Raw genomic sequence first — 61,112 nt, 5'->3', positions numbered from 1 at the left:
GTTGTGTGTTTTGTGGAAAGCATTTTGGTATTGGTAACACAAACTGTAAAGTGTTGTGAGCTCCTATGCCACCACAGGCCCAGACAACAGGCAGAAAAGGTATGCATGGTGCATCTGAGCAAACTCCATGTTTATGTGCAACACCTCATCTGGATAAAACACAAGTGCAGCAGTAAATGGAATGAATTCTCCTCAACTGTACTCTGAAAAATGAAGAGAGGGAAACTGAGGGCCTTATTTTAACTGACAGTTAAAATCTGTTCAGCTGTTGTGTTCAGTTTAATAAGCAATCACCAGAGCAGCTAGTTAATTCTTCAGTGTCTTATCTGAAGATTCATTTATGAGGACAGCATCAAATATTCAGGGCAGTAGAGTGCTGATTGCAGAGCTTCATTAATGACGGGTGTCACAGGGAACATCTGTTAGTTATGATCTCGGCAGAGCCACTTTCTGCTGCAGTGTGATTATGATGCTGTAAAACAGCCATTACTTTAAGCAACTGTTTCTGAGGGTGAGAGCGGCCCAACAGGGTGTGAAACCCACGCTGGTTTCGCTGCTTGAGAGCTCAATTTGATCTGATTTAAACTCTCTCGCTTTGCTTCGACAGCATAGCGGTGAAGATTTCTCGCTTTTCTTTAAAAATGAAATAACTTGTGAACAATTTCAAACACTTCACTTGAGCCAAATATACATTCAAAAGTGTACATAAACCATAACAAATAATCAGTGACAGCGTTAAGTGAGTAAGCTGTGTGTTTGCGATTGTTTCGAATATTCTTTATGGCAACTAATGACATGTGGGTGAAAGCTCTCACACTAATAGGTAGACCTTAAATGCAATTTACATTTATTATACGATCAACAATAAGCCTTCAAGCTTCAACAATTTCACGAGCTTTAAACACAATAATACACTGTGCTGTTAGTAACGGTGTAATATGCAATGCCTGTCAAACACATCAGTTACCCTTAAGTGTTTCTTAATGCTACATAAAGTAGTTATTTATATAATTGTAAGAATGTACTGCTTAATCGCTGTCAACCTTACACATTTTGTTATGTCAGTGTGCTTTCAGATGTGCAGAAATACAGTCAGGCAGTTATGACTCTTGTCTTTGATAAGTTTTTAAAATCATTACCCCATGTTTTCCAGTGACGCTTTATCATGTAGATCTCAATTGTGAAACAGAAGGCGACAGAAATGCCACAAAGTTAATGATCTGCCAAGCTGAATGTTTGATTATCAAGAGCTTTAGCATATCCTAGTCTGCACTGCCTGACTTAAACCAGGAACTGCTTATTTCCTAACATCTGTCACACTGTCCTACATGAAACGACACAATAGCTCTACTTTTCTCCCCCTTTTTTTTTCTTTTTACTGCTTCAGAGGATAACCATGAAAGATATACACTAAGTATTCCCTTTATTGTACTTTTACTGGCCCCAGTAAAAGTATAATTAAAAAAGTAAAAGCAAATGATAGAAGTTAATAAACCTTTAACCCACTTCCCCGTTGGTGTCACAAACAGACGTTTGAAAACTGTATGCAAATAAAGTTTCCTGTGAATGTGCAAAACTGACGGAAGCAGCATGTAACATTTTTAAAGATCAACTGTAAACACGGTGCCATGAGATGAATTTCCACATATGGTAATTTTCTGTGACAACATGATTTAGTGTTTTCAGGGAATGCTCTTTGAGTGAGCGATGGAAAACCATAATCAGAGTGCATTACATGGCCAAGGCAAGCTAAAGGTGGAAGCATTTTCATAGCAGTGATAATAGTTGTACGTTGTTGTATCCTGATTTATTTTTATTTATTATTTGCATCTCGAGCTCCACACGTGGAAATGCTGTCATCGCTCCACAGCAGCTCTAAACCGCACATCCCCATTTCTTCACAGTTATCCTCTTCTCCGTTACCTACAGCCCGTAGACATATCTGCATACATATATGCATCTACAGGATACATGTTGACAGGAAAGTGTAGCATATACGCCCAGGTTTGTGTGCACTGATGAGAAGTAGATGAAAACAGTTCTCCTCAACATAAGCTGCAGTTCAAGCTGAATCACATGCTGTGGACTGAACAGCAGGTTTTTCCCCCTTTACAGTCATACTTTCATTGGGGCCCCTGAAACCTGCGTAGGGCACTGCTGTACATTTTCCCCACCCTAATGATCACCCCGAAAGTAATTATTTAGTAATATTCTAATAACAGTAATGGCATAATAATGATCTTAGAGCCTCTTATACAGTAGATTGCTTTTAATATGACATACACGTAACACAGTTTTTACCACATGTAAAAACCTGTTCGTGGAAAGGAAACTACACACGTATCGTTATATTTTTAAATAAATACGTTAAAAAAACCATACATAAGTTCTCATTAAATCGTTAATACATAACAGTGGTTTTCCAGAGTGTATTATGTAGTAGTAGTGTGAAATCATCAAAACAAGTAAACGTTTTCCTCAGTACGCTGTAAAGTAGCCTCTTTACCATTTCTTCTTGTTCTCAGGGAAGAGCCACTTCCATTTGTCGTTCTGTAAGAGGTAAATAAATTCATTATAATACAAGTATGACACACAAAAGAATTATTTCTTTTAATTAAAGTGCTTTGAAAACATTACAAACCTTAAATCCCCAGGACGAGTTGGTCTGTTTGCGTCTCATGTCCTCCAGAGGCTCGTAAGTGTTGCTGCTGGCTTTAGGGTTGATTGGTTCCTTGTGGCCGCGAATCGGCTCATATGTGAAGTCAGCGGGGGCTTCGCCGGGGACCTCGGCATACACAGAATCTGTGCGCTCCTCTGGTATTGACAATCTAGTGTCAAAGGACGTAGTGTGTGGGCTCCCGGGCCTGCCAGCCAGGTGATAAACTGCATTATCACTCAAGTAGTCCAGGCTGTGGCTGCTGCTTGGTCTGCTGCCCAAATCTGTCCTCTCTGACTGGGAGCTGCTGCCGTTACCTTGTCTGACTGGCCTGGGGGAAAGTCTCGGAGGGGTGTCGGGAGGTGCGTTCAGTCTGTAAGACTGCTCCCCGTCAGAACTGCTGTCCAGGAGTGGCAGAGACCTGCTTTTGCTGTCTAGGATGCTGAGCTCCGAGTAAACGGATTCTGGATGTGACGGAGGACTACATCTGCCATTGATTTGATCCTTGGAAGTCGAACTCGAATTAGGTCTGGGTAAACTGTCCTGATGCATGTGTTGGTCTCTGGGTGTAACCCTTGGCGACTGCTTCCTGAGTTGGGCATACAAAACCCCCTCATGCTCGTTGATGGTGGCACTATCGAGGTGCCTGCTCCTTCGGGGCAACGGCGGACCTTCCTGTTTTACAAAACAAGTTTCTAAAAGTCAGTGAGGTGAAATAAACAATGGAACTATTTTCAGCACATTAGTTTGGACAGCAGCTCTATAATTTATTGACTGTATTCACCTCGTGCGCCCTGTTGCCCTTTGGTGGCCGTTTAGGCTGCTCATCTAAACTCGAGTTTATCTGTTTTCGTTGCCTGTTCTTCACAGCGCTGACAGCGGCAACAGGTTTTTCTTTGGGGCTAATCTGGATAACATCATATAGGTCTTCATCCAGGGCCTGAAAGAACAAAACATCACTTGGACCTCTATCTTTCACCTTTGGCATTTAAAAAAAGAACTCAAAAGAAGAGTTTTGTCTCACCTCAAAACACGAATTTGTCAGGTACTCTCCATATGGTTCAATGGGGCTTGTTTTGTAGTAATCTACCAGACTGGGCACTGTGTCATGTACCTCGGTGTCTCCATAGACTACAAACTGCCCCATTTCATTCTGGTTTATCACAAAGTGTCGACAACGATCCCTGCCTCTGCAACAACAACAACAACAACAAAAAGTTTGTTAAGCATTGACACATTTTATAGTTGGAGCAAACTAAAATAACATATATTCACACGACTTTCTGACTTTTGAAACATGAATATCCTCCAATAAAATAAGCCACCAAACAAAAGCTTAGAAGTGGGGTTAGAAAATAGATAGATTTGATCGATTTGACACACATTATCTTTAAGACACTTTATATATACATAAGTCATAATTTCTGTAAAACAAAGCAGTTTACCTTCAGCAGCACAACAACACTACACAACTCCTACTTTAGTGTTCTTTAGACTAAACCACCACTCACCTATAGGACAGGATGTACCCGATGGCCTTTTCACTAAGACGGATCAGGAAACAGCCGAGCTCCCTTTCTTTAAGAATTTCTTCAGCATCCCTGTAGACAGACCAACAACAGTGTTAAATTCTCCAACTCCTAACTTTAAAAAGTGTTTCAAAGACATTTGGAGAACATTTACAGCAACAGCCTGGTAGATTATGGGCATAGCGAGGTGGATTGTGTGCTGCACCGTGGAAATTCTATTTCGTTACAGTCCCTTTCCATAAACTTGCCACTGCCAATCACGTAAGTGTGCACTGAATGTGGGTGTGTGCTGGAGGAAAGGCCAGTAGGTGCCAGTGGGTGTATTACAAAGTGGACACTTTCCATCAGAGGAAAGGTTTATTTTTATTTTTATTTTTTTGGATACATTTTCACAATATGACCAAAAATAAAAATAAATACATGAACAAAAAGCCTCGTGTCTTTTTACATTACTATATTATATGTTTTAAATTATATGTAAAGAAATTTTTTTTTTTAAATGTGGCTTTAGCAGCTTAGAGGATATGATTTGGTTTTAGAAAAAAAAAACTGGGTGTAAAAAATGATTATTTCTCAGTTTGCTATTTCCATTTTTTTCCTTTTATGAATCCTTACCGTCTTGTGATGAAGCCCAGGAACCAAGCTGGAAGGAGTCCGTTGCTGACCATGAGTGGCACCTGAGTCTCTATGAACCACTTTGATGTCAGCTCCCTGAGTCTGACTTCAGTCCCGTCTGCATTAGGATCCCCTGTTGTGTCCCTTTGCTCCATCCTCGTCCGATCCTGATTAAAAACACACCGTCATCCGCTGAAGACAACCAGCATTTATTCCCCAATGTTTGCTGTGTGGCAGCATTTTAACAGTCTAATTTGCTTATTTTCCAGGAGGCGTCAACCACAGCCTGAAAGCAGCTCAATGTTCTCATAGCTTTAAATGAAAGTCATTGGCTGCTGGAAAAGTCCGGTTACACCTGTCTGTGTAAAGCGAGCTTCTAGTTTAGTACACAGCATTTATTTGCTGTTACATGATATCTGATGTTTTAGAGAAAAAATATTCAAAATCCACAATGTTCTCGTTTTACTCAAATAATACTTTGAGGTTTTATAATCTATCTCTAAGTCAAACATCACATAAAAGCAAGTTAGTCACTAAAAGAGTCAGCGACTAGTTCGAAAAAGACTTGTAAGCAGTTCTTACCTTGAAGCAAAATTTTAAATAGGTCCTGATGCAGGGAGATTTTGTCTGTTTTTGATCCTTTGGTCTCGACTGTGAAACGCGGCACACCTTTTCAATTCTGGGATACTGTTGTCTGTAAAGTAAACAGCAATTCCTTTCAATCCCTGGAAAGAAAAGATCAGAAAATTAATTTAATTATGAATAATTTAATTATAAAGTTCATACAATATTCCTATAAAGTATTTAACAATGGCGAGAGTACATACCTTTCCTTGAGATTGTCACTGTGTGGTTTGAACCCGGTGTCATTTCAGCAAACATTAAAATACTTCTCTTAACTTCTGAACCGTCTCTAATCTCCAACTGAAAGTGTCTTGAGGGAGTATGACACTACATGGGAGATATAGACAGATGACATTTACAATTACACATATTTTTCCACTGGTCTGGAAAGTAGAGGTACATGGCAACGGGCAAGGCGCAGTTCAAACAGTTCATTTGCATCAAAAAGACAGCTGAAGGCTGCTGAACAATGTGAGAGCTTCCTGAAGAGAAACGGAAAGTAAGCTTTACAGAAACTGTGGTTTGTGTGCACACGAGTGCATTGGTTTGCAAGAGGAGATGTTTAACCCACGGAGTGTCTGATTACCAGAGTAATGGGAGATAAGTTGCGTCAGCAGTTGATCTTTTGTGTTTTCTGATCTGGGTTTGAAGTAAGTTCAGATCATTGTTGCTAAAGCTGGACCAAAAATGTGTAGGAATGGAAATGTTTGGAAAGACTGTGTATGTTTGAACAGATTTGGAGGGTAGAGGGCGGGGCAATAAACAAAGCCCCAGTAAGATGAGGTATTTCCAAGCTTGTTTTTCAGGTTCACATACAGTAAATACCTGCTAACTCATTCCCCCCATTGGTTGGGGACAGGCGTCATGAATCACCTCCAGCAGTTTTTGCTCTGTGGGGAACAGTAGGAACTCCCACAGGGGGAGATGCAGTAACGAGAAAGAGTCTGTGTCATAGCGAGCAGGATGAGATGGGATTTCACAACTGGATTTTAACATCACTTACAATTTGGAAACATGTTTCCTGTTTATACACAACTGATCAAACACTTGGGTATTGTGTACAGCAATGTCATTTAGTGTAATTTAATTTAATTTAGATGAATGAACGCAGAGCCAATAACTGAACTGTTATGTTCCACAAATGAGTAAGAGCTGCTGTACAGTACCATGGCCTAGAATTTCAACACTCTCTTAAGGCGGCTCTTGTTGTTCTTTGTGAGTCATTATGTGCTCCTCTGTGGGAGTAGTAAGGTTTGGGGTTAAATGTTATCACCGGTCCGTGTTTGTAAAGAATCCAATGAACATTACATTCGGATCGGCAGAAATTTATTTTATCTACAGCACATATAAAAAAAGGTGCCAGACAGGAGGATGTCTAGGCTGATAATTTTTTTTAGCCTAACACACCTATGAGGGGGATGTGGATCTTATAAAAGGTCACAAGTCAGTTTAACAAATGCAAAATGTCATTGCAACGGAAGCACATCACCTTTGTTTACAGTGTCCTTTGAAACCTCAGAGCAAAACAAGGATCCTAACCTCACAAATACTTCTAATTGTAAGAAAACTAGCAGGTTACTGTTATTACAGTATTACAGTATTGCATTTTGTTTTTTTAAGCTGCTGTTTTATCTTTGACATCTCAAGTGGGGAAACATCAGGTGTATTTCCCAGCATAAGACAAATCATCCACTGTTTACCCACAGCACTGGGGCAAAACTAAATCATATTCACATCTGCAACCATTAGTCACCAAAACATCCTGAACATGTGAAACTTCTGCCAGCTCTGAATCCAGGAGACAAATTTCCTGTAATCACTTCAATAGCTCCTCTTTCGCACTCTAGTTAAACGAGCTATGGATTCGACTTAGTCACATATATGCTGTAGGTTTTATGAAAAGTGGAAAGGTACGTCATTTCAGGTGGTGATATTTTATTGGAACATTTCTTTACTTTTTTTTGACTTATCACTTAAATTGTAAATAATGCCACTATTTATGTATTTATTTTCATCCATTATTAGAACAGATTGAGAAAAGTGACAGTGAGATAGAAGAAAGTTAAAGTAGGCTCACTGTGGTTACATGCACTTTAGCACTAACCCAACACCCTGACACACTTTATGGCATCTGTGGCTTTATACTTACTGCTTATTTTGGAGGTGAAAAAAAAATCAACAAAATATGGCGAGGGTTGTTTGTATCTCCAAAAATGTTCATTTTTAATGCTCTTCAGCTCAAAATCTCTGTGCATTTCTAACATTAGATAACTCTAAACACCTCTCTTAGCCTTAATAGGGCTTTGACTGTCATGTAAGCATGGAAATGCTAAAAACTGGAGGAAGATATACTGATATTATTTGTCATCTTTTTAACCGTCAGCTAGGCAATACAGGCAGCTACTCTGAGGTGACAAAAAGCTCCCAGTGGTTTGGATTTCCAGTAGATCTCTGACCTGCTCACTGTTTATAACCCAGTCAGACCTGTCAGGTGGAGATCTGGTAAATGTTTGCCATTGTCCTAAGACATTGCAAAACCTACTTAGATTTATGTTTTTATCTCACGTTTTAGCACACTGAATCTATGTATAATGAAGTGTGCAATCTTAATAAAATTACCTGAGCTATTTATTAAGTTTTTTAAAATTTACAGCTGTATCCTGACATATTCAGTATCTGTTCGAGGTTATAGATACAAATTGTGAAACACACACTGCCATAAACAGTACAAAGCAGTTGAAATTAGCATAACAAGAACAAGAATTACAAGATCGGCTGCGCGTGACACGGGTGTGGGTGTGGGCACCGCAGATCATTTTGTGCCGAGGGCAGATAACAGAACGCATTTTTTATTTTTCTTTCCTATGTAGGCCTCATATCTTTTCTTCTATCTTTTGATTACAGTTTTTTTTTCTTTACAATTCGTTGGAGGATTGCTGCTCATTAGCCCTCAAAGCTGGCTGTTCATCTGATCACACACCGCCACCTAGCGGCCCACAGAGCCGCTACACTCCACCCCAACCAGCAAACCAACCACGTCATCCTCGGAGCTGAACTACATGTCCCATGCTCCTCTGTCAAAGAAACGGACAGTCATGTGGATGGAAACAGGAGTGGGCATCCGCTGTGCTGCAAGAAGAAGAAACTTCGAGGAAAGATGCACGAAGAGGAGGATGGCAGCGAGGCGCACTCCTGCACGGCTTCGCGATTCGTGAACTCCAGGTCCGTGGATGTGGCCGACATCGAGGGAGCGAAGGAGCAGGCCTCCAAACTGTGTGGCTACTTGAACAAACTGTCCGGCAAGGGGCCCTTGAGGGGGTACAAGCCGAAGTGGTTTGTGTATGATCCGAGGAAATGCTATTTGTATTACTTCAAGTCTCCCCAGGATGCCCTGCCGCTCGGACACATCGAAATATGCGATGCGTGTTTCAGCTACGATTTGGACGGGGAAGAGGGTCAGTTTGAGATCCGCACGGCCGACAAAGAGTTTCTACTTAAGGTAGGAACTTTTCTTTCTTTCATTAAACGTGTGTTGACAGCATTGCAACGAGGTCTGCTTTTCATGTCATTTGTCACTTCCTTTCTCGTTTGGAAAAGGCAGACACGCCCTTCTCTTCTTTCCTTTAAAGAAAACAGATTTAGACTCAGCTGTTTTTAGGCAACAAAGTACATATTTCTGCTCGGCAACAACGTGATCTGATGCGATTCTGACGCGATCAGAAGAAGAAAATCCGTTTGTTTGTTTTTTAAAAGACAAATCAATTTCTCGCACAAACCAAGCGCTTAATCAGCGCATTCTTCCAGCTGATTGCCTGCAAACACCGTCAGTCCTCTGTTTTGTGTTTAGACATTTTTACACAGGAGCTCATCTGCCTTCACGGGTCACAGCATCTCATGTGACGGTGTCCTGGTGCTGTCATATGACTGTGACGGGTTCAGCACCAAGACAGGTGCCTCTGGTTTCACTCAGTCAGTTCTAGTCTGTCTTATTATTTTTTTAAGTGTCTATGCTTAATACCAAGAGAGAGAGAGCTGGAACTGAGACTGAAACCAGTGTCTGTGCTCATTCACATGACAGATCCTAATAGTCAAGTCAAGTCAAGTTGTCCTCATTTTCCCTTTCCATTTGTCGCTGCCTTGATTTCCTCATGGAGATGCCTTTTAAAACGTCATCTCACTCACTTTGCTGTGTTAATGGCGTGCTTAAAGATTTCAAAGATCTAAAGTCTAATTGAGTGTGCGTTTGTGTCCTTCTAGGCTCCCAGTAAGCAGGTGATGCACTACTGGCTGCAGCAGTTGCAGCAGAAACGTTGGGAGTACAGTAACATGCGAGGCTCTGGTCAGAGAGACAGCTGGAGCTCCCCGACGCTGGCCTATCCTCACACCGGCCTTGTAGGCAAAGATAATGGTAGGCAGGTTCGCACGCACTCACACATACAGTGGATATGTTATCAGTCTGTCATTTCATCATATCCGGGCAACAACTGAAAGTTTACACAAGCGCTACAAATCACAAGAGTCTCGCGTATTTTGTTACCAAGTTTCTGCAGGAAAGTGTTTGAGTGTTTCGAAAGGGTAAAAGTTCAGATTGACATCATTCGGCTTGTGTTTTGTTTTAAGCAGAAAGCCCTTTGAGCTGTGAAGCAAAGGCGCTGGTATCGTAACCTCACGTCTAAACAAATATAAAGTAGGCAGTCAAGTAATGGTCTGTGACAAAAATGATATGTTTATTTGTTTTCCAATTTTTTTTAAATATAAATTGTTGAGAGGAGAACAACCAGACTCATTTGAACTGATGGGAAGGGAACAGTAACAGAAGAAAAGTATGCAGACGAGGGTCTTTCACTTCACAGCATGTCAGATTGACAGGGTCAGAATTTGTCATAAACACCATGAAAGCATGGTGTCATCTTGCCTTATGTCAGTACAGCCTGCTGCAGGTGGCGTTAATAAAAACTGAGCATTGTTTATACTCAGGAAAGCCTTCCTGAGCATTGTTCCTGAGCATTTCCATCCCTTTATTACCGCAGCAGCCATCAGAACACAGTCACCGATGCTGGCTTCCAGTTTGATTGTGTGACATGTCTCAAAGCTCGCATCATGCAAAGCTGATGATTTAAGCGTTTGAATGGTCTTGAAGATCTCAGTGAGTGCTCAAACGGCCACAGTCACCAGATCTCAATCCAACAGAGCACCTTTAGGATGCGCTGTAACGGGAGATTTGCATCATGTGTGCGCAGTAATTGTGTGATGCTATCATGTCAGCATGGACCAGAATCTCTGAGGAATGTTTCTTGTTGTTATGTAGCTCCAGAAGCAACATGGTGGCCAGCGTGGTCCTAGCAAGGTGTACCTAATTAAGTAGCCAATGACTGTATACGCCAGTGCTGATATGTTTGAATGAGTATCTGTTGGACTCTACATAAAATATGAATCTCATTTGTTATCCAGCAGAAGTGGAAAAGAAAATATGTACATCCATATCTGTGGCTAATAAAGGACTTTAATGAGGACACAAGCATTTTTAAGCCTGTTTACATTTGCAAACAGGGATTCTTCTGCATGCTTTGTGATTAGCTGAGTGAAACGACCTGTGAATCCTTTTCCTGTCCATGTCTTTCTTTCCCAGAATGTTCTCGGTGCACATCTGTCTTCAAAAGCCACAAACGCCTTGGATATTACCGCTTATCAGTGCTGTTGTCGCCGTGTTTCGTCTAACCCTCCGCGACTTCTTGATTTCTCTGACGATTCAGAATGAACACTCTTTTGTTCCTTGTTCTCGTATTCATTTGCGTTTTGCTTTTCGGTCTCGCCTTGAACCTGCTCGGTGCAGTGAAGTGCACGAGAGAGCTGTGAGATCAGCGATGTCTGGCGTCAGCTGAAACGATCCCTCGAGCTGTGTTTTTATGTCGCACTTTTTATAGCGAAAGACTAACATGCCCGGGCTTAGCAAGTCTAAGTAAGTGTCGACTTTTGAAGCTCTAAAAGGAAACCGTGCTGCAACGTTCAGAAGTTAAAACTGGTTCAGAAGTAGACATAGTAACACATGATAAAGACATAATAAATTAGACATATAAAGGACGTTGGTTTTTATTTTCATTCTTGGAGATGCCACTTCAAAGACTTCAAAGATTTTATCAGAGCCACGCGAGTCTGATCATAGGTGCGTGGCGCTGGCTGCACTACATGTTGTTGGCCACAGTCTGTGTGTGAAGTCTCACAGCATTATTAATATCACTACCTCGATGATTTAAAGCCAGATGTGGCATGGGTCGATGAGAAATGGAGGCCTGCCGCACACTCATATGGAAGTGATTTGTCACTCGCAAGGTAGGCCAGCGCATCCGCTGCTTAATCATCCTTTTTATTTTTTAGTCTAAGTAGAAGCATAATATATGAAAACGAAGCAGTATTCATTGAAGCTTAACAACTAGAGCCTGACATCATGAACTCATCAGGAAAGTGTTTACTGAAGTCACAGACAAAGGAAGCAGAAAGAGGTGTTTTCCCACAGACAGACTTCATTTTTCCAAGTATGACTCAGACACCCCCTGCTGGCAGTTTAAACCACTTCTGCAGTAGCATCACTTTTTATGACACATCTAACAAATAAAAAAGCTTCTTTTTACTAATTAATTTCATGTTAAGAAGGGGGTTGGTGGTCTGAGAAAGAAGTAATCGTTAGAAAGCAGGTATTAACTTGCATAGGTTTCACCCGGCTGTGCATCTTGTTCTTGGGAAGTCAGTCTTTGGTGTCATTTTGATTTGATTTTTGTTTTGTTAGAACAGATAATTAAGTTCTTTTGGTCTTTTTTTTTTTTTCTCAGATGCTTTCAGCTTTGAGAAGCCATGTGAAACCATGGAGAAGGTCCGCAGTGATTTCTCCATGGACGACGAAACAGAGGGCGCTGGAATGGTGGGAGCCCAGACAGCCAGAGGGCCCTCCACGAACCCCCTCAATTTCTCCCTGAAAAACCTTGGCATGGAGCTCAGGTAAGTGTAACGAAAGCTTTCCAGGAAATAATCTGTACGCAAGTATACAGCTCTATAAAATCTTGTTCTTTTTTTTTCTTTTTAAGGTCGCCGCCAAACAGGCACGACTAGTTTGTCTGCTGTGTTGAGCAAAGAAAGCACTTCTTAGTTCATCCAGACACTGGTTGCAGTAGAGGAAATGGTTACATCCATGGTTCACTTGTTTTTCTAGTATGCAACCATCAGCAGTTCCCCTTTTTGAGATGTACAACACATCTATTGAAAAGAGGCAACATGCTGCAATCCTAAAAATGTGACATGTAGACTGGAGTTTGCTTTGTATGTGTCCCTTATTAAGGGAGTCTTGGAGTCCCAGAGTTTCACTGCTCCTAAACCCACACCACGGTGCCTTTTATACACAGTTCTTACCTGTCAGAACTCCTTAGTACTTATCGCCCCAGGAGATCTTTGAGGTCAGCCGATCTGATGCTTTTAGATGTTCCCAGGTATAAATTAAAGACAAAGGGAGAGAGGGCGTTTGCTGTGGCTGCACCCAGACTGTGGAACAGTTTACCTCCTCACGTCAGATTCTCCAAAAGCCTAGAAACTTTTAAAACTGCTCTTAAAACTCACCTCTTTTCATTGGCTTTTAGAAAGGTTTAATTTATTTGTTTATTTATTTTTTTATTTGATCAGCGAGGTGTTTTACGAAATTGTGTTCTATTGTATTTTTATCTGTATTTACTGTACAGCACTTTGGTCAGCCTTGGTTGTTTTTAAATGTGCTCTATAAATAAACTTGACTTGACTTGACTTGACAGTAACAAAGGTATCAGTATAGTAGCTGCCTGATATGTGACTGAATCTGCGAGAATTGCAGCTCTCGGAGCTAGAAACCCCTCCCCCCGATTAGAAAAGAAGTGGCTTTAGAATACTCCAGTACTGTGACGTTAACTGCTTTTGTCACGTTTATACCCATAAAGTTTGAGAAAAGCACGAGCGCTCTTTAGTCACTTTGGTTTTGCCAGGTGGAAGTCAGAAACGTGTGGTTTAAACACATCCGATATCTATAAAAATATATATAGAGAGCTGATGTGTGAGGCAGACTTGCGCTTCATTGTGTTGCATACAGCAGAAACAGTTGTTGACATGTTGCAATGGTGAGGTGTGAAAAACAAGTTTGACACCATTAGCTTTACTTTTTCCTCTAAATGTTAGCTTCTTGCAAAAATGCCTTTGTGTTTATTATCTTTGTTTTTTCTCTGTTTGTCCAACGCTGCAATCCCGTCGGCCTTTTGCAGCAGCATCAGTTTTCCTCTGTGGTTCATCGTAGATCTCTGTGGATTTGTCACTTTTCATACCGTGTTTTCTTTAATCTCTAAAGACCCCCCCCCCCTTTTTTTTGTTGCAATGAAATGTGTGAGAAACCTGTGAAATAAAAAAAAAAAAAAAATCTCCTGATTTCTGTCAGGAACTCCATGTCTCACCTGCGTGGGGGACGACGCAGCGTGTTTTACACTAGCAACAGTCCCTCGGAGGAATGGGAGCTCGTGGATCCGCCAAAGGACTTTACTGAACAGAAACATCATCCGGACACACACAGACGTACGTCCACTCCCACCCACCCTTCTGCCAGGGTTTAACACTCATCCTCAGCGTACATTTCTCCCGAGGGTCACAGATAACAGCTGATGAACTTGTGTTTTCCCTCAGATTCCTTTGGATCGGCGTTTACCTTTGATTTTGTGCGCAACCCCTCGCGGCCTAAGAAGCTTTTGCTGGGCTCTGGAAAGTTAGGCCGCAGTGCCGAAAGCTCGCCGGTGGAATGTAACGGCAGCAAGTCTTTGGAAATGCAGCTTCGCCTCCAGAGCCAGCAGCAGCAGGAAGAACTGAGTCACTTGCAGCAGGAAGAGGCTAAACTCAAGGAAGAGCTGGCCACCCAGAAGGTATAGTTGGATCTCTTCTACTACTGTTATTTATAACAGCATAACACATGTCTATGGATTGGATCGGATAAAAATGTAATATTCTGTTTCTACTGAAAGTGAATGATCCCTGTTTGTAGTGTCTGTTATACACCACAAGCCTAGGTTTGTGGTGTCTGACCAAGTGCCTTGGTATAATACTGATACTCTCACTATTACAAGAAGTCAGCAAATGATTAGTCATGTTTTAGCAAGAAGCAAAGAAACAGCAGACAGCATTCACAGCTGTCGCACTCCTTCTCTTTATTTTCTGTTCTCTTTTTTCCCCCCTCTATTTTAAGGTTGGCTGATTGGTCAAAACCGCTGTGACTAGGCAGAAGAGTGAATACTTACTTAGTGAATACCTTTTTTTACCTCTGTGCTTTACTTCCTGGTCAAAAGATTGATAGTTGTTTTCCTATGAAATCTGTACCAGGAGCATGATAACGAAAAAAAGTGTAACAAATTTGATGTTTTCTGTAAATAATAGGGCTGCCACAAACGATTATTTTGATAGTCGACTAGTCACTGATTATTTTTGTGATTAGTCGACTAATCAGATCGTGCATCCATTGGGTGTAAAACGTATAGCTTATTGCACCAGCATGCATCTGCTCTTATATAACTATCATTAGCTTACAGCTTTAAGTGTTTAAGGTATGTGCTAACTAAAGATAAAGATAAGATAATAGTTTATTAAATTTTAATGAAATTTGCACATTGTTTCAGTGAAGTTTAATAAACTCCTTGCTATCTAAAATATAACGGGACACCGGAGTATATTCTCGAGCATCTCACACTTCTGATAATCAGTCTGCTTGATGTTTATTCAGCTGTGTAAAAACTACAACTTTAATCTCAGCCAAACCGATTTACTCAGGAACAAATAAAATACTAAAAAAAAGCCAAACAATAACATTTTTAAGTTATCTAAATGACTTATATATGTCTAACCTGAGTAGCGAAAGACAGGGGTGGGTTTGAAAACAATTAGCCGGGAGTCCGGTGTTCTCACGGGCTCTAGTGAGCCTTGCCCCCGGCTAGCTATCGAGCTAGTGGGTAACAGACGTCTCCGAAAACGTCGGAGCGCTTTTGAAAATATGTGGTGTCTTGATAAACTGAGCGGATATTTTTGAGGTTTACACAGTTACATTCTCGTCTTAAAATATGTTAAACGTTTATTTTGTGACCCAGAAAGAATAATAAGAGTAATATTAAAACTAACTAGCTGCCGCCATTGTTGGAAACTGAGCTGGGCTGCGCTATGAATTCTGGAACAGAGGAAAATCACTATTGGCTGTCCTAAAAGTCGCTAGAAGTCGCTAAATGACGTTATCGCCTAATTTACATAATTGGTCATGCTAATCTAATTGTAACCTATGTTGTTGGAGAGAGAAATAACATCGTGGAAGAGACATAAAGTGAGTAAAAAACGTCCTAAATGCATTTAGAGTTTATTTAGAACTACAAGTTAAATTTCTTTTAGCAATTATTGTTTTTTTTAATGTCACAATTCCAACCCTGCTCCTTTACCCGGGCTTGGATCGGAAAAAGTGACTCGAAATAGGCACTCTGGTGGAGTTACTTGGTGTGTGTGTTTATAAGTAGTTTTAAACCTTGTGATCCACAAAACAGCATAAGAGTAAAAGAAGAACTGACTGCGTTACAGCACCCGCTGCTTTTTGAGAGTAAAAGCCATACGCGCTTTCACGTCGCTAAGGGGTCTGAAAACTCTCTAAATATAGCGACAAAGTCGCTAAGTTGGCAACACTGGCACAGAGCTACTTCTTCTTCTTCGGGGTTTAACGGCAGCTGGCATCTTTGTACATGCAGTGCTGCCATCTTCTGTTTTAGTCCGTTATTACACTCTTAAGTCCCACTACTTATTCCTGTGTCTTTTGTGATCTTACAACGCTTCAAACGACGCGTCGACTATTAAATCAGTCGTCGACGATTTTGATAGTTGACGTAATCGTGACTAGTCGACTAATCGTGGCAGCCCTAGTAAATAATATACCATGCTTAATTTACAGTAATGATGTGTTATCATCCAGGAGCTGGTAAGGCTACTGCAGCAGACTTTAAGGACCTCCCAGAGCGAAAGGCCCACCGGGTGCCGTCCAGCTCCGTCTCCAGATTCGTCAGCAGCCTCAGACCAGACCCGAACTTCAGTACCAACTCAGGAAGAAGTTGCACAGCTGGAGGATCTGCTTAAGGAACGAGATGGTCAGATTCAGTCCATGTGCGGTCACATGGAGCGTCTCGCCCTGGAGAAGGAGAGTCTGCAAAAAGAGCTGAAGAGCCTGAAACTTAAGGTGGGGGAGATAAACGACCAGCTTGGAATGATGATGGAGACCATCCAGGCGAAGGATGAGATCATCATGAAGCTGTCACAGGAAAACTCCGAGCACAGCGGAAATGCAAACGACGCTGGATCACCACCACCTCACAAAGAGCTGCAGGAGCTGAGCATCCTCAAGGTAGAGATGGCAAAACTTTAAATAAGATTCAAGTTATCTTGATCTTAAACTGCCATCAACATTGATTTTCTTTTTTCTGTAGCTTTTGAAATTCTGCCTGAACATCTTGACACCCCGTCTGTCTTATTATTCACCTTCAGGACAGTCTTCAAGGCTACAAATCCCAGAACAAGTTCCTGAACAAAGAGATCCTGGAGCTGACGGTGTTGCGCAGAAATGCAGAGAGTCGAGAAAAGGCTTTAGAAGCAAAGGTACTCTCTTGTGTTTTATATTTAATGGTGCATTATCCTGTTAATAGAAACAGGAAGTTTGAGTAGGTTTAGGGGAAGTCCAGTGTGAAGCTCAGCTGGTGCTTCTAAAACGTAATTTAAATTTAAAGCTGAGACTTTATTTTGCCCTCTTTTCCACAGTGCACTGCGCTTGAGGCCAAGCTGTGTCAGGTGGAGAGTAAGTACTTGGTTCTGCTTCAAGAGGTGAAGAACCCGGTATGTTCGTCTTCAGAGCAGAGCCCAGCCCGGGAGGTCATCTCCAGATTGTTAGAAGATGCACTGCAGGGCGAGAACACAGACCAGCAGGAGCACACGATCTTCAAACCAAACACTGTCAGGTATGTGCCGAAAGCCTCGTTAACAGATGCTTTGGAGGTGATTTGAAAAGAAATTACTTAAAAACGGCTACTTGATCAGAGTTTTAGGGATGGAAAAAGAGAAATCTTGAGTTTTGATAAGAGGTTGCGAGAGCCCACACGTCTGGTTTCCGGCATTTATAGCAGATATGAAAATAAATGGCCAAATGTAGGTGTTGTTAGCACAGCTACGTGCCATACTCAGTGCTGTGGCTTACTAAAAAAATTCCACTGTCAATCATATGAGGGTCAAAAGTAGCAGATCTTTATTTAATAATGTTGAGCAGTTATAGCATTTCTACCAGAGCCAGCACCATACCAATTCATCAGAGGACGCACTGATTTTTTTTTTTTTTTTTTTGGTTGTTGTTGTTGTTGTTTTTATTGAAAGAGAAAATAAACTGCATTAAGAGTCCATACGCATGTTTTTTGACTGTGAGAACGAGTTCTGCTAATCTGTATTTCAGTTTCTGAATTCTTTGCAAGCCCAGGCATGCCCTTTTTGGCTCATCAAAAATGTATTTACACATTCTGGAAACCGCTCAGTGATGTAAACATGCAGAAGCCAGGATGTGAACATGTTACTGTTGCAGCTTTGAGCGGCTTTCGGAATTCACCCGCATCACTGATGAATTGTCTCTCTGTCTTGATGCAATGCTAGCGAGTATGACGTATACGGCTTCAAGACCGTCCCCGAGGAGGAGGAAGAGGAGGAGAAGCTGATCGCAAAGGTGAGGGCCTTGGAGCTGAAGTCCCTGTCCATGACGGATCAGGAGGTTTCCGTCGGGGTCAAGTGGGAGAACTTTCTGTCCAGCACCATGAACAGAGACCTGGTTCACTCCCCTGAGCTAAAGGCCCTGATTCGTTGTGGTGTGCCACATGGGCACCGCTCCAAGGTGTGGCGCTGGTGTGTTTCTTTCCACGTGAAGAAGTTTCGTGACCACTTGCCCCCAGACTATTATGACACCTTATTAAACGTAGCAAGGGAGAAGCCCAACCCGGCCTCGAAGCAGATCGAGTTGGACTTGCTGCGTACTTTGCCCAACAACAAGCACTATGCCTCTCCGAGTGCAGGCGGCATCCAAAAACTCAGGAACGTCCTGCTGGCTTTCTCATGGAGGAATCCAGATATCGGCTACTGTCAAGGACTGAACAGGTACTAGAGCTTGAGTGTGTACTTTCTTTCTGTCTCTCTTTTTCTGGCTTGTAACCATTAACCTTTTTCTTGCATGTTATTTCTTCAGGCTGGCAGCAATTGCCTTGCTCTATTTAGATCAAGAGGATGCTTTTTGGACCCTTATAGCTATTGTGGAGGTCTTCATGCCAAGAGACTATTACACTAAGACTCTCCTTGGCTCACAGGTAACAAAAAAACAGTTGAATTTTATTGTACCATGAGACAAGAAGGGACAAGGTACTGCTTATTTATTAGATTTGACAAACCTCCCTGGTGTCAGTGATATCATATTCACGTGACTGCTGTTGATGACTTACAGAGCAGGAATGCAGACATCAGCAGTCTTTGTTTTTCTGTCTGTCTGCTAAATTTGACCACCTTAGAAAATCAAGCCCTGGTTTGATTCGTACAGGTTGACCAGCGTGTGTTCAAGGATCTGATGAGCGAGAAGCTACCGCGGCTACACGCCCACTTTGAGCAGCACAAAGTCGATTTTTCCCTCATTACGTTTAACTGGTTCCTGGTGGTGTTTGTGGACAGTGTGGTGAGCGACATCCTCTTCAAGATCTGGGATGCGTTTCTGTTTGAAGGACCAAAGGTAAGAGGCTTGATTCTGCTCTCATAAACCTGAATTCTAGCCTCAGCAGGAAACTGTTTTAAAGTTAATGACTAACCGGTGACGAGAGATCACTTCTCAAGCTACGTGCCGGCACACAACCGTGCATGTTTGCCAGATGGATCCAATTGCACGCTATTAAACGAATTATTTATTGCCACCAAGGAACCAAAATTCTTTAGTTTAATAAATCGTTATTTTTTGTGTACGCAAGCTAAATTTTAACCCCACTCTACACCCCTACAAAGTTTTGTATTTTTTCTAAACTTTTCAGCTTAATGACATGCAAAAAAAGGTAAAAAGGTAAAAAAAAAAAAAAGAAAACGCATGCAATAACCGATTTTGACGTAGCATCCCCTTATAGAATTTTTAAGGGAAGCATTTTAGCAAACTTGTTAAAGCAAAAATGTGCCCTATTGTGTGTTGATTGAACGATACAAGTTAAAACACTAAAGCTGTCGAGCCTAACTCTTAACAGAAACCTGATATGAACCCAGTCAAACAAAACTGCCTCAGATTAAGGCGGTATTGACTATATTTGGAGGACCTGCTTAGGGAACAGAAGAAAGGTCAGATGTTCCTGAGTAAATATTTTCATGCTACAGTCACACAGGACTTTACGCCATTTTTCTCCACAGATCATATTCCGCTTTGCTCTTGCGCTCTTCAAGTACAAAGAAGAGGAGTTTTTGAAGTTGCAGGACTCCACAGCCATCTTCAAATATCTCAGATACTTCACACGCACGATCCTGGATTCAAGGTACAGTAGCTGCACTGTTTTCGTATTTCCAGTCCTGTGAAAGAATGAAGTTTCTGTGGACAGAGTATCTGCATCACCTTGAAACAGCTTCCCGGGTCTCCCTGAACTGTAGCTAAATTGTACGATCACATCACCCACAGTGTATCGGCTTTGTGCCTGTGCAAACTTCATTTCTCACACTGCAGGTGTTGCAGCAGCTCTGTGAGACGGTGCTTGAGCACAGCCATGGTTTGGACTAAATGCGGCATGCTGAGATGCAGTTGTTAAATAGATTGCTATAGGTAGCAGCCCTTACATTTAAAATTGCACTGTGCATGCTTGTTTTATACCATTTTATTGGTCAGACTCTGTTTTGGAGCTAGCCTCAAGTGGCCATTTTTGGAGCTGTAATAATAACCTACCTATTAATAAAGTTTTATGTATCAGCTCCAGTGGTGTATGCTTGATGCTGAAAGAAGGATGCATGGGTTTACTAAATTTCAAAGACATAAAAAAAAATCCAGGCTCACAGGATTATGCTGTTTCTCTTTCTTCTAAAAAAATATTTTCCAGGAAGCTGATGAGCGTTGCCTTTGTGGACATGAACCCATTCCCCATGAGGCAAATCCAAAATCGGCGCGCCTTCCACCTGGAGAAAGTCCGTCTCGAGCTGACGGAGCTGGAAGCGATCCGACAGACCTTCCTCAGGGAGCGAGAGACGAGTCAGGATAGAAGGAGCTTTGTCAGCGACGACGAGGAGGAAAACTGACCTCGGACTTGTCGCATTTCTAGGCTGAGTGGCTAAAGCACGGAGACAAAGAGATCATCTCCGCAGAGCGCCGCTGTTCTGCAGTGATGAACGGAGCGCTTTTCCCACACCTAATCGTTGGAGTTGGTCTCTGCATCAGAGCTGGAACTATCAACTTTATACGTTTTAAGCAACAACCACATCAAAAGAACTTAATGTCACAAGCCCGAAAGGGCCTATCAGTATTATCAGTATTCCTGCCATTTCTTTTTTAATTAAATCTTGTAAATCCTCTGTTTTCTGTACGCTTACGTGTTCATGCAATGGCCAAAACAACCTGCAGCACAAATCAGTATTTTCAAACAAATGGCTGCGATCCATTTCCTTTTTATAGCTGACTTTTAAATGTGTTGAAGGATTATTGTGTCATTCATTTGTGCTGTCATCTTCTACACTCACACAATTTTTCCCTCCACTAAATTGCCACTGAGACGTGCGTGCACACAAATCACTTATGCTGAAATGAAAACGTTGCTGAAACTTAGGTCTTAAGGCCTTCAAGCGTGTATGTAACATTTCCAGTTGTAGTTTCCTTCAAGGGATGCGTCAAAAGCCACATTTCCATGGTATTATCAGTTCTAGAAAGAGCATCTGGAACTTGCTGAGCAGCAGTGCACTTTCTATAAGCCATCAAACTAACGTGAGCCAGTATTGTCTGTTTTTTAAGCATTATCAGTTCATTTTTATTTGGGAGGTTTTTATTGGCTATCGATTTTGCTATTCGTGTTGTTTAAAGTAGTTTAGGAACTGTTCACGTTCTCACAAAGACATATCTAGAAAGTCCAAACTGTATTGCACTGGATTGAATCAGTTGAGTATCTGGTATTGGCAGGATCGGTTAATCCATTCACGCTGTTGTGGGTTACTCAGTTTTTGCATGCTCTTGGTTTTTCTGTGTTTGTGTTACATGTTTAAATGGTCCAGTTTCCTTGTGCGCAATTTGTTTTTATTTGAGATTTTTCTGAGCCGCTGGTGTAAATGCTGATTGTAATTGCATTTGTTGTCCTCAGTGTGGCAGTGTGACATTGGTTTACCTGGTATTTACGCTCGGCTCACAGGTACCCTACTCGCAGTTTGACTGCACTTGAAGTGGCTGTAAAGTCATGATGATTGTTATATTAAAAGAAAAAAAAATGGAAATATGATGTTAAATATATGAGGGAAGCTTTTCACCGTATTGCCAAATATCTCTTCCATTTTCATAATCGGGTACTTTAAAGTTTCCTCTTCACTGGGATCTCCTGTTTCTTACAGCAGCTTCAAACGCTGATATTCCAAGCTTCAAACGCTGTTTATATTTGATCAATCAGCTGTTAAGTGAAACTTTTCAGTCTCCTTAAATGGGATTTTGTGCACTGATGTGTTGTTTACACCCTGCTCGAGTTTTAGTTTTAGATTGTCTTGAGGTGTTTACAGAAACAAGAGATCTGCTGTCAGTTGCAGCTTTGTCAGCTGATCCCATCCCCACTGTTCACCTGATCCAATGAACAAATGGCAACAACAACAAAAAAATATTTTGATAATCAAATGAAAAAGAAGCATATAGTTGTATTTCTTCCTTTGTGAGAGCAGGTCTCTCACAAAGATCTTGATTGGTTTACAGTTAAACTTGCTTTTTTTTAATATATAAATGTCCACACATTGTCAGAAGGCTCATACAGTAAGATTTTATGTTTACTCAGTTTCTCTTTTAAGGCTAGTGCCCCCCCCTCACAGAATAAGCTACATTTAAAAGTCTTCTCTTTTTTAACTTTACTTTGTTTCTTTTCTGTGTTGCTTTTCCCAGAATTGTATTGCACAATTTTATTGGTAGTATGACTTCCGAATATCATATCAGCACTTCACCTTTTTGTATGCATATCTCTCATCTTGCTCATTGTTAGCCTGTTTCACCTAATGATGCAAAAAAAAAGTTTGTAATATTAGTTCAATAAACAATTTGCTGGCTGAATGTGTTGATGTGAATTTCCTAATTCAAATGCTCATTCAGACACGTCTGTTAGGACGCACCGAGCAGTTATCCGAGCTATCTTTACTGACAGCCTGCCACGCTCGCGCTGCAGTTTCATAATAGAGCCATCAGAGGGAGGGACTTTACGCGCACACAAAAGCCTGATGGTGATACCACCGGTGACAGAAAACAGCAGCCATCCACCCCGGAGGAGCTGTTTTCTGGCCCCAGCTGCAGCTATGAGACGAGGAGATCAACTGTAGGAGACGTGGACACTGATGCACCTTTATCATCAGCTCTGCAGCTGACTGAAGGTAAGACCCGGTGTTTTTAACTGCAGCCAGTTTTGTTGATACACTTGCGAAAAACTCATGAAACTTGCCAGAGAGGAAGTTTGTGGTAATTCAGCTTGTGAACATCTTTTTTTTTTCTCTATCTCTTTGTGTACACATACGTGTTCACTCCCATGCTGCACAGTTACATTTTATCTCTAAATCCTTATTCACAATTGTCACAATGGCCATGTTCTGATATTTACAAAGCCTGTGTAACTGCCATTCTCAACCTTTTTAACCAGACATAATGTTTCACAACAGATGCCCTGCCCTAATTAGCCAGAAATGTTCTTTTCATTTGTAATCCTCATTATACACTGTTATGCTGCTCAGACGCTGTTGTGCAAGTTGTAGTTTAAAGCCTGTAATACTAGTGAAGAACAAAGAGGACCCTTTTTTCTGTGCTGTGTTACGGTGTTAAGGCTTTCCCAAGAGCAAGGTGAAAGTAGCTCTAATTCAGTAAACGAATACCTTACAGCAAGCTGCAACTTGTAGTAAACATTTTCATCACTGCGCTCACAAACCAACTCATCTTTGTGTGCAGGAAGAGTACTCCTGGGGAGGCACAACAACTGGCATTACTGGAGCATATCGAAGAGGCTGTTTTACATATCTGTTTTACATATTAAGGAGCTACATCAATGAGGACGCCCGGCATGGCGGTATTCAAGCAAGAGAACGTGGAGGATTTTTATGAAATTGGAGAAACACTGGGAAGGTGAGGATTTGTTCACGATTAGTTTTTATGAAGGATGTCAATGAGAGGTTATTTGATCCCCACCTCTTAGAAGATGATCCTTCACAGTTTGTGTGAGTCAGAGGGTGAGTCAGTTTCCCTTGCAAGTGCTTGATCCGGTGGTGGTCCTGTGTATGTAGGTATGCAAACAGCTGGCCTGTCTAAGCTTGAACTGGGGAGTGTCGTTGGGTTAAAGTGGGCTGAATTTTACAGCTAGAGATAACGTACCAAAGCTAAACGCACTCGAAGAAAAGAAAACAGCCCTGTTTGGGGGTCAGATTTGTCAGTCCAGGAACGCAAATGAATTGTGAGCGATTTGCTTTGCATGGTCTGACTGTGGGGCGGTGGACCAGGGTGTCGAAGTGCTGCGAATAAACCCCGTAAAGAGCAGGCGTGAAGGAAACTGAGGAAATAAGTTACAGGAAGTTGGTAGATTACAATATGGATTGAGGAAGCTACGCCAATTTTGCACGGAAGGACAGCTTGGGCATGTGCACCACTCGATAACAGATTGAGCGGGTGTAAAAGCAAAGCATCTGACCTGTAGCCTTTCACCATTAATCCCAATATGCACTGTGTCCCAGTCTTTGTTGGGACATAGCTGCTTTGACACACCCTGATCCAGACCTGCTGTTGAAATGACTCCTTCAAAACTATAAAAAAAATAACCCAAACAAAAAACAGAAGAGGAAGACTTTTCAGCAAAGGCCTCGTGTAGCATGAAAAGTTCAAATGTATAAATATGAAATATTTTTACAGTAATCAGGCTTTGAGTAAAGCACTCACGTCTGATGGTTAAAAATAATGATTCACGAACAGTTAGCTGATCAATAAAATGAATAAATTATCTAATACTTTACGTAGTTTGCAAAGTAAATAGATTGTAAGCACCGTTTAAAACAAAAAAAGTACTGTCATTGATAATTGCACATGAAGTTGTAACATTGGAGGGATTTTCCACAGACATGCAAAGAGCAAGAAGGCAAAACAAACACGGCTGTTTGCACAGAGGCAACTCAAAAGCTGCTCATATCACCACAGACTAGTAGATGATTTATTAGGTTACATCAAGTAACCTAATAAATAAACCTAAGAAATTCTTTTAAAAGACTTTTAAAAACTTATATAAAAAAAAAAAAGCTGAAATACCCTTTAAACCCCTGCAAGACATGGCAGACATGGGAATGTGTTGCTCAAAGCTGAGCTGGTTTTCATGAGAAAACCTTTGCCTGAAAAGCAAAGGGGACTCTGCTGTGGGCTGAGTACATGTTTAACATCAGCATGTTGAAAATATGTGACCCTTTAAGCTACTGTGGTTAAAAGCCCTGGTTAGCTTTCTGAGTAACCAAACCTGTTACATTTTATCTTTCTGCAAAAGACTTTTCACTCACACTCACAGTTTTCTGGTGAGCCTCGGGGGACGTGTTTTAGCCCACTCACAGTTTTGACAGCCTCACGGGTTCAGAGCCCTCCACTCACATACCTCAGTGGAACTGTTACTCAATTGTCCTTTAAGAGTGTGGGGAAATTTGGCGGAGGGAGGCAAAAACTGTGTGACGTATTTGAGATGTCCTGTGCTGTGGTACTGTTGCACCATTTCTGGAAATTGAATTAATCATGTTGACAGGTTTCAATGTCTCACAGCCCCGAAAAGCAGTACTGAGTGACTGTTTCCACTAATGACACAGAGTTTTGGGTAAACCTGTCAGCCCTTTGACATGCGGGGCATGCTGTGACAAGTGTACCTTTCTTTCCATTCGACTGATGACACTTATGACATCATATGACAAAAGATGCCTTTAACAGGAAGCGGTGAGCTGTAACTGAGCATCAAGGTAAGGCTGAGAAAAAGGTCTTCATCTGAGATGCTGGACCCTGTTTACAAGTGAGCTTGTGTCCTTGTTGGCTCATAACAACTGATAGCTTTTAGTAGATAAGTAGTGCGTAGTGAGTCAGTGTCAAGAAACTACCATCTGTTAAACCCGCCCCCCCCCCCCCCCCCCCAAAAAAAAAACATGCAGACTTTCCCCAAAATTTGAATGCTGAATTTACTTTACACCATGGTTTCACTCTGACTTCCTGAATGCTTTCATGTTGACTTCTAATGGTAATCCCTTGACTTTTCGTCTAGCACCACCGTGTCTTTATTGCTATGTATGAAAGGTACAGCGAGTGACGTGATCCCAGGGTGAACTGTATGACTCTAACGATGCCTTAAATTGAATCTGGTCAGTTTGTTAATGTGTGGCTTCTTACAAAATACCTGCAGAAACTCACAAGACACCTATACTCTGTCTTGACGGTGAGATGGATATTTAAACATTAGTTATACTGACAGGAACAGCAGCATGTTTGTCACTGCTTAAGTTGACATTGAGGTGAAAACTCATCTGTCCATTAACACAGGTTCACAGAGTTTTTGCTCTCCAATCTGTAAACACTGCAGGAGCATCTTCCTGATATGCAAAATATTTTTCCAGTATCTATGTGGGTTCATTTAGGAGAAAATGATTCGGACTAACCATTTTACAAGTTTTCTTTATGGAATATCCAGAGGGCAGTGATGCAAATTTTAGGTTGCGGTGCTCGAACAATAAATGCGTTGAAGTGAAAAGAGCCCACAGGGCAGGCACACAGCTGTTTCAGATTACCAAAAAGTACTAGAATTTCTCTGTCTCTATAGCTTCGAAACATTCCTGCTGTTGTGTAAGTTGGGGAAATAAAGAGAGAAGGGAGTTTATTTGCTGCAGCCTAACTGAAGGACCTCCATGTTGACCTTTTGGACATCCCCCAGAGTTCCAATACTGACAGAAATTGTCCCATTACAAACAACACTAATGCCTCACAGATGCCGGTGTGTGCGTGTGTGGCTGGACTTAAATACCAGTGGGAATCTAGAGATTACTTTAGGGCTTAAATGCGGAAAGATTTCACTTACAGCGTAAAAAGCAGAAAATGTGGGAGACAAATTGGGTTTTCAAGCACCGGTAGAATTTTAAAAGTTGGAGCTGCATCCCGGCAGCCCTCAATGGCATTTGATTAGTTGCCTGGTTAGGAACAGCTTTCTGGGTCAACAGCGAATCTGGCGCTCTTCGTCATCCTGGTGGTTGCTCAGTTGAGAAACATGTTTAAATATTGGGTTGGCACCACTTGTCGGAGCATTCCTTCAACCTTGGCTGTGGCTAATGACCTTCAGCTGTTGGAAGTGGAAATTCTGCGGAGAGATGGCACTTTCAGCCCCGCTGGCCGGCTTAGGGCTAAGACAGACGGCACGCCTGGCCTTTTGTGGAATACCACCTCCCCCAGCATCTCTTTCCGCTGTTACTCTGCACTTCGTAGCAATGCTGGAGTAAAGCCCCTCTGCTGACATTTGTGTTGGGTGCTTTTTCACACATGAACTACAACTATCATCTCAAGGGCTTTTTCTATTTGCCATTAGTTATCAGGCAAATCAAGGGGACTGCTCATGCCCCAGTGATGGATCAGTTCCTCCCCTTGGGGTAATTGATGGATGTTTTTGCAAGTGGAATTCACTGAGTGACTTCCCCACCTCTTCAGTTAACACATTATCATCTCTAACAGGGAGGACTCGAGGGTGGAGACGTCCTGTGAATAGATCAGGCAGAGGGAGGATTTGAGATTCCATGAAGCTGTGCTTTATCACTCCACCCGCTCTCTTTTTATTTTCCTTTTAAGGAATGTGCGTGGGATTCTTTGTGGATTATTGCCTTAACGTATGTTTCCCCACTCTCTCTTTTCCCCCCCTGCAGTCTCTGCTGGGACATGTTCACACATGAATTAAATGATCTCAATAATAACTTCAAGGACTTTAGGCTTTTAATGTGTTTCCAGAACCTGAAAGCTATAGGAAATGCATCAAATCAATCTAAAGTTAAAGATTCCCTTGTCTTATTAGACGCACAGGTGAAACAACCACATGTAGTTCAGTGCAAATCCCCTTGCATCAAGCACTGCAGCACTTTAAAGAAACTCATACGCTTGTTTTTTTTCCCCTTGTGTATCAGAGATGTTCAGTTTTTTTGTTGAAGTGCTGCTGTATCAGACTGCGTCATATTTGTTTAAAGGTTTTAGACTTAATCTCTTCATTGAGGTTGTAATTGAAAGTCTGGGTTTATGTGGTCCCGCATTTACATAATTTTACATTGTTATTTTTGAGCATGTTTCATAAGAGGCTTAGCATAGTCAATGTAACAGCAGGTGTGATCACAGAGCACCGGACAGGGCGTGCCACAAAAACATGAAAACTGGCTCAACCATCTCGCACCGATGTAGGGTTACAGAGTCAGTAGCTGGTTTAAAACCACAAAGATAGGATTTAATCCCTTAATTTGTTTCTGGGTGCACATTGTAAACACCCTGAAAATACAAGTGTGAACTGTAGTGTGTTGTGGGTGTACAGATCTTCCTTGCACACCTCCTTTCTGCCCTTCTTTCTTTTCCACTCCTGCAGTTCAAGCGGGGGCTCTCACTCACCAACAGCAGAAGAAATGTGGCAGGTAAAGCAAGACTCTGTTTCAGTCTGGCTATTCTTAGCCCTCTAGACACAGATTGGACAGCCTCTCACAGCCACTCTGGAATTTCTGTGTGGACAGTTATGTCCAAAATTCATGAAATGCCTGCCAATTATTGTCTTTCCCCCTCTTTGGGAATTTTTCCCTCCACATTGTCACAATGTGTCTGTGCTTCAAACATGAAAATTCTTCGGTCCTCAAGCTTTAATGTGTTTTACCCAACCATTCCCTCCTATTCAGTAAAACTCTTGCCAGTTCTGTCACCACATAAGCCCTTGTATGTCGTTGTGGCATCACGCAGAAGGATGAGAAGCTTGTGTTCACAATAGGGTGGGCAGGTCATCCCCCAGCAACAGGAAACAACAAAGCAGCAGTAGTATGACAGCAAGCTTACTCAAGTGCTGGTCTGATATTAAAGCCACAGAAATTCCCCTCATATGGAAAATGGTCTCATATTTCTTGTTCAATCTGTCAGTAGGCAAGTTATGAGTGTTATGATTTATGTTAGGGATGAGTGAAATCAAAGGAATATATTCCACCAACTGGAGTCAGTACTGAAGCTCATTAATAATAAGATGCCATTAAAGATGTCGTAAGCTCATGTCTGACTATCACTTCTAACTAACATTCAAAACAAGAACGCAGTGATTCACTGAACAATATTGTCAAAGACACACCTCTGTTGTGATTTGCTTTTCTTTCAGTGGAGTAAACACTTGAGCTTGCTCCACTAAACTTGACAGGAAGTTAAAAGGAGTAGGAGGACAGAGGCTCTCTCAGCACCACCAGATTGTCTCATTGTCTCGCCAGGAAACAGGAAGTGATGGACCATACCGCAATTTTTCAGTCATCTGTGTACCAGAGCTTCCTCACCAATATCCTGTGGCTAAATGCAAAGAATGTTATTAGTTCTATTCCTTTAAAAAAAAAAAAAAAAAAGATGGTAGATACTACAAATCCTGATGCACGTAAATCAGTTGTCACGTTGAATGATAATGGGTGTAACAAGAAGAGTGTTCAGAGATCACATCCTCCACCAAGATGCAGGATGTTACTGCTTTTCCCGTGCTTTGTATGCTCTCTTGGCACTTTTTGTGGTGATTGCTTCTCTTTTGTCTGCAGTGGGCAGTTTGCGATTGTCAAGCGATGCATAGAGAAGAGCACAGGCAATAAGTACGCGGCCAAGTTCATCAAGAAGCGCCTGAGCGGGGCCAGCAGACGGGGTGTGAAAAGAGAGGAGATTGCGAGGGAAGTGGACATCCTGCAGCAGCTCCAGCATCCCAACATTGTAGCGCTCCACGATGTTTACGAGAACCGGACAGATGTTGTGCTTATCCTCGAACTGTGAGTCACCACAAGATTCTGCAATGCATTGCAATATCCACACAGTCACAACAATAAAGTTTTATCATGCTTTACTTCTTGAAAACTCCAAACATCTATGTACAATAGATAAGAGCCTGCATAACATAAAATGTGTTTTATTGGGATTGAAAAGTTATGTCAGTGCAGTCTTTTGAATGTTTGGCAGGAATACTGTAAAACTGCAAAAGTCCACTCATCTGTGAGTTTATTTCTGTTTGTTGAAGCTGTGTTTGCTGAAAACCATTTGCCCCTGATCATGTCTGCCAGAAAGAACCAAATGTCTCTTGCAAAGTCAATAATGCTTGTGCTGAAAAGAGGCCAAAAAGGGCCCCCGTCTGGGGTCGCTGAGTGCCGAGAAACATGGCAGGCCTGATTAGGACTAATTGAAAAACTCAAACAAAAAATATGACTAATGGCTGCAGAATAACGCACTGTCCTTCATTCTCATTTTCTCTGTATGAATGGTAGAGAACATTGTGCTTATGGGCCAAGGTTTCATACCATTTTTTCAGTTATGTTTATGGAAAAATACATTGGCCCATAAATAGGGCAAATGGACTAAAAACAGAAGCAAGTTGGCACCACAGACAAACATATCTCAGGCATCCAGGACTTGTGCATCAAATTTCCTGAGAACACACTTTAGATAAAAATGCTAGCAAGGGCTTGCTCCAGATTGTCTGAGCCCACAGTCACCGAGTGTCAGTTTGTGTGTGTTTGTGCGTATTGCAGGGTCTCTGGAGGAGAGCTGTTTGACTTCTTAGCTCAAAAGGAGAGCCTCAGTGAGGAGGAGGCCACTCAGTTTATCAAGCAGGTCCTACATGGAGTGCAGTACCTCCACTCCAAGAAGATTGCACATTTTGATCTAAAGGTAAACGTGCTTCTCCTGTGCTGCGCATCTTAAACTGCATTTGTTTTCTGTGAAACAGTTAAACTCTTTACCTCCATAGCAACTGTATTACTACGCACAAGCAATGCCATAAAGACCTTATGTATATGTATCTATCTATCTATAGCAGGTGTTTAATGTACGTACTGCACAGTTCTGCTATTCTGATTCACACATCCTTCCTGTTGTTTGTGGCCACCATCCAAACTCTCAGATACCGACACTTCAAAGTTATCTCTTTAGTTTCAGAGCTGTATCGCCCACGTTTCTATCTGAAAGTCGCTATCCTGTCTGATTTTTTTTCTAGCTGTGCATCTACGTTCCCAAGGTCTATTTTCATCAGATCAGTCAGCTATAACACCCATTAACCCTCCTGTTTAACCCCATTTTGACTTGGAATTTTACTTGAGAAATTCTTATCCCCCTTTTTGATTAAAATAAAGCTTCAGAACAGCTAAATAAACACAAGCCAACCCCAGCACCATAACCCTTCAAAGTCAATGTGAATGGTTCTTGATTTGCAGGCCTATTATATTGCACAGAGCCAAAGGGCAGCGCTGGGAAACAGGGAGCCCCTTTGACAAGTTTCCACAAGAGGCCACATCTTACTAATTGAATGCAGAACTGGGTGATAGTGTTCCTTTTTTGTTGTTGTTCCCTTTATGCCCCATATGAATCTGGTGAGCATATAACAGTAGAAATGTAAGAATGGCTCATTGTGAGTCCTCTTCACTGATGATGCTTTTGTGTTGATAACTGAAGGTGGATTAGGTACGCAAAATAACAACGCACTAGGTGTTTGAGTCATTCATGCCTGAAGCCTTGATTTTCAGTTCACACTGACACACCTTTACACTAATTAGCGTGATTAATTGTTTTTCTCTAATGCTTCCACAAAAGGAGGATTTCTCCAGGTAACTTGTTGCTTTTGTCTGTATTACTGAGCCTTGCTATTAGTGGAAATGTGCTGACATACATGCTTTGTTTCTTTATTTGCATTGGTGCAGCCTGAAAACATAATGCTGCTGGACAGGGATGCCACCTTACCCCGCATCAAAATAATAGACTTTGGACTAGCACACAAAATACAAGATGGGACGGATTTCAAAAACATTTTTGGCACCCCTGAATTTGTTGGTAAGTTTTTCTTTCTTTTCTTTTTTCTTTTTTATTGAGCTTGACGATTTTAATGAGATGCTTGATGTTTGGCCAGACGCTGTTTGTGATGTTGAGTGTGTGTTGTCTATTTTCAGCTCCAGAGATAGTCAACTATGAGCAACTGGGCTTGGAAGCAGACATGTGGTAAGAGCTTTTAATTACCTCTGACTCTGCTGACATCTGCACAACAGGTTGCAGTGCATAACTTTGGATTAATCTTGCGCCTTTTTTTGCAGGAGCATCGGCGTCATCACATATATACTGTAAGTTGAGATTCACAACGTCTGGGAATTTTAATGTATCTACGATTATCGACTGAGTCACGCATGCAAACGTTTGTGCTGTTGTTTCAGTTTGAGCGGCGCGTCACCTTTCCTCGGTGACACAAAGCAGGAAACGTTAGCAAACATCTCAGCGGTGAACTACGAATTTGATGAAGAGTTCTTCAGCAGTACCAGTGAGCTGGCCAAGAACTTTATCAGAGGGCTCCTGGAAAAGGAAACGAGGTAAAAGAGGAAAAAAGAAGAAGAAAGAAATTAGGTTACTAACAAATAGGTCAAGGCCAAAGGTCAGGTTTGAAATTTCATTACAAAGCCCAGTACCAGGCGGGGCTATGCTTTATAAAATCCTAATGAAGTGCACTCCTGACCCACATGAGAATAAACAGCCAGCCAGTAAGGATATATTTCTGCTGCACGGTGTGATATATAAAACCAGAAAAGAAAACTATTACAAAATGTTGCAAAAACACTTTCTTTGTAAAATGTGATCCTCTTCTTACTTTCTGACATGTGTTTCCATTTAAGCGTTTACGTGCACCTTCGGGAAACTGAATATTTCTGTGGAAGTTTGGTCTCGCTGTAATCCTTAGAGTCACCGTCTGCTGCACGACTGACCTACGTGCCCTGTCTGATGGAGTTGTTCTGGCATATTTACACAGCTGCATTTTCTCTTTTAGAAAACGGATGACAATAGAAGATGCACTGAATCATCCTTGGATTAAGGTATGGACATGATTTATGCAGTAGTGTTGCATGGTTTGTATAATCTGTGACTGTTGTCAGCACTTCATTCCCCCCTGCCCCCCCTTCTACGAGGAGTAAAATCTATTGCAGCTAATGTCAAAGGTAACATACGGGGTAGCAGGATCTTTTTTTTTTTTTTCCAGTGTTCACTCCCACTAACTGTGTACTTGTCCTGGATAGATGTTTCCATACTGTCCCACAGTTAAAGTATGTATATTGTTCCTGTTTGGGAATTTTTGTTTTTCCCTTCACATCTCACACTCATCTCATCCATCTTCACGCCATCTGCAATATTCCTTTTGTCTACAAAGTCAGTGGTCTGACTCTTGCAATATCTCGCTAATTGTATTTTAATGGAATGGAAACTTAACATTGTGCTGTGGTGAAGCCGTCTACCTCCCACTCAGGCTGATGAAATGCATGTGAGTGGTGTTTTGCTGTGAAGTCCTCATCCTGTTTTGATGCAAGCATGGATCCGGGAAACCTTACACGCTCACCAGGAATGTTTGCTGTTTTTTGGCACCCCTTATCAGCCGTGGCTTTCGCTCTGGGGTCACACACTAATCCTCCAGTGCCACGTCTGCTGGGATTTTTCACTGCTATACGTGTTTTCGAGATGCAACAATAAGACATCCTCTCACTCAGTCTCCCTCCCCCACCCCTACCCTTCTGTCTGAAGTCCTGCGGCCACATGGAGGAGGACAGCGCTGCCTCTGAGAAGAAAGCAAAGCAGTTGAAGACAAAACTACTTAAAGAGTACACTATCCAGTCGCACTCCAGCATGTCCCAAAACAACACATATGCCAACTTTGAGCGTTTTGCCCATGTATTGGAAGACATCGGATTAATGGAGACGGGATTGTCCGAGGTGGCGGAAGCTTACCGCACCCTGCAGGGTGACATAGAAGCACTGCTCTCCATTCACAATGACAAGGAAGCTTGGTACAAGGAGGAGCGGGACACCGCAAAGAAACAGCTCTCGCAAGCCTGCCACGAGTTTCGCAAAGTGGAGGCCACCAGGAAGCTGGTGCAAGAAGACATGAAGGCAGTAGATGTTTGTCTGGAGAGCATCAGCAAGAGGTACAACCACAGGCAGGGCCAACTGGATGCTCTGAGGCAGGAGCTGAACTCTGAGCTCCAGTGGCTCCAGGATCTGATGGGCTCTTTGCATCCTGAGGGAACCAGTGGTAGCATCCATAACAGAAGTCTGAGCACACATGTAAAGAAAGCAATGGAGGACCTGCTGCATCTGACTTGTGAAGGAGAAGTCTGCTCTGAGGCTGAACAGCCCCTCACTGAGTCTGGCTGACATAAACCATTGAAAAATCTTCTAAGAGTCAACAATTTTTCTTTCTTTCTTTCTTTCTTTTTTTTTTTAAATTGCACTCTTTAAATTTTATTTATTTGTAGATTTTCTTTATTGTTTAAACAAAAAAGATAAAGAGTTAAAGGAGAAGATGGTTATATCAGTTAATAAAGCTAGCCTGGCTTTGTCCGAAGGTTAAACAAACATAAACACACATTATAAACACTATTTTCTGCATGTTCTCCCTCTCCCTCCGTGAGTACCCTCCAGGTTCGTCCCACAGTCCAAATACATGCACATGTACATGTAATTCTAAACTGGCTGAAGGTGCCACTGTGAGCGTTAATAGTTGTCTCTCTCTCAGTGTTAGCCTTGCAACAGGCTGATGACCTGTCCTGAGTATACCCCGCTTCTGCTGGGATAGATTCCAGTCCCCTGAACTGAATGAAGAAAATGGATGGACATTATCAATTATAGAAATCTTAGTGCATTAGGTTTTGCCATTATTTTAAACAAATATCTACATTCTGGGAGGAGACCGTAAGGCAGACCTAAATCATTCCGGAGAGATTATATCTCTTAGGTATTTTGGAATGCCTCAGGTTCCTACAGAAACCCCCATTGAACCCTAACCCCCAGGTGACTAGAGAGAGGGGGTTTTGCCTCTGCTCATGGACTGCTGCCCCGAGCGTTGACATCTTTTTTGTTGACTTTTGACAGAGTCGGCCTGCCTTTTTTCTTTAGTAGGCCAAAGATAAGCTGAGCTTTAATTTCTTACTGGCTCTGGAATGCTTTTTAAATGACAGACAAGTATTGATCTTAACAGCAGGTACAGCAGCAAACATGATTAGTCCTTTAACTGGGATAAGTGGCACAATATTTTATTTTATTTATTTATTTATTTATTTTTGTGACACATGGATTTATTAAACTACGTTTATTTATTAATTTGGTGTTTTCTGCCTGAGCATTTAGCAGATTATTTTAGCTGATTTAGTAAAACTAAATGAAACAAATGTACTGTGCAATGGTTCTCTCAGTGGAGTGAACGATAAGTTCAAATGTTTTTTTATTGACTGATCTAAGTTTTTTTTAATTGCAATTTTCTTTTTTATTGAAATAATAATTAATCCTATTTAATACTCCATTTGTAAATGATAGTGGTTTAAAAGAAAGGATCTTTTTTATGGATTTTAATGTGCTCTATTGCTGAAGGTTGAGTTATTTATTTCAAAAGTATTTTCTATTTCTTTCTTTGAGATGTTTTTGCGCTAACCATAAAAACAACATCTATGATAAGATCTTATCTATCTAAAAATTTCTCACTTCCTTTGCCAGTATTAGCGTCTGAACACTCAGCACTCTTTTGTCTTTGTGCGCTGACATTTTACACTTTTGTCAACCATGAAATAAATCTTAATTAGAAATTATGACTCTTTTTTTTTTCTTTTTTTTTTTAATTTCTGTCATTCATGATCTGAAATGTCTTCATGGTATAGCTGATTATATTAGACAAGCACATGCGCACAGCTGACGTGAGGGACAGTTCTGCTTTCTGACATCTCACTGTGTTTCTGCAGCCTCTGAACCCCAGACAGGCCTTGGTGAAGAGACTATCAGTGGTCAACTTGGAGAACTTCAAGAGACAGTATGCTCGACGCAGGTGGAAGGTAAAATGCAGCCTTGGTACCAACTTGGACTATTACTTAAAGGAAGATTGCATTAAAAAAAATTGCACATGTCTTGCTTTGTAACCCATTTCTTTTTACTTTTGTCGGTTTCAATAGCTGTCATTCAGAATTGTGGCTCTGTGCAACCACCTAACACGAATCATGAAGAACCATAAGAATGAGAAGCTGCCTGAGGAGGACGGGGTAGGTTGCCGTGCAATGGTTTACATTAAACTGACACACATTGAGCTGCTCTCATTTATATTGCTTCAACCAACAGCTGGTTAGTTTAACTTTGCAAATACATTCCCCAGATACTTTATTGGGTACATCTTGTTAGTGCCAGATTAAACCCTTTTGACTTCTGGACTGCCTTAATTCTTGATGGCAGAGATTCAGAAAGGTTTTGGTCCATGTCGACGTGATTGCATCACACACTTGCTGCAGATTTATTGGCTGCAGATCCATGATGTGAATCTCCCGTTCCACTACATTCCAAAGGTGCTCTATTGGACTGAGATCTGGTGATTGTGGAGGGCATTTGAGTACAATGAAGTCATTAAGTTCATAAAGGTAGTTTAGGATGATTTGACCTTTGTGACATGGCAGCCATGAGGAGATGGGTACTCTGTGGAGATGGACATGATCAGCAACAATAATAAAGCGGGCTGTGGGTTTTTTTTTTTTTTTTTTTAAACGATGCACATTTGAAACTAAATTGTGCAAAAAAGTTATCCCTACATCATTAAACTACCAGCCTAAACTGATAAATCCGTGCATGCATGGATCTGTGCTTTCATGTTCTTTACTCTAAATTCTGATTCTACTATCTGAATGTCGCAGCAGAAATCTGGACTTAACAATGGGCAATGATATTTCAATCTTCTGTTGTACAATTTTGGCGAGTCTATGTTTCCTGGTCAATAGGAAACATTTTTTTTCTGGCCATTCTCTGTAATTCCTAGAGATGGTTGTGCAGGAAGAATCTCAGCAGTTTCTGAAATACTCAGACTAGTTCTCTGGTAACAACAATCATACTACATTCAACATCACTTAAATGACCTTTCTTCCCCATTCTGATGCTCCTGTTGAACTTCAGCAGGTCGTCTTGAGCATGTCTACATGCCAAAATGCATTGCACCATACTGCCATGTGGCTGGCTGATTAGATATTTACTTAATAAGCAGGTGCACTTACTAATGTGGTGATGAGTTTCTTTTATTGTACACTATTTCCACAGCATTTACAGATGTAGATGTCTAACTATTTCTCTGGGAGTATCTTTACAACAGACATTGTGTTCCACAGTGTTGCAGTGTAGCAAGCACAGTTTTATCCTGCTATATGCTGCTGGAGCTAAAAAATAAAAATAAAATAAAAATAGAGAGAGATATGTAAAAGAATGCTTAGAGTCTTTGAGCTGTCTCCAGTTGTGGAGACTCACAATTGTCACAATCACCACAAACAGTAACTATGTTACAACTGTTTCCTAACTGGGATGTGTTGGTCTTGTCAGAGGAATTGTGAAAGCGACCAAGAAGAAGAAACTATGAAGAGGAGACCAAGGACCAGAAAGAGAAGCAGCACTTCCTGAGAGCAACCCTCAGAGTGTCCGTCAGACATGCAGAACAGTGACTTTGCACCTTTATTTAGGGCATGCTCTGCAACTGTTATACGCCACTAAGCATAGTTACAATATATTTTGACATGACAGCAGTAAAAGTAGATTTTTTTTTAGAGTTTAAGGCAACTTCTTCATTCTGAATCAGCACAACTTCTGCTGTATGTCGGACATCGTTCCGGCATGTTTAAACATGTGCTAATCTTGCACTAGTAGCTATAGCTTGATTGCTGTTGACAGGAACTGTTGTGTATGTTAGCATATATGTGAGCATATATATATGTGTATGCTATAGACAGCTTCTGTCTAAAAAGTTCTCAAGCTGTTGTTTGGCACAGTATTGATACAGATTGATTGATATATATTTTAACAGATGTTAGCATCCAGAGTGTTAAATTAAAGGGTTTAGCGCTGCAGGATAACAACATGACAGCAGATCTTCAAATGTTTACGTGTTGTGCTTAACGATGTTTTATCATTAACTGTTAACCTCAAGATATAAGCCCCTAAAGCATCTGTATACTATATGTTTACATAGGATATTTTAATTTGTGCAAATTTTTCTGAGACTGTAACTGTGTTTCATTGACGAGTTCACTGACTGCATGTATCTACGGTATGCCTAATATGTGAATCTAATTCTGCAGTTTTAAATGGAATTGATAAGTCTTGCAATACTTTCATGTATTTATAAATAGATATACATCATGTCTTAAGTTCACTTTTGCCTGTATCTTAGCCTTCAGTGTTTTCAAGAAGCATTTTACTTTCTTTATATGTGTATAAAGTGTAAATTGAGAATGTGTTAAATAAATTAATGAACCTTGTTACTTTGACCGTTTTTATGAAACCAGAACTTGTTGATTTGATCTATTTTCTTAACGCTGTGGAAGGGACTGGTGCCTGTCTGGGCTGGTGCTTTGCATAAGGTAGGTTACACCCTGCACAGGTCACCAGCCTACAGGGCTTACACAGAGAGACACACAAGCCTTCATGATCACATCCATACCTACAGCCAATTAACATAACATGCATCCCTTTAGACTGTGGGAAGAAACTGTGTGCACAGAGACAACATGAAGTTCAAACCCACATCCTCCTTGTTGTGAGGCATCAGTGACAACTACACCCTGAGTCCTGGATATTAAACTCTCACCATCTCCTTTCTTTTAAGGCCAAGCAAAGTGTAAAATGATTTTCCCACACAGTGAAAGTGTGATTGTGTCTAGATGACCCAGAAATCCCAACCATAAATATGCCAAACACACTAAAGTAAAAAAAAAAATACAAAGCAGCTCTTGACGAGGAATAATAATCTCAATATCAGTGTGTTATCCACCTACTTTGTTGGCCGCTGCCATTTCTTCTGGCCACTGCTTGGTTATTTAGCCTCACAACAGTGGCGCTGTTTGGACTCAGCTGAGCTGAAAGAGATTGAAGGGATAATTTGGCCTGACCTACACAATTTGGGCCAGCTCAACACAAATACTGAGAAAGGTGTCATAATCAACAAGTGGGTCAGTCTGAAAACAGTGTGCCTTCTTGTCCTTCTCTATAGCAGCACAAAATATTTAGATTCACATTTAATTCGCTATGTCAGACAAAACTCCTGTAGTCTGTTTCCATGTTAGCACATCTCCTGTTATTGTTTAATGACAGCCTGTGAGTTACTGGCCTTTGATGAGACGAGAGAAAACATTTAGTGCACGTTTGGGTCACTCGTCTCTATTCGCCCTGATGACACAAGCTGGTGACTGTAAATATTCCTGCCATGTCTCACTGAAATAAGAGCTGAGTCTTTTGTAGACAGTGATATGACATGCTTTCCGGTCAGCCGTTACAGTGAGGTCTGCATCTCATGTAAGAGAGCCACGGCTGGTATGGTGGGATCAGTTCTGTGGGATCATGGAATTCCAGCCGACTCACGTTGGTATGATCCGGTTGATGATCCATTCACACAGACAAATAAGGTGGGCTGTCAGCTCAAAGTGTGTCCTTCAGGGTGTCTTTGGAACAGTGCTTGACTCAGAGATGTGTCAGTGTTAGCACATGATGAGCATAATAGGCCCTTTTCAGCTACCCAGCCATTCTGACATGGAAACACAGGTGTAATTATTTACATCATGACCCCGTTCCACTTAAATGGGTCAGGCCCCTGGTGCTACTGTGGCCCATTATTGGTATTCTTATTATTTTTAATGGAACATGAATGCTGCTGCTGGTGAGCTGTAGATAAATAATTTACCATTAAAAAACTGTGTCTGCGATGTTGAGGTCATTGCCTGCAGCAAAAAAGTGATATGCTGTGCTTTTCTTTTACTATGGTGCCATCTAGTGGGCATAACAAAAACTACAACCATATACCCTGAAATAAATAGTTACAAGAAATTATTTTAGGGGAAAAGTAAAAAGAAATCAATTAAACTAAAGAAAACCATGCATATACAGTATTGAGTAAAAGGTTTTGTTTTAATTATTTTTTTCATTCTCTTCTTTGTGCCTTTTATTTATTTGTTTCTTTGTTAAGCCACTTAACACTGACCTATTAATCATTTAAGCAAAGAAGCAACCAAACTCAAGGGATGACTTGTGTTTTCCGTATGTCTACACAAAAAGAGGACTTAGCAAAACTGTAAAATTGTATTTTAAATTGTAGCTCTATGCATTTTGTTACAAGCAGCCTGTCACAAAAACATTGCTTGATCCCATTTCTTGAGCTCATTCTACAAAAAATGCCAAAGATAACACAGTATTTTTTGCAAGGTGATTCCCAAAGAGAATTTAACTGAGAATGTGGCATATTTCATATGCTCATATGGCATAGTGTGTAGTCTGCTCTTAAAAAAATGTGACAACTGGACAAGTGTAAGGCAAAAGAAGAAGTGGCCTGCCACGGCTGATGAACAGTATCTAAAAGTTATGTCCTTAAGAAATAGGAAATGATTTAGCAAAGATCTGACACAGGATCTGAGCATCCGGCCCTTCAGTTGAAAGTACTGTCAGATTTTTATTCACCACACAACACTGCCTGGAAAGCATCTGATTGGCAACAGCCTGGTTTTTCACACGCTATCATTCGTGGATTGGCCTCCCCAGAACCAGGAACTCACCATTATCGAAACAGTGTGGGATCATCTCAACAGACAACTGAACAAAAAGCTGCCAACATCAAAAGAAACACTCTTTAAGAAGCCTGGAAAACTATTCCTGAAGACTACTTAAGATATTCATGCATCAGGAATTTTTTAAAAATGAGTTTATTTTGTAAATTAGACATCAAAAACGCACACAGGCATTTAAACAAGCTACATAAAAATCATATCAAGTGATAGGTTGGTGCCTAAAAAGCATTTACATATCAGATAAAACAAAAATACTACAGCTTTATTGAAACTAACATGTTTTCTTATTCTTTATATCTGCTCTATGATATATTACAGCTAGTTTTGTTATAGGAACGAAGCGATGCGCTGACTCATGTAAATTATGGTCTATCTTATTTTCCTTGATGCACCTGATGCTTTGTGGTCAGTGCGCATCAGAAGATCTGATGGCAGAGGCCGTGTAGCTGTGGAGACAGACCTGAGGGCATTAATCATGAATGCCAGCCTCTCACTTTATCTGTGTGATCATTAGGCCGTACTTTACTGATGATCACTCTCTGGAAATGAGCTCCTGGAGGCTGCTTTCATTATTCATACCTACAAGAGCACAGTCTGCCCCCTATTCTTGGAAATGAGACTTAATGGGTGGGTGAGTGTGTGGGTGGTTGTGCTCTTGATATGTCACTGGGTGGCATATCAGTGATCTCATCTCTCTCACTGCTTCATCTTTAGCGATGTGCATCACAGGTACATTTGCAATTAGACCACAGGGAGGTGACAAGTGTTGCTCATTGCGATACCGAGAATGACAAGTCTTCCCCTTTAAGGAAATTTGATTGGCTGACCTTTTCATCAAAGTTAGTATGCTTTGCACCTGGACAAACAACTGTGGCTCACACAAATATCTATCATCATGTTGCTTTTTTTGTTTTTGCCAAAGGCATGTTATTATGTTCTTAATACAAATTACACGTTCCACCTTTCTACATATCCACAATGATTATCCTAACCCACTTTAACAAGTCGATTCAAGCCTCCCGTGAAGTTAAAATAGACGTCTGATTGTGTGAAGTGGTTGTTGAAAGTGTTGTGAACCTTTATATATGAAAGTATTCCCAAAGGCACGCTGCTATAAGGAACACTTTGCCTCCTGTCACGTGTAGATGTCTGGAAACAGATCAGAATATGAAACTAAAGGACTTCCCAGATTATACTTCACATATTTCAAGTAAGTCTATACAGGAATCAGTTCTTCTCCTCAGCTACAAGACTAAGTGCAGACAATTAGCTGGCAATATGTGGATGATGGTGGTGGTGTCAGGGCGCGATGATGTTTTGCTCACATAATTAGTCTCTGAGGCCTTGTGTTGAAAAAACAACAGACTTGTCACCATAGCTATCATTCCTGCATCAAATGTTTAAGTATCACATTTATGAGCCCAATCATTTCTGCTGCCAGCATGCACTGAAAGTGTTCATAGAAGAGCGTCCTTGATAACTACAGTTTTTGTGATGAAGCTTTCACATTATGTTTAGTCTTTTAAACGTTTTGTTTTCTGAAGATGTATTTCAGCATTTTGCTGCTGATGTTTGAAATATTAAACAAAAAAGGTGCTGCTGGTAAAACCCACGCGGAATGGCGGTGGTGCTGCTCGAACATTGGGTTTTTTTTTTCTGAAAGGGCTAAGGATAACCTTCTGGAGACAGGAAAATCAATAGCGCTGTACTGAATTGCAGAGACCCCTGGTGTCTGCATCGATGTACTTGGTGGTCATTTGGCTCTGGAGACCAGAATGTTCCCAGTGCAATATCAGTAAAAAAAAAGCAAAAACAGCATCTGACTTCATACTATACCGTATCACTTAACTGTGAAATCAAACGTAACAACAAACCATACACCAAATTCAATTTCAGGTTGCGTAGTGGAAGATGAGACAAGAAGTTCATATTAAACTGCACATGGAGGGTTGATAAGCAAACCGAGGACTGCGGAGGAGCAGCCATGGATTGTCGCAGCTCTTTCACCATTTGTATAACCTGCTCTTCTAATAATTGGACGGGGGATATTTTGGGTTCACGGGTCTCTTAATTAAAAGCGCTCAGCCCTCTGACAGATGAGACCATTATTTCTGTGGAGTGTGAATGAATCAGCCGCAATTCATAATAACATAATGAGTCAATTTGTTGCTTTGCACAGCCCAAATCAAAATCTGTGACAGTCACACGCAGTCACACGCTGCTCACCCGCCGGTGCAAGAATGTGCAAATTTTTTAGAGAATCAGTCATTTATTTATTTATAGATTTTGCACTTATATGATCACGTGAGCGACAAACGTGTACGGCTGTATTTCTCTGTTTAGGTCTGACATGCTGCTAGGTCACAATATGCTGATGGCAGTTCAGAACATGTAATTATGTAATATCTGTGATAATGGTGTGATTGGGTCTTTTAACACTACAGTCTAAAAGAGCAGAGCTACGGTGAGCATCAGCACAAAAGGAATGATTACATTACAGAAGGTTTGAATGCTTAACAATTTCATGAAGCTTTTTAAACGAATGCCACCATCAGCAAATATCTGCCCTTTATTCACTGCCTGTACTGCAGCAGTTGGCCTTTCTTTTGATATCATGAATTGACTGGATTGTTAGTGATTTCACACTCACCACATCTGGCTCTTTCTGGATGGGAGGATTATAAATACAGTAGGTGTATAAATAACTACTGCTGGGGGAAGCTCTGCCACCTTAGCTGTGATTCAGTCTCACCCCCTTCGTCATTTTAAACCCAGCTGGAGCTCAAATCAGGGCCTTTTTACAATAAAAGAGCAGCTAGAGAAAATGAAGCCCTATTTATTATTCCTTGTGGCTTTTTGTGACTGGAACCACAGACCCCTTGTCCACCCTCTTTCTTCTCTCCCACTCGCCTTTGAATGCTTCTGATAAAAGGCTCCAATGTCTGCTGCTGCAGTAATGATTAGGTCTTTGTAGTTCTGCCCATACATACAAAAAAACCCTCAGACATCAATCAGTTTTGTGCAGCATAACCTCTGTGGACCTTTAAAAAGGAAAGCAATGAGATTTCTTGTCCATGGTAGAATTGGTCTATAATGTTATCTGGTGACTCTGGTACCGCTTTGTTGAACATAATTGAAAAATTAAGGATCTAATTTACCATCACTTTGATGTATTCTGGTACTTGGTTATTTTTTGTGCACTTACAACTTACCTTTTCTTAAACTCTCTAGTAGAGTAGGCAGTTCTTGATCTTTCACAGTTATTAAAAATGATTTTAAATGAGAAATTCTAGTCTTACTTTTTGAGCATGTTCTCGTAGTACTTTTAAACTCACCCATCTCAGTCTGCAGAATCCTGCACCTACTTACTTTTATATTCATAGCACTTTGCTTTCCATGCACTTTCCCAGCACATTACATCACATCACAAGTTCATTATTGGCAGGGTGTTTATATTGAGAGTTCTGTCTTTTGTTGATGCAGCTCTTCCTATCATTCATAACAACAACTTTCTGGGCGATCTGTGCCAGCTGTCGATGGACACGAACGCTGTCAGGTCATCTGTGCACGTGAGTCCAGACCATTAGCCTTTTCCTGAGAGATGAGATCTGGGGCAGCAACACTGAAACAAAGCAGTGCGGCTAATCGACCAAATCAAGCCTTTCAGCTCGGAAAAACAGACACGTGCTTCGCTGATGTGTAATTTAGTGAAGCACAAATGAAAATGGGGTAGATCGCTACCATTTTTTCTCTCCTTAACTTCCTGAACGGTTGTTTTCGAGGCTGTAGAACTCCCACATGCTTCTATTTTCAGACCTCGTGGCCATGACATGTTCTTACTGACAGAAACAAAATTCGACATGAGCTGAGTGAAAGTGAATCCACAGTCAGAGGTATCAGTGGTTTCACAAAATGTTCAGAAGCAAAAATTGGGCCTAACAAATAAAATTTAAAAAGCATCTTCTTTTTGTCAAACATGAGGCATTTGCTTGCTGGATTGCAAATATGTTCTAAATACATTTAGAAGTGGAGCTAAATGCTTATATCGTGGCCACACACGAGAGTATAAAAGACTTGCTTCTTGCCTTTTTCATGAACTAATCTGCAAATCAAATGTGAAATCTGGCACAGGCAGAGCCATTCTCCCTCTTTCTTGCAGGTTGTGAAAAACTGTGCGCTTGGAATTCCTCTTTGTCTACAGGCATGTAAAAACACAGCGTGGCAACACTTTCTGAGAAATGTGAAGTGATACTGAGCCCTGCAAGCAGTAATTTCACTTTGCCTGTACAGCACAACTGAGGCAAAGAAGATGAAACCCTACCCTGCAAACAATAAATCTTTTTATTCCCTCAGGAAGTAGGCTCGCTTTGAGTGACTCACCCTATAATTGGCCCAACTACGACATTAATCAGATAGCACTCTTTTCTTCTTTCTTTGGGGGGTCTTTGATGCATAATTGAGCGGGTTTAGCTCTTGGTTGAGAATTATTTTCAGGCCATTGTGTATATTCTTTTTGCTTATACGTCACCCTTTGAAAAAGCCTTTGGTGAAAACCAAGTGTGTCATATTGAATACCTGGATTTTTATCAGGTTTTGAGACCTCTACATCATCAGTGTGATTGTTTTTCCCTGAAGAGCCGGAATAAGTTGTAGTAGGCAACAAAAATCTGTAAATTAATACTCATATATAGTTTGATGTTTAAATTCTTCTAATAAAGATTTGTCAGAAGGTTCAATAAACACACTAGTGTTTCATGGTTTAGGCTTTACAGTGTTAAGAAATTTCACAACAGAAGAATCTGTAGCCATTTTTGCATCAAACAAATATAACCACATTTATTTTGAAAGTATAAAATTTCACACTGTAAAGGCCACTTTTCAGGGTAAATTGACAACCTTCCTGTAAGATTTACACAGACAAAAAAGCTTGTCCATCTCTCCGCTGGTCCAACATACTGTCCAGTTCTGTGGCAAAAAAAAAAAAGGAAAAAAAAGCTATTGTTCTGCTTCACCACAGAAAATAGTTGGCGAGATCTGAATAACTTACTCAAAACAGGAAAACGGCAGGAGAGTGAGAATTCCTGATTTGTACATCCCACAGAGGACAGAGGAGCAAGGTTTCCAAACGGTTCTCTCTCTTTCTCTTTATTAAACCAGCTTACAGGCACAGCTTGACGTTACAGGCACTGTTTGCCTTCTACTGGGAGACTCGAAAAAGAAATCTGCAGTTGACATTCTTTACACTGGCACCAGTCAGGCCACGAGAGCATCCCCACTGAGACAGCATCCTCCGTTTGTAGAAGAGGGGAGACTTTGCGCTGCAGACCTTGTCGTCAGAGGCCATTTGGTGGCTCACCGTAGCTCTGTCGAGGTGTCCTTACTTTGAGCATAGTGTTCACATTCTTACTCACTAACCGTGACGTGGTGCTCGCTGAGGTAGAACAGTTGTACCAAAAGAGTTATTTATAAAGAATACAAATGAGTAACAGTCACATCAATAAACTTAAGAGTGGAGTCATGGGAGGGGAGGGGAACAACATCACATTTCACCCACATTTTCAGCACAACAATATGTAGATCACTGACATATCTTCCTTCCTTTCAGCACAAACCTTTCCTTCAGTTCTTTCCCTTTCACTCGTAATGGCAGCTTCACAGATACTCAGACTGTATTTTTTTTTCTTTTTTACATCTACAAGCCAGTGCGAACAAATTCAGTTGTGAAAATACTTTCTCCGGTATCACGGCATGTGAAATTTATCCTTCCAACTCTCACACACGCTGTTGAAGAGTGCAAAAATAAAAAGAGAGAAGAGGGGGGGAAAAAGAAGAGATAAGTCAACAAAAAGGGAAATAAAGCAGATAGTTGTCGTGTTAGAGAGGGTACACCGCCGTACAGAAAAGTCACATTGTTCATCGACACCGCTTCCATATTAAAAGAGGAATCGGTAACATCCCTTTTGAAGGCTCTCATCTCTCCTGAAGGCTGGAATGAGCTAAGTGAGCTGATTGGCTCCCTGCAGGGTGGGCAAGGCGGGGCTCCTCTGCGCGCTGCTTACACCGAGCCCTCTGTGTGGACTAGGACCAGCTGCTGTCCGTCAAATGCCCTGTTCCCTTACGTGTGATGATGCTGTCCGTCGATTTTAGAAGCCTCTCTAGACAGGGCGCGTTGATTTTGCCCGGCGGCGGGCCTCTGGGCACCAAGTTTGTCTTAGTTTGGCTGTCTGTGCTGGAGGACACGGCGCTGTCCTGCGTTAGGTCTCTGTCACTGGGGGTCAGCAGGGGCCTGGGACCAGCCTGGGCCTGCTCTGCTGTGGGAGAGCAAATGGGTGACGTGTGGAGCCACTTCAGATTATTGGCAGAGTAAGCTCCAGGAGGAGTGAGATCTGTGACTCTCAGGGCTTTGGCGGTGGCTGGAGGATCGCTAGTAGTGATGGCGCTCGCTGCTGCAGATGTGGTAACTGGAGACAGCTGTTGAGTATGACAAAAAAGTTTTATTATTCAGCGATGATTCTAATTGATTACAAAGACCTAATTTTCATTTGCTGTCCATCTAGTTATTATAAGGACCCTGAAATATAAATAATATATTCATCGTGCAGAAATCTGAGTGAGGCCCAGATAATGGAAGGGCTGAAAGCAACACTAAAACGGTAAATGGTTTGATCTTTTATAGCGCTTTCCTACTCAAGCACTCAAAGCACTTTATACCACAAGCACTTTTCTCCTCTAAGTGCTTTCCATCGAACGTTCACACTCTGATCAAGCCACCAACCTTCCGATTAGCAGATGACCTGGTTTACCTCCTGAGCTACAGCCACCCCTAAACACACTGCAGGAGCCATAAAAATGGCCCGAGAGCAAATAAGCCCCAAAATCTGGGTGGGGCGCTGCAACAACCCGAACACACATGTACACAGTGTATTAGCGCCTCAAAATGATTTAATTTCCTCTGTTTAATATCTAACATTAGGGGTAAACACTGGCATTAATTTTGAGTTTTGTTTCTAAAATATTCTCTCTGAACCGTAATTTGGCCTCCACTAATTCTTGAGGATCTTGTTGTTTAGTTACTAGAAGCCCCAGCTTGTTGAAAAGCTACTTATTTTGTCTGCCATCTGGTGCCGGACACTAAGTGTCCAATGAGATGTTTTTATCCAGAAAGTAAATAACACGCTGAAGAGCGTGGCAGGAATAAGACCAAAATTATGAGCACGGTTCTGAGGGCGATAATTCTCTGTGTATTTGTTTAAACACACCATCTTTAGATAATCCGTGAGAATTCCCCCAGTTTTCTTTTCTCACACGTAGCACAGAGCAAGACATAGTCTGCGTTCAGCCACGCTCGCGCTACTAGAAATACTTGAATTGGGAACCTCCTCCGATTGAGCTGCACCACCTGCATAATTTACACACTGTAGCAATCAGACTTGGTAGTAGGGATCTGGTATGAGCAGTATCGATCATAGTGGGTGTAGTCAGTTATAAAGAATAAAAAAAACCTAATGTAGATCATAAAATCCTGTTCATGACAGGGTGTGTCGGGACTAATTCCTCACCAATTAAATGCAAAGGAATGTTCTAAAGTATCCTGACCTTTCTTATCCCCTTAGGGACACTCCTCCAAAATTACCTTTTCTCCTCTGTCATTGTTCTTAGTGAACCTGAGACTGCAGTAATACCTCAGTAAAAATAGCTTTTAATCCTCCTGTCCCTGTTCCAGACCTGTGATTAAATAATAATAGATATTTTAGTCGCTCTTTCACTGCGTCGTCACCATATGTTCTTGGCAGCGGGATTTATCTAGGCGAAGAGCTCTTACACAACAGCTTCTTTTTTTTAACTTTACCTTCAGTTTCTTGGTGGGAGCAGCTTCCTCTGTTTGGGTGACAGTGAGTGGGTGTTCTTGAAGCTTTACATTAGGGAACCAGCTCTTCAGCATTTCTTCCATTTTAAGAATGATATTAATGTACTTCTCCCTGGAAGCAGAGGTGAAAAAAAGAAAAGAAACAGAGAGTGAGAGAGAGCTATTTACTCAAGCTATCGCGTGCGAATCTGAGTAATCGAGCAAAAATCTTGGTAACCTCTTCTCTGAAATCTACCTCCCCATCAAGCTCGCACAGGAAATATGCGCTCTTGAAAAGCAAGCGAACACATTCGCTCGCTCAACAAAGCCTGCTCTCCGTGTGTGGGGAGGGGAACATTGTCTTAAGTACATTTCTCACATGCTTTGAGCTCACACGTGGACTGGCGTATAATACTCCCGCTCGCCTCTAAATATAAACGCCAAAGCCACAACGTTCTCCCACAGCGTCAGTGTAAAAATAAAACAGTTGACGCAGTTCACGTCGGAGGTGGGCGCAGTCAGAATCCCCCTTAACTGCTGCCCGTCAGAACCAGATGGCGAGCGGGGATTAGCCTGGGCCGTACGATCGGGACCTTCCTGCTATATTCAGTCCAACCCATGTTAAATTCATGTGAAAGATTATCTGCCACAGTGGCTGCTAAAAAAAAGTCACTTTGATCCTATCTACCATTGTGTTGCTCCAGGGGCTGCCAGCTGGCAACACAGAGCAGACACCAGGAGAGACACGAGGGAGGGGTTTAGTCCACCTTCCAGCCTCTGCCCTGGCTGTCTGCAGGGAGGCTGCCACACCCACTCTTTGTTTCCCTTATGGAGGCAGCAGCTGGTGGGTGAGGGCTCCAATTAGTCTGCGCTAGGCTCAGGAGCACTTTGTCTAATATACCTTGATGCAAAGCCTTGTGCTAACTGCACCCCAAAGATTCCTATTCAGTTTCACAGCTAAACTGTACACGATGCTGGGATTTCGTTTCAGTGTAATCAAATAGTATTGATACGATCGCTGAGTGCAATCGCTCTGTGAAATTATGCTCTAAAGTGATTACTCAAATCAAAAACTCAAAACTTTCCAGCTTCTCAAATGTGACAGTTTCCTGTTTCCAGATAATTGAAACATATATTACACGAGTTTCTGGAATTTTTTGATAGCAACGTTCATCAGATATGGAAGTTTTCTATTCAGCAGTTAAGAAAATGCGCAAATGAATGGACAGATATTCTTTTTTATATGTGTGGGGAAAAAACTGCACTAAAAATCAGATCATAAGGACTTGAGAATTGGTAGTTTTTTTCCATTTAACAATGTGAAATATCAAAACATTTTGACTGGGAAACAGGGACTATAAGAGTTTCTCCTTGAAAGGGGTGATAGCATATTCCATTATGCTGTCTGGCCGGTGGAGAGCTAATCACACAGACACAAGTGGGCCGCTCTCACAGTGAAGCCTGATACATTTTTAACAAGATGCCCAGCTTTAGTGAGAGGCAGCCATCTCTGCAGTAAATTTATCCTGAATGTGCGGGGGTAGCAGCAACCTGCTGTGAGCCATGTGTCAGAAACATAACGGAGACCACTTCGACCCACAGATAGCAAGCAGTATTGGGTAGCCCTTGTATATGTATGCTGGGGGATGCACTGTGGTTCTCACACGGGTTTGAAACCACAAGTGAAAAGAGCACACAGATTTTCTACGCTGACACATTTATGTCAAAGTACCGATTATCATTGTTTCATGTAGGGCAGAATGTGGGTCACCTACCCCATGTAGGGGTTCTGCAGAACACCCATGATCCTCTGAATCCGGTCCATGGCGACACTCTCCTGGAAACTGCTGAGTCCTGGCAAGAAGAAAGTTGTAGCATGAGCCACATGAACTGTGTTGACAGCAGGGCTGAGTCTGTTCAGCAGATGGGTAGTGTGAAATGTGTGTGTGAAGGAACAGACTCCCTGCTTCTGTGGCCAGGAAGTGCTGGGTCACACAAGGTTCGGGTTTGACTAAGATCCCAAACTAAGCAGTTTTTGCACCCGCCTGAACACGGTGCTCTCTTTCAGAGATCCTCATAATGCCTATCTGACTCAAGAACTGCATCACTTTACACACACATGCGCACATATACAAGGAATGCTTGTGGTTAGATGACAGTCCTACGACAATGCATGTTTCAGACGTCTCGCGCTCATATCTCAAGGACACCTATTCCACAAAGACTTGCGTAGTCTATGCGCTCTATTGTTTTTTTCTTTCTGAGACAAAAGAGACCGTGAAAAACAGACTCAACTAAGACATTTTGTGTTCAATCAGGTTAATATCTTGTGTGTGAAGCAGAAGACATATTAAATGCTGACTTACTTTCTTTGTATCTCCCTGAACGAAGGCCATTCAAGATTGATGACAATGGATGAATGTAGCATTGTAACTCCATGCACTGAAAATAATAACAGATTTATTAGTGTTAGTGGGTAATAAAACAACTTAAAAACCTTTTCTGATAAGCTCATAATAAATCAGCCTCCCCCCAGTTCATTTTGTTATATTAATTGACAACAACTTTCCATGACTAACTAGCTTTGTTTGACTTAAGACAGAAAAAGTCTAGTTCTTTAGAAACGGATAGCAAATAGGGGAAGGTCATTTTTACTGGAAATGTCATGCAGGAAGCACTCTGTAAAACCACTACGGGAATCAGTCTGGGTGACAGGGTACGCGCTAGTTTTGCTGACACTGTCAACCACTGTCTGTGGAAAGCACACATGAACCACAGAGGCGCTCACCTTGCTGCTAAAAATTCTCTCTTTCTCTGACATGTTGGCAATGAGCTGCCGTTCTTTGCATTCGTCCTCTGTAGAGCCGCGGGGTCTCTTCAGTGCCTGCTGAGTGTTGTTGCCATTCATTCTTTCTCCTTGCTGTGTTTTACACAGTCCAGTGGCGGTGTCTCTGTCCCATTTTTCCATGCAGCCGGGAGATCCCCGGCTGGAGACCTCCCTGACCCCGCTCCAGTTACCGTCGCCCTCCTTCAAGTCGCTGCTCCAGCGGCAGCTGCTGTCAGTCGGGCCCAGGTGCGAAGAGGCACAGGGGGATAAAGGAGCTTCTGTCTGGCTGTGCTTTCTGGTACAGTCAGGCTCCTGCTCGTTCTCATTATCCTCATTGTCGCTAGCCAGCCAGTCAATGGAGTTGTCCGAATCTGTAGCAGACATCCTCAGCTGCAGGGTCTAAATAGCACTGACCATCACCGACCTGACAAAGAGAAACTCACCGTTATTACATTGCAACAACACGAAACATATTAAAGGGAGCAGCGATAACAGATGCGGAGACGAGAAACAGTAAATTAAAAATTAACTACATCAAGGCCTTTAGCCAAAATAATCAAATGTAGTGTTCTCGAGCAAAAAGTCAAGAAAGAACAAAAAAACTCCAGCCAAGCAGAAATAACAATAAAGACAGAGGAGGGACAGCAGTGTACTCGGAGCAGATGGTGGCAGTGAGATAACAGTTGTTGGGACCACAATGACCTGTTTGTTTTGCAGATGCAACACCTGAGCCAGTAAACACAGGCCAGCCACCATCAAAAGCAAACAGCAAACGGTCCCGTGCCCCATCCAATACTCGGAGGGTGGTGGGTGGGAGGCTCACGTCATTTGTCCCTCCAAATTTTTTTCACTGCAACCCTCAAGCGTCTTCACATCACAAACACATTTCTAAATTTCACAATTGCTACCCTGACTATCCCCCCCACCACCCTCAGTCCGCTTCTGTCAGCTGGCCTGCCAGCTGCTACCACCACATTCATTCATACACTTCGTTCGCTTGCTTATTCAAAGGGGCAGAGGTCTGCCACCATGACGACTAGTAGTTCGACGAACCGCAGACCTCCCATCAACACAAGTGACACTTGTGGGGTGAAAAAAGAGATTTAAGAAAATGGGAAGCGTTCTTCAGCAATGAACGCCTTCTGAATAAAAAAGAAAATCCAACTAAAGGCTCTTCACGGAGGCTTAATTGCAGTATATTCCCTCTGTGTTTATTACAAGAGGGGAAGTGAGAACAGCATTTTCAGCACAGAGATCATTTTAGGATTTCCAGAGTTAAGGACTGCCATGTCTCTTGCTTCCTGTAAAATTTGAGGGTAGAGGGGTTAATTGCTCCCTGATTCTTTGTCGCCTTCTGATCTTATTGTTACAGAGGAGGGGTGGAGCGGACATTTACTGATATACTGAATAAAACGCAAAACATATACATCATCATTGCTCTAAATCAAAGCAATGATTTACAGGAGCACGTGAGTATTGAGCGCCATAGAAGAGATTCAGCAAAGTCCCAAAGAATCTTGAATCTAATTCCAAGCTACTGCAATGTCAGTCTGTTTTGTGTTGTGTAATACTGTATTACACAACACAAAACATGCACAGACACTGCAGTAGCAAAAAGAAAATCTAATTTCTCTCTATAATTGTATAAAAGTCGCCCTTCTTATTAATATACTAACTCTAAATGAATCCAATAGCACTGAGAAAATATATCAACATATATGTGCCATGACTAGCTCCACGCTACTACTAATTTCTTTCTGTGATAAAAACAGCATACACATGGCGAGCTTACTAAATATTCACTTGCCCTGGGCCTTTGCATGCTCATATAGGCCTACAGTTATATTCTAATAACACTTTAAATAGCAGTAGGAGGTACTGATAACAGCTAACACCGTGGATTTCTGAATCAAAGGAAAGGTGGTCCCATAAAGCAATTTAAAAATATATATATACCAGTTAGCTTCCGCGACCTCGACGTCTACATCTACCTGTGTAGGTGGGGCACCTGAATAGAGATGCCCAGCGCTTAACACGTACGCCGATATGCTTGAAATATAAGAGAATATTTCAGATATTCACACGTCGTTATCTCTCGCCAGAGAAAACGCGCATAGGAAGATAAGGTGGCAGGTCTGATCTGTCCGCCTAAATGCGGGTTTCACATCAGTTGGGTAACAGACACAATATACTTCCTCATCAGTCTCAGTAAATTTGGCAGCATGCTGAATTAGTAAAATATAAATATATATATTTAAACAATAAAGAAAGAAATGAAACAGGAATACCAGTCCCTGTCACGGGAAGGCTACCATATCGCAGCACTAAACACAACCGCAAACTCTTTGTTTTTCTGACCAGGTTGTCTGTGTGAAATGCCTCTGGATGATTTAAAATAATAATATTACTAGGATATCGCTTAGTCCCCTCAGAAACACAAAGTAAGTGATATTTATCGGGAGGCTCTGGGCATTAAAAGGAGATGAGCATGGGTGCCTACCTTCTCAGGATGGAGCGGCTGGTCGTTCTTCCTTTGTTTAGCGGTAAATCCAGTAGGACTGTAGGCAGAGAGCAGCTGATGTGCTGGACGTGCGGCGTGAGAGAGAGGAGGCAGAACATCCAGTGATCGGCCCGTGTTGCTTCTCCCAAGGCAACGTGTCTGGGAGGGCGGGACTAGCAGGAGCATGCGCTCCCATTTGCTCCTCGAGCGGCTCCGACTGTCCAATCGGCTCCTCCGTTCAGTGCAGTCGCGGAGCAATAGGCGAGGCCGGTTTACATATGCAAATGACATGGAAATGACACAAACACGTGGACACGCGGATCGGTTTCATTTCAGCAGCTGGGTGAAAAGTCAAGCCAGGGCTGGCTGTGGTCATTCTACAGGCATTCTTGGGCATTATATCATCTGGATGATGATGCTTGACTTGAGGCATGTCAGTAAGCTGAGCGGCACTGCTAAAGGCGCAGTCAGCAATTTCAGGAACAAGTGTGAGAGTTAATGAGTTTGCCCAAGGACACTTCGGTAGAGTGTAGCAGGCACTTATTTTTGCACATTTAAAATATGTTTGCTAATGGTGGTGGTGTGGTGAGTGGGGGGGGAGAAAGTAAAGGGCAACTGGTAAGATCGATTCACATGTATTTATTATAAGAAAAATTCTGTCCATGTAATATATATTATTAGGTCATTTCTGACATTTAAATCTGTAATATAAGGCTACTTTGTTATCGTTTAACGTTATAAAATGATAACACGCTTAATTTGAATGACCTGCAAAGTAACTAGCTTTTAGAAAATAGAGGAGAAATAGACGAGAGAAAGTACCTGCTGCGAAACTATACAGTACTTGTGTAAGTACATGAATGCTTTCTGCATACCACAAGACATTACATAAGATGTCTCCAAGTTGTGAGTGACTAAGTAAATAATGCATTAAGATGAATCATTAGTGGAATTAGTCATTAATTGTTTCATTTTGCTTTTCTTGAGAAGGTAAATACACGAAACCAGAACCACTTTTCCACACGCAAAGCTGCTTCTTCTTGACCATAGCTCTGTATTTTTTTTAAATTTATAATTTATTTTTTTCTAGGCACAATGATGGTAAAACTGATGACTCATAGGACCTCTGTTTGACTGCATGAGAGAGTAGGATTAAGTGCCCTCTGTCAGAGGCCAGACAAGAATCCTGAGCTTGGAGCCAGTGAGTCATGAACCCTTTCACAGCAAACAGTGGTGGGGGGCGGGGAGAGAGATCACGTGCGCCCGGGAGACGCCCACCCAAAAAGCACAAACGGCCTGGTCTCCTCATCTCCCTCAGTTGACAATGCGGATAGACAGGATTTGAAACAAAACATTTCCCCCCCTTCTCTCTCCAGAGTAAACAGGTCACATGCGAAAAGGCTCCGCGAGATGTTTACAGAGCTGAGGACGCTGCCCAGACAGTTTTAACAACCGGGTGCAAATCTGTCTGAGATATAATGCAGAAGGACTTGTTGGACTGTCATCTTTGCCTTCTATAATGAGCTTGTACCATTGTAATTAGATTGAAAAGGCAATTTGTGGTCAAGTGATCATAGAGTAGCATATGTGGCTACTTTTGCTTTATGTGCTGCCGTCACAATGAAGATCAGGCAGGATGAGGGCACCAGCAAACACTAGCTTTGCTCTCTACGGATGAGCCTGTAATCACATCCTGCTGTGAAGAATGCATTCTAAAACCAGTCAAGGTGACACACCTACTGGCATGGTTAGAGATTCATTTTGAATTTTAATTGTCCTCTAAGTCACAGCGGTCTCTCACACATCCCACAAACAGCTTGTTGTTGTTCTGCTCCCCAGGCTCTGATCCCCTGGTGACCCCAGACTTTGTGACGACAGAGAGCTTCCTACAGCTTTCCAGCAAACTCTCATTTCCCTTATTTGTCTTAGAGGCTGTCACTGTGAAACATATATCCCATTCACCTCAAAGCACAGGAAACAGACATATCTGCATGCATTTGATGTTCAAAGAGCTTTTATTGGGCTCATACATTCAGCATTCTGAACCACGCACGCATGGCATCATACATATAGAAACCTTAGCCACAGATTGTCGTGAATGTTTCAGTATTTTGTGTACTCGCCAGGAATGCTTAAGTGTTTAACACGAATCCAATTCTACGGAGCCGTTCTCCAATTTTCACAATCTGTCATTCGCATAAAGAACAACAGCAGCAATTTGCAGTCTGTTCACAAAAGGGAACTCTTTTTATCTGTGCGTTTTCCTGTCAGGATCCAAGATGAGTCACATGACACAAACTGGCACTGCGATTTTCAATTTGTCAGAGAGGCAGGCTGAAAACATATCCCACAGAGACTGGATTTCTCCCGCTCTCATTCATAAAAAATAAAAGACCAATCAGAGACTCACACCCACTTTATTATAGGGCATACGCTGAACATCTGTCCCTGTCTAACCCTGTCTTCTCGAAAAAAGAAAAAAGAAAGACGCAGCACGTGTGCGTGGGGAGCATCAACCGCACCTCACCCTATGGACTAAAGGCAGCTCTGAACTCAAGTACATGTGTGCACGATTTACGGTATTGTAAAATCTGTTTCTCATTTTCAGGCAGCGTCACATGTCTAATGCAATGACTTGCCATCAAAAGCACTAGCCAATAACCTAAACTGACCCGTGTTACACTTGCATAAAGTGAGGGAATGAGAGAGACTGTGGCCTTACCGGTAAATATGCTGCAAGGGGACGCAGGCATACATGTGAGAGTGTTTGGGTGCCATTTGCACGGGAGCGTATTTGCGTTTGTGTCTGTTATATCAACATCTGTCGCGTGAACTGTGTATATGACTCAGCTGGGTGTACCCTGGCTTTGCTCCATATGCTTTCCTAAACTCAAAACCTGACCTATGGTGACACACACATGCATGGTTTCTTTAAATTGGGACGGCAAACAACAGACTTCCCACACCATTGTTCACGTTATGCCTGCTTACCACTAATAGCAGGAGTGCGACTTAGGGACAGGTTTTGGTTTGGAGCTCAGATGGAGGAGAAAACCGACAGGAATGTCCATAACTGTGTTAACGACAACTAAAGCTGCTGCAGGGAACACAAATGTGAACACAAAGGTGCACTAGACATTAAAAACGTCCTCTGGCTGCACATAATTGACATCGGTACAAAATATTGGGTCCTTGCAGTGATTCATAGACTTGTAATAACAGGATTACATAACTTTTTTTCCTGTAATGTTTGCAAAGCCTTGGACTACCTCCCTCAAGTCTCAGCCACCAATTGAGCATGTCAGCTTTGAGGAATAAAACCTAATTTTCCCATCAATCTAGCTGAAGATGAACTTTGTGACTTGGATCCCGTTCTCTGCTTATGTTTTTTACAGTGATCTTCACAGATGTTCCACGTGACAATAACAGAATGCCTGAACTTGCTTTAGACTTTAATCTGAATCTGGGCAATCCTTCACCATGTCTGGACCCTGTTTAGCTTTAATCTTGGTTAGAAAATATGTCTTCCACTTCTCCCTAGTGTAGCATATTACTCCTCCAGATATGTCATCCTGTTACAGTAAATGCTACTTCTACAAATAAACCCCACCCACACACTAGAAGAGTAACTGCATGTACTGTGGGCACGCTGCAGCGGGGTGGGGTGTCAGTTGTATGCGCAGCCAATCGCATTTAGATTTGATATTAGAGGTTATGCAGTCAGAGTGATACTCATTGCATTTTTGTTGCTTTAAAGGGTTGGACTTCCGGCGCCCCGTCATACACCCTCCCTCTTCCTTTTGCACCTTCTCCCTCTTCCAACTTCAGTCACATGTGCTTCATCCAGAGAAAAAGCTCCCTGACCATTTTCCACACAGACAGTTCACATGCAGGCAGTTGAGAATGTCTGGCAGCAAACCACTGACAAATATTTTATGGCTCTGTGTATGTGTGTGTGCGTGCGTGCATGTTTATACTCTCTCTAGTGTCTGAACGGCTGCCAGAGCAGCTCAAGCGACAGTGGGATATCTATCTGCAGGGCTGAATGTTACATGTGACTGGGGTATATTTTAACTAGGTTATGTAAGTGCTCCAGCCTGCGTTCTCCAAGCACAGATGAGGAGGGCTACACATGATGCAGAGCACTGTGAGCTCACCACAAGCATTGAATAATTCCTGCACTAGGTTGGAACTTTGGCCAGTTTACACCTCAGAGAAACGATCTTTAAAGTATCGGGTTCCACGTCAAAAAAAGACCTAAAAATATTAGCCTCCTGTGATTCATTGTTACTACAGCTTTTTTTGCCATGCAGCCATATTGATTCCAGATGATGTAATATTGTGAGTTAGTAGCAGCAGCGTAATAGCCTATAATCTTAATGTGAAGGTTAGGGTTATGTAAGGGGATTTTTGAGAGATTAAAAAAAAACACGAGTCCAAAAAAAGTTACCCGGCAAAAGCTTTGACAACTCTGTTCACACTCGTCTACTGTTGTTAAAAGATGTATCTGTGGGTTGTGATGACAAAACAAAACAAATAAAGCACATAATTGGACTTCCATTACATAGGTTGACCAATTCTGTATTTGAGGCTCCCTGTGGAGAGCTGATGAGACGAGTGACAACAGGCTAGCCGCCAAATTTATGTCCAACGTAGAGCTGCCCACGCTCCCGCTGCTGCCACTTTTATGGAATCATCATGTGGGCGTTTTAGTGCAAGATCCTAACTAGAAGTGATGCGATATGGGCTGATAATTTCTTTGTAGCAAAGTATCTAACCTCACTTGGAGGATCATAGCTCTTTCATAGCAATGAGTTTCGACCCCAAATCTCCTCACAGGCCTCTTCTGACAGCAGCATGTGTCTTTTCAGAGATGTGAAATATCAGTTTAAATGATAAAAACAATTACTGCTGGATTATTAAGCAATCTGACTCAAGTGTAGTTCCTCAGGATTTCATTGAAAGCTTTCAATGTCCCCAAGCCCTCTAGGGTTCGAGTGACTTTTGTCATCAGACGATGAGCTCTTGGGAGCTCCACATACATTTTTTGTGACTTTAGAATTTAAATTACAATTGTAATGTAATGCAATGCAAAGTCTTATTGGCCATTGTTATGTAAATTCCCATTTAGGTCACAAACAAAACAGCCACGCATGTGAATGCTGATTACGAAAGCAGACCCTAGTGGGCCCTAATGGCCTTGCAGATGCAGGAAGTATAATCAAGGGTTAATCTAGGCTTAAGTACTTTGGTACACAGTGGGTTTACCAGCCAAGAGAGTGCGTCTTGAAGGTTAGCCAACACAGGACTAGCTACTACAAGAATACTAGAGATAAGAAGGGGATGTCCAACAGAAAACAGTGGGTTTTATCATTTAAATACAGAGAATAAAAGGTTCTGATAAAGGGGATCGTGGGGTGCCAGAATGAAAGAATAAGACAACAGTGACAAAAGATAAAGGGTCAAAGGGACTGGTCAGGCGATGAGATCAAGGTTCACACGTGCAAAAGTAAAACAAAAGGTGACACAAACACAATGTCAAGCACTCCGTGGAATCCGGTCGTTAAGTCTGACTTCACTAGCCGTGTCTGGGCCTAAACTCCGCTGCAGGTTGTAGAAATGCTTAGCTGATTTAGAGTTTAGAAATGTGTTAACATAGAATGTAGAATTATGTGTAGCCTGTTTTAGAGTTGAGAAATGTGTTAACATAGAATCTAGAATTATTGCAGAGACACTGACACTGCCCTCAATGTAATAAAGGCCTGATTGTGTCATGAACTTAGGAGTAGAGTATAGGAGACCCTCCCTAGTTGAACTGTGAAAGTAAAACAGAGAGGAGTTAATGCTGAGTGGAAATTCCCCAGAGAATGTTTGGGTGGAGGTCTCAACATTTGTAACTGGATAACTGTGGTCTGGAAGGGAGATGGGTTTTATGACCTCTAGGGAGTCACCTACACCCACAGTGTTTTAACTGTCATGCACACACATCCACACGCACACTCACTCATGTGCACTCACATAGGCACATGAGTGCACTCACGTCTTCCCTTCTAGAAGTGCATGCTTAAATGAAAATGAATAACGATGAATAAAGGTTTTGTGAAATAACTACTGAGTTCCGGTGCCGTCTCTGGAAGTTTCGATGAATAAAAGAACCGGGGTGAACCTGATTTCGTAACAAGGTCCATATATCAAACGATCACTATGGCATTACTGAGAGTTGAAAAACTGTCTGAAGTCTTTCATCTTTAATAAAATGATCAGCGTTCTGCTCTACCAGCTGTAACAATTGAGTTTACCATCCAGGCATCCATGAAAACGGAATTTATGACATTTAACGGAGTTAGAAGTTAGCAGGAAGTTAGCTCGCTAGCTTCTATCTAAATATAATATAGCATGTCCTGACTGCGGGGTTTTGGAAACAAATTAAAATGTACAGCTATGTTATCACTTCCAACATAAATGAAGACAGAAAACTAAACAGCAGTGACGTTTGTAGGGTTACTGAAGTTTGGCTAGCTGGTATATAATGATGTGCTACGTGACCGCTAGCGACACAGCTATGTTAGCTTAATATAAACAAGCTAACTTTTTTTCCACTTGATAAAAGTTAACGTGAGTGTTCTCAGTGGTCAGGAACAAATGTAATCAGAATCAGAATCAGAATCAGAATACTTTATTGATCCCTGGGGGAAATTATTTTTTGTTACAGTGCTCCATTTTAAACCAACATTAAGACAAGACAGACAATACGCTAACTAAGAATAGTACAATATATACATATATATACATACATACATACATAAGTCACTTATAAATAAATATTTGGAAAAGAAACATGTGTAGTTGTAGCAGCAAACAGTGTGTTAAGTGGATGCGTTGTACAGGGAGATGGCCACAGGCAGGAATGATTTCCTGTGTCGTTCAGTGGTGCTTTTCGGTAATCTCAGTCTCTCACTGAACGAGCTCCTGTGACTGACCAACATGTCATGGAGTGGGTGGGAGGTGTTATCCAACATTGTCTTTATCTTGGACAGCATCCGCCTCTCCGACACCACCTTGAGGGAGTCCAGCTCCATCCCCACAACATTGCTGGCCTTACGGATCAGTTTATTAAGTCTGTTGGCATCTGCGACCCTCAGCCTGCTCCCCCAGCATGCAACAGCATAGAGGATCGCACTGGCCACAACAGACTCATAGAAAATCCTCAGCATTTTCTGGCAGATGTTGAAGGACCTCAGTCGCCTCAAAAAATAGAGACGACTCTGGCCCTTCCTGTAAAGTGCTGTGGTGTTTTTAGCCCAGTCCAGTTTATTGTCAATGTGAACTCCAAGGTATTTATAGTCCTCCACAATGTCAACACTGACCCCCTGGATTGAAACAGGGGTCAAGGGTTTCCTGGTCTTCCTGAAGTCCACGATCAG

General features: G+C 41.8%; 5 protein-coding genes across 5 annotated transcripts; 3 read left to right on the top strand and 2 right to left on the bottom strand.

Moving 5' to 3' along the window:
* Positions 1-2,270: 2,270 nt before the first annotated feature.
* Positions 2,271-7,905, bottom strand: LOC308392663 (uncharacterized protein). The gene is made up of 9 exons (XM_080875817.1): positions 7,574-7,905; positions 5,628-5,751; positions 5,383-5,525; positions 4,801-4,967; positions 4,168-4,257; positions 3,681-3,846; positions 3,441-3,596; positions 2,642-3,331; positions 2,271-2,550 (listed from the first exon to the last, which is right to left on the bottom strand). Exons 2-9 carry the CDS (start codon positions 5,680-5,682, stop codon positions 2,503-2,505), a joined length of 1,515 nt encoding a protein of 504 aa, XP_080731943.1. The 5' UTR covers positions 5,683-5,751; positions 7,574-7,905; the 3' UTR covers positions 2,271-2,502.
* A 563-nt stretch (positions 7,906-8,468) lies between these two features.
* On the top strand, positions 8,469-22,748 carry tbc1d2b (TBC1 domain family, member 2B). The gene is given in 14 exon segments (XM_080875816.1): positions 8,469-8,499; positions 8,502-8,923; positions 9,682-9,832; positions 12,252-12,417; positions 13,868-14,001; positions 14,110-14,342; positions 16,415-16,840; positions 16,981-17,091; positions 17,251-17,447; positions 18,127-18,621; positions 18,710-18,827; positions 19,055-19,240; positions 19,897-20,018; positions 20,571-22,748. Coding segments are annotated over 14 exon segments (2,973 nt in total). The 5' UTR covers positions 8,469-8,483; the 3' UTR covers positions 20,767-22,748.
* Positions 22,749-22,916: 168 nt separating this feature from the next.
* Positions 22,917-38,221, top strand: dapk2b (death-associated protein kinase 2b). The gene is made up of 12 exons (XM_080874180.1): positions 22,917-23,070; positions 23,636-23,809; positions 29,482-29,703; positions 30,457-30,595; positions 31,621-31,750; positions 31,867-31,915; positions 32,008-32,034; positions 32,125-32,277; positions 32,730-32,775; positions 35,683-35,772; positions 35,890-35,976; positions 37,289-38,221. Exons 2-12 carry the CDS (start codon positions 23,733-23,735, stop codon positions 37,364-37,366), a joined length of 1,098 nt encoding a protein of 365 aa, XP_080730306.1. The 5' UTR covers positions 22,917-23,070; positions 23,636-23,732; the 3' UTR covers positions 37,367-38,221.
* On the top strand, positions 32,786-35,676 carry LOC308391547 (death-associated protein kinase 3-like). The gene has a single exon (XM_080874182.1). The coding sequence runs from the start codon at positions 33,488-33,490 to the stop codon at positions 34,103-34,105; it is 618 nt and encodes a 205-aa protein (XP_080730308.1). The 5' UTR covers positions 32,786-33,487; the 3' UTR covers positions 34,106-35,676.
* A 7,102-nt stretch (positions 38,222-45,323) lies between the features above and the next one.
* ciartb (circadian associated repressor of transcription b) lies at positions 45,324-53,841 on the bottom strand. Its single transcript, XM_080876110.1, has 6 exons — positions 53,689-53,841; positions 51,150-51,612; positions 50,728-50,803; positions 50,137-50,215; positions 48,365-48,494; positions 45,324-46,986 (listed from the first exon to the last, which is right to left on the bottom strand). The coding sequence occupies exons 2-6, from the start codon at positions 51,570-51,572 to the stop codon at positions 46,594-46,596; spliced, it is 1,101 nt and encodes a 366-aa protein (XP_080732236.1). The 5' UTR covers positions 51,573-51,612; positions 53,689-53,841; the 3' UTR covers positions 45,324-46,593.
* Positions 53,842-61,112: the final 7,271 nt, after the last annotated feature.

The sequence above is a fragment of the Rhamphochromis sp. 'chilingali' genome (assembly GCF_963969265.1).
Source record: "Rhamphochromis sp. 'chilingali' genome assembly, chromosome: 2".
NCBI classification, from domain to species: Eukaryota; Metazoa; Chordata; class Actinopteri; order Cichliformes; family Cichlidae; genus Rhamphochromis; species Rhamphochromis sp. 'chilingali'.
Note: the sequence above shows the minus strand (reverse complement) of the source record. Positions and strands in the feature narration are given on the sequence as shown.

Bases quoted from the DNA above. Each gene is read 5' to 3' on its own strand.
- LOC308392663 (XM_080875817.1), bottom strand. From the start codon at position 5,682: ATGTTTGCTGAAATGACACCGGGTTCAAACCACACAGTGACAATCTCA. The intron at 5,526-5,627 runs GTATGTACTCTC...TTTTCTTTCCAG, and splicing joins AGTGACAATCTCAAGGAAAG to GGATTGAAAGGAATTGCTGT. The intron at 3,597-3,680 runs GTGAGACAAAAC...TTGTTCTTTCAG, and splicing joins TGACAAATTCGTGTTTTGAG to GCCCTGGATGAAGACCTATA.
- ciartb (XM_080876110.1), bottom strand. From the start codon at position 51,572: ATGTCTGCTACAGATTCGGACAACTCCATTGACTGGCTGGCTAGCGAC. The intron at 50,804-51,149 runs GTGAGCGCCTCT...TATTATTTTCAG, and splicing joins AGAGAATTTTTAGCAGCAAG to TGCATGGAGTTACAATGCTA. The intron at 48,495-50,136 runs GTAGGTGACCCA...CTCTGCTTCCAG, and splicing joins CTGCAGAACCCCTACATGGG to GGAGAAGTACATTAATATCA.
- LOC308391547 (XM_080874182.1), top strand. From the start codon at position 33,488: ATGGAGGAGGACAGCGCTGCCTCTGAGAAGAAAGCAAAGCAGTTGAAG.
- dapk2b (XM_080874180.1), top strand. From the start codon at position 23,733: ATGAGGACGCCCGGCATGGCGGTATTCAAGCAAGAGAACGTGGAGGAT. The intron at 29,704-30,456 runs GTGAGTCACCAC...TGCGTATTGCAG, and splicing joins GTTGTGCTTATCCTCGAACT to GGTCTCTGGAGGAGAGCTGT. The intron at 32,776-35,682 runs GTATGGACATGA...GTGTTTCTGCAG, and splicing joins TGAATCATCCTTGGATTAAG to CCTCTGAACCCCAGACAGGC.